This window comes from Raphanus sativus, chromosome 8 (assembly GCF_000801105.2).
Source record: "Raphanus sativus cultivar WK10039 chromosome 8, ASM80110v3, whole genome shotgun sequence".
Taxonomy (NCBI): Eukaryota; Viridiplantae; Streptophyta; class Magnoliopsida; order Brassicales; family Brassicaceae; genus Raphanus; species Raphanus sativus.
This window is the reverse complement of record NC_079518.1, coordinates 9,751,802-9,806,341: the sequence shown is the minus strand read 5'-3', so window position 1 is coordinate 9,806,341 and position 54,540 is coordinate 9,751,802. Positions and strand designations below refer to the sequence as shown.

Below are 54,540 nucleotides of genomic sequence, written 5' to 3'. Positions count from 1 at the left end.
AAAGTTCTAGTTATTTTGTTCCTTTTTACACCTTGTAGGTCCGTCCTAAGTTGACATCTATATTGTACCCCATGACGTTGCTCGTGATATTTGTAATTTATTTACAATCTTTTCTGATATTTGGATATAAACCTGAATCTGATAAAGAATATATAAATTACTGATAATTTTCTTTTTGCTAATGTAATGATATTTTATAACCCTATTTAATATAGAAATTTGGCTTTATATAGTTCCTATTTTATGGCATTACTACGAAAGAGGTTATATAGTCTTCTATCAAACTAAGTGTTATTTGGTTTATGTGCCCTAAGGTCACAGACTCACATCTCATCCCAGCCAAAATCCAATCACGAAAAGATTAGTGTTTTTGCCAGAATGGATTCGGGATCTAATATCAACCAAACGTTCATGGACCATATTGGTTGGTCATTCAATCAACACGAATATGGCAGTGTGGAACCCAAAGTTATATTGATATTAAATATGATCATGTGTCTTATGTAACTACATCTATGTATCCGTTTATGGATTCCTTTGTTATTGCCGTGTCAACATCCTAACTGATATAATTTTACAAAACCAAACTAGAAACTATTATCTTTGATTATTTGTCTGTTGTTTCTATAGGCTTCACATATACGCTTTCCAGATGTTATTCTCATCTTCATGTGTTCACCCAATTTACCCCACCTTAATCCAGCCATAAAATCTGCATAAGATTTTCTTATGTGTAGTGTTTAGTTACTATCGCTATATACGTCAAGAATTGTTTAGTGTAAAGCACATTCTAAAAGTTGTTGTTTGGTGACACTCAATGTCACCGACTAAGTCGAGATAGCGGAAGTGCAAGATGTTTTATCGGTCTATCACCTTGCTGCAGTAAGAAGTTCAGATAGTCAAATATGGGAAATGGATAAAAAGGTTCAGATGATCGAGTTTGAAAAAAAAAATTAAAGACGTTTAGATTTAGAGCTGAGGGTCACCGTTAAAGATTACAGGTCTGTTTCTTTCTGGTGGTAAAGGTGAAAGGTTTGCAGGAACGGTTCACTAGTTGAGACTATGACTTGAAGTCTCAGGTTCATCTTACAGTTGAGGTAAATCGACAAAAAGATGGTATTTCATTTACATATATGACAAATACAAGTGACCAAACGTCCAAAGTAGAGATTTGTTGATTATGCGCATCTGGTCTGCATTTCACCTACAGAACTGAAGTGACCACTTCAGAAACCTGTCTTCAGCAGTTTGAAGTTGTAAGGAAATCCGTAAAATTATCTAAAATGAAATGTCTACTTCAGGAAAACTGTATATTCCATTTTATGCTCTATGGATATATGTTATGTTTGTCTTAATGACTGAAATCTATTAGTGATAGAGTTTGGGGAGACACTATATAAACTTCCTAAACCTAATTTCTTACCTCCTAACAAATAGTATACTCACTCTACAGAGATCTGAAATTAGAGAGAGAAGCAAAAAGCAAGAGCTAAGAAGATGTCGAGAGGCAAAGAAGCGAGCTACAGAGAGTTGAGGAAAAGCAATGAGAGATTTCAGTCAAGAGTTATTGTTTCTTCTTCTTTGGGCTGTAGGTTTCATCTCTTATACACACATCTTTATAAATAAAGTTGGCTTTTTTTTTAACCAAGTGCTCGTAGCTTGGTGGTAAAGGAGGTACAGCTGTACTGCCCGCCATCCGGGTTCGAGCCTTGGCCACAACGGATTTAACATCCCTTCCGTTGGGGCGCTGGACCCCTTCGGAGGGATAGTTGGGAATGTGGCTGCCCAGATACCATAGTTATCAAAAAAAAAAAGTTGGCTTTTTTTTTCTCCTTGGGGGGATAATGACACATGGCACTCCTAATTAAATGATGTGTTTTGGTTTGGGTTTAGCCTTGCGTCTTTGACACTAGATTTGGTATGGACTTTAATCTTTATTCCAGGCCCAGAGTTGTCTTAAATTATCTCCTGCACATGAGAATCTTAGTTTGTTTACGAGACAAGATGCGTAGGATAATGTTTTTTTAATTTATAAACATGATAGTGTTTATGGTCAATCAACATGATACTGTTTGACAACCCCTCCTTAATTTGTCTTTGAGAATCTAGACATACAAATAAGAGTGTCCGCTTCGTTGATATACATCAGTTGCTACCTCTCAAATATTTTAATCCAAAGAGAAATACATCTCTATCGCCACCATGAAAAGCACACAGAACAACCATAAAAAGACATGTTAGTATATTACAGATAGTTAAGTTAAGTTCGTGCATAACAATTTTCTCCGTTCATTAATTTAGTTAATGGAATAGACAGTAGAAATTATCAAAACAGTGAGTTTACAAACTAAACAGAAAAATGATCTAATTAAAAATGTACAGAGCCATAATATCATTATACTTTTATTTTCGCTAAAATGCTAATATCATAAAAATGATGTTTAGATTTACAACAGGTGCAATCTAGAACTACTCTTTCAAGGAAAAAATAAAGGAAAACAAGATATAACAAGATTCCTCCTTGAGAAGATAGGTGCACTTCACATCTCTGTATATCATCTTCGCATATTCCTGCTGGTGTGATGGCACAATTGTTATGGAGCACATTGTTCCTCTGTTTCCAGAGGTGGAAGATGGAGTTTGGACAGCCATTATACGTCCACGCCACATCGTTCACTTATGACAGACTTGGTGTCTTAATAGGAATGAAGCAGACTCAACCATTTCAATAGGAATGAAGCGTTGACATGGTCTTTCTTATAAAATGAATCACTTCATAATCATTAGGAACCAACCAAGTAAATCATAAATGGTGACAAGTTATGTGTCAACTAAAGGAATAACATCAACAGCGTTTTGTATTGGCTCACATTTAAGAAGAAATCAACTATGTTATTTCTGAATAATAGGTCCACAAGATTTCAAATTATTTAACCATCAATAAATTTATTTAAAATTGTATGTATACTGTTGGAAAAGAAAAACTGTATGTGTACCAAAATAAAAATAGAATGCCTAAATATGTATATAATTAGAGTGCAATTGTTAAGCTAAGCTTGGTATAACCCTTTCAATAAAAAAATCAGAATTTTATATTCGATAGCCAAACAGAATATTTATCAAATTAAATCAAAATTAAATATGTTAATATGTAATAATCAAATTAAAATTAATTTAGAAGCAACATTTAGAAAAAAATCCAAAAACTTTATATCAAATAACAAAATAATAAAAACACTATAAACCCAGATAGTAAAGTAAATATTAGAATATCTTCTAAGATTTTAAGCTATATATATATACATATTTATATATATATATATATATATATATATATAGCTAAGTCAAACTTTAACAAATATTGTTATGTGGTGTTTCAAAAAAAAACAAATATTGTTATGTAAGAATGTCAATGAAAATATAGATAACGATTTTAGGATAATGAAAAAAATGAACGATTTGAATGCATTTTTTTCAAAAATAAATACGAATAATTACTTTTTAGAATGGTTTAGTTTTGTACAAGTTAAGCTGGAAAACCCTATAGCCTCAAAATTTAAAGCTCGGAAGACATTTTTTTTTGCTTTAAATAGATAGTGTCAGGTGTGTTTTAGGATTAATTGGGTTTTGGTTTAGGATTTCAGTTCTAATTTTACGTGTGATAACAAACTAAAACTATTACAAATATTTATTTTGTAATATTTGCATATAAGTTTTACCGATTAATACTAAACAAGTACAACTTGGGAAGTGAAAAAATCTAGATTAGCTAAAACAAAGTTGTGATTTATACTATGTGATAGACACATATCTAATATAAACTAAATAACAGAATAAAATAATCCAAATCAACTTATAAATTTAATTAATAAACAAATTTTAAAATTATCTACTTTTTAATTTTTTAAAAAGAAAATATAGTTTAGTATACAAAAACCTAAAACTGAAACTTTATAAATCAAGAACTCTATAAATTAATAAAATATCATAGTTACAATATTATTAATTTATAGAGTTTTTGGTATATTATTTTCCTGCTTTCAAAAAATTATTTAGGACTTGCATTAAAAACATAACAAATATGTGATATACAATTTAAAAATCCAAATAATCTATAAATATAGATAAACTTTAAAGACATAGATAATTTATGCAATTGAAGGTAATCTTTGACAAATAACAATGTTAGACGAATTGAAATACTTGAAATGAAGTCTTTTGTTAGCCCATCCACTCAAGTGTTTATTTACAATATATACATTTAGAATTTATAACATATGCTAAATATTATGTCATAAAATTGATAAACATTCCGCGCAAAGCGCGGACAAACCACTAGTGTTCATTAAACTTAAGTATTTAGATTAGTGAATAGAGGAAACATATAGAGCTGGTTGTGTAAGAAATCTTGTACATACTTATATTAATGAATCGTTGAGAGTGCCATTTGGCACTCCAGATGTACCGGTAAAGAGAACTCGGTAACTAAATTTTGTGTGTGTTTTAACTAATTCAAACAATAACAAAAAGTGTGATAAAGTTAACTAATCAAGTGAAATAAATTGGTTAATTGGTTTAAGAATTCTCGACAAGGGGTATTAGAGTTAGCTAGTGTGATAGCTTACTTGGTTACAAATACCCAACACACATTCTTGCAGCCATCTCCAACGTTTTGCTAATTGGTTTGTGTATCATTACTATTTCCGTACTATTTTGTCCTCGTTTGATATACTACCGAGATTATTTTGCAGACAACATAACTGTAATTTACACACGCGCATTATATATATATATAATTCAGTTCATAGACGCACATATACTGGAAGCTTTACTGGTATTCTTTTTTTCTTTTCTTTTACTGGTATGCTTGTAAGGAAAGATATGCTCGATTGGTGCCAGGTCACTTACAACTTAGAATAATTCTATCAAGAAAATGACATCTCATTCAAATTTTAGATCTCTACATTACTAGTTTTGGTAATTGCACTTTGTTATTTATTATTAGACTATTCATCGAATTTGATTCGAAACTAGTGAGCCGCTATATGTGAAGGATATAATTTTTTTATTGTTTTTAGTAATTCTGCAAATTACTGTTATAATACTTTTCTGTATATATTTACATGTGTACTGTATCAGTTAATTAAAGTTTAGTAATGATGATACGTATCTCAACAAATCATATAAACTAAATAGCATGACGCATCAGGTTGAGATTAAGGTAAAGATGAAACACAAATAAACATTCTTTTCATTTGGAGAGAAAAGAATTCTCGGCTTCACTCTGGTCCGCAAAAGCCAACTCTTGTGATTGTCAAGGAGATACCCTCAAGTCCGGGCAAAGCTGCTGGGTCTCGACAGAGAGAAACCTCCTAACGGTTCAGTTCCCTCTCGTGCTCAGGAGTCTTATCTTTCTACTTGGTTCGACAAATTTCAGTCTTGAGATGGCATCATTCAAACATTTCTGCTTCACTGGGTTTTTGGTTTCAAAAAATATCTGATTCTGCTCCTTTTAGTAAGTGCTAGTGAGCTTCATTGTCTTATTAAATTTCCTTGTTGTAAAAACCTCCCTTCTGGGATTTATTTGGAAATGGTATCGAGATTTGGAAGTAAAAAAAAAAAATTATATATTTCAGAGTGCAAGAGATATCATTAACGCCTCATTTATGGGCTAGGTATTGTATTCATAAGTTTTTTTTGTCAATATTGTATTCATAAGTTAACAAAGAGAATATGAGCTCCAAGTTGCCAATTCGAATAATTGGTACAAAGCCGAAACTTTTTAATATTCGTGTTATTTTTTTTTTGAAACAAAAAAAGACCATATTTTTTTTGCGTGTTATATTTTTATATTCGTGTTATATATGTGTAAAAGACCATATACTTAGAACATAGGTTCGACAAATAAACACGTTTGATTCAATATTAGAGAGAACTAGATTTTGATCCGCGCTTTCAAAGCGCGGGTTTATTTTCCTTTATTTTTTTAAATTGACAAATATTTAGTATATTAAATGTCATATTTTCATATATTTATTTTTTTATAAAAGACTTAAGCTTTTTATCTTTCTTTATCGTGTTTCATTTTAAATGAGTATAGGCCTGAGTACAATATCCGGACCCAACCCGAAACCGACCCGAAAATCAGGGTCCTGAACCCGATCTGACCCGGGGTAAATATCCGAATGAGTTCTAAATTGCTATATCCGAAGAACCGGTCTCGAACCTGACCCGAACCGAGAACCGAATGAGTACCCGAAGATATCCGAAATGTGAATATATATCTAAAATATATGTTATAGTTATATTTATAATTATTTTAATATTTTACATTAATATTATAAGTTAATTATAGTAGTTATTTTTGGTACTTTGAGTATTTTTGGATAAAATATGATAGATTGAATAAAAGTTTACCAAAAAAAACTGTATAGAATGGATATTTTGGTTATTTTTGGTTACTTTTGAGTAATTTGGATACAAAATTTTGAACTGAATCTAATACTTTGGTTACTTTGAGTATAAATAACCAAACCCGTTTTAGATACTTTGGTTATTTGGTTATTTTTCAGGTTCTTATGCATGAGAACCGAATCCACCCGGACCCGTAAAGATCCGATTCGAATCCGACCCGAAATTTTATAATACTCGAATGAGGTTTAATTTCAAAATCCAAAAAATCCAATATCCGAAAGAACCGATCCATACCCGAACGGGTACCCGAACGTCCAGGTCTAATGAGTATTTATATTTAGAAAATTAAACTTTATTTTTAATGAATTAAGTTGGTATAACTCTAATAAATTAATTTTATTATGTGGTTAATTTTTTAAATAAAAAAGTTATATAATTTTAGTAAAGATTTATACTTTTCAATGAAAAAAATTATTTTTTTATGAATGCTTAAATTATATTAAAAAAGAAAAAACATAATAATTAAGTGATTAATTTTTGTTCACTACAAAAAATATTGAGAATGGTTGAAAATAAATTATTTGAATTTGGAAAAAAAATAAAAATTGGATCTGATTTCTTAATCGGCCCAAATGGCCCAAGAGATGTGTTATTGATATTACTTGATTGCCTTTAATGAAATGTGCAATGTTAGTAAAGAAAAGGGTAATTTTAGTAAAAAAACCAATATGATCCTGCTTTAATAGTATAGATACTGAGAAGAGAATATAATACATTTTACGTTTCTGGATAATAATGTACGCAAGTGACTAATACGTGTGGCTCACAGAAAATCGTGTCTGTTATTGTCTCTATCTAACGTTGATCTATTAAATCTATACTATTAAATACACTGTTATGCCATTTTTTTATTTAGATTTTTAAAAATATTTTTTTTATTTTTGTTATTTACATGCCATACCTCTCCTTAGTTTAGTGAACTATTATTAATTAAAATCAGCCAAAAAATAAATCTATTTAAGGAATATTCCAAAAAGTTGTTAAACTTATTAGGACCATTTAAATTACATAATGTATGTTACGTACTATTACATATTTTATGACTCGATTAATAGTATAAATCTATTTAATGAATATTAACTATACGTCCAATTAATTTCTAACAAAAGAACTTACGAAATATATGTCACAAACAATATACTAATTTTTATTATTTAAATGTGCATCAGATTATATGTGATATAAATTATAATATACCAAATAATAATGTACTAATGTTTATAATTTACATTTAAAATTCAACTATAATGTACACATGATCTTTAAATCATTATAATATATCAAAACAACTTTTTAGATTCAAATACAATGTAATTCAAATTTTCTAACAATATACTAACCAACTTTAATTATTTTGTCATATATAAACGAATAGGATTTAATCTTGCGTTATAGAATCACAAACGAATTAAATATCAAATGAATTTTAATATATATACTGGTCAAAATTCTTTTTATTATATATACCAAAAATGAATTAAACTTATTTTAATGGGATTGTTTACTATACAGGAAATTCCGTTGTTGTATATACAGGTTAAAAATATAAATAATATTTTGATATGCAAAATAAAATATACTAGAATAATTTTTATCTGATATACTTTTTAGCTAAGTGTAATTCTTTTCTAAATCGATATTACATAAATATCCTAAATATATACACTTACAAAATTACAATTTTACATAAGTCATAATCAATAAACTCTAATTATTATATAAATATTTGTAAGTGGTTTCAACACTTAAAAACTTTACATAAGTCTTATTCATTCCACGCCATACATCTTTCATTACACAAATCACTGGTTCAACAGGATTAATAAGTACACATTTTATAATTACATAATATTTATCAAGTAGAAACATTCTGAACAAATAAAATTTTATTTCTATTATGAACTAATAAACAGATTAATAACTTTATCAACAAAAATAGTCCCGCGCTTTGAAAGCGCAGATCAAAATCTAGTACATAGGTTAAAGCACATTAGATCATTAAAAAAAGGAAAATTGCTAATAGAGAACAAAAAAATAAAAGTGTTGTCCATTTGGTATAAATTCTTTTTTGTCCAATTTTTCTCTTTTTCTACCCTTTGTATTTCTGAAAACTAATGAAAAAAATACTTTTGTGAATCAAAAAATATATTAAAAATATAAACAATTAATAAACACCTATATACACAAGCTGGTATTTTTTCTTTTTTTAAAAAGTTAATAAATAAAATTTGAAAATACGTTCTACTAAAGGTAGAATGTGCATTCTACGGAAAATGGTATAGTAGAAAGCGATTTCTAAAATAAACATGTTCATCTACTATTTTTAGAACGTACATTCTACTATTTACTAATTTTTTAAAAAAGTGGAATGCGCATTCTACTAATTTTAAAGCTATCTACTTTTCGTCCGGAAGCATCTTCTACTTTTATTAAGTATTCTAAATTTCGCGGAATGTATTTTCTAAAATGTACTCTTCCGTCTACTAAAAGTAGAAAGCGTGTTCTAGATTTTTGTCAATCTTCTAAACTTTTAAGAAGGCGTCTTCTACGGATAAAATTATCAGATTTTTTACGAAAATTAATGAAAATTTCAGTTAAGGAAATATTCTAAAAATCTCCTAAAAATATTCCAACTTCCTAAAACGTGTTATTTTCGATTTTACTTATCAAAAGTTTTTAAAAAATGATTCTCTCTTGTCTTCTTCATTAATATATGGTTTTTTCCATAGTTTTTCTTTTGATTTTTTTCACAAAATTCTTGTTCTCTATGATAAATATCTATACAACATGTGGTGTTTTGAAATTATTTGCAATTTTTTGTAAAGTTTTTTTTTATTTTTATAAAGTTTACAAATTTATTTTTATTAAAAGTTTTATTAAAAACATTTTTAAAAGTTCTATTTTTATTAAAAAGTTAGATAAAATTAAAAAGGTTATAACCGTTTTAAACTTTTTATAAAATAAAAATTTGTAAAATGTTTTTTATAAAGTTAGTTTAAAATTTTTATGAAATTTTTTTGTAAAGTTTAATTTTTATTTTTATAAAGTTTAAATTTTTTATTTAATTAAAGTTTTATTAAAAACGTTTAAAACTTTTTATAAAAATAAAAAAATTTATAAATGTTTTTAATAAGTTTATTTAATGTTTTTATTAAAAAAATCTGTAAATTATTTTTATTTTTACAAAGTCTATTTTTATTAAAAAATTAAACTTTTTATTTTATTTCCCTTTTTAAAACGTTTTAAATTAAATTTCTAAAAAATTATTTTAGTTTAATGTGTTTAATAAAACTTTAAACAAACTTTATAAAATTTGTAAACTTTATAAAAATAAAAATAAAACTTTACAAAAAGTTATTAATAAAAAGTTTAAACAAACTTTATAAAAATACATTTTAAATTTCTTTATTTTTATTAAAATTTTTGATAAAATTAAAAAGTTTACAAATATTTTAAACTTTTTATAAAAATAAAACTTTGTAAACTGTTTTTTATTAGGTTGATTTAACATTTTTTTCTTTAAAAAAAATTTAAATTATTTTTATTTTTATTTTTATTAAGTTTACAAAGTTAATTTTTATTAAAAAATTTAAAAGTTTTTATTTTTATTTTCCCTTTTTAAACATTTTTAATTATTATTTGTTTTAAATTATATTAGCTTAATGTGTTTAATTAGATTAATCAAGTGTTAATTTTGGGATTATTAAAGAAATTATACTAGAAGGACAACTAAATGAAGGTTTTATACCATAGGGACAACTATTGCTGAATTTTTGTTCCGTTTTGGCAATTTTCCCTGAGTCTTGACTCTTGAAAAATAGTTTTATGAAATTTCTTTCTAAAATCAAATTTATCTTCTATAGAAAAATATTAATTATGAGCTTTAGAGCCGATATTCTTCTTATTACCCAAGAACAAAATCTTAAACCACTACACTTGGACTTTCTACCAAAATATGTCACATTGTTTAAACAAAATATCAATATAAAAGTATTATACATTTGCGTTCTAAAATTATTTATTTTAACAACAAGCCAAATAAATATATTTATTAGAGAGAGAATAAAATAAAGCCAAAAAACACATAGTTTATTAGAGAGAATCTATATGTCGAACTTATTATAAAAAAGATTTTAATAAGATAAAAACATTCAATAATTACAAACAAATGATATATTTTATAAAAGTGAAAATAATACCCGCCCTTTCAAGGGTGGGTCAAAATCTAGTTCTTCTTATTACCCAAGAACAAAATCTTAAACCACTACACTTGGACTTTCTACCACAACATAAAACCTCAAGACTGCACTAACCTTAACTAAAACCAGTTAAAACAAAACACACATGTTAAAGCCTAAACTATCATATTCAAAAAAAAAAGCCTAAACTATCTAACGGCCAAGTCTTGTTACACACTAAAAATAGAAGAGTGGACTTAGCTCGCAGTTCAGATTTAGCACCAAAATCGAGAGTAAATCTCTCCTTTAAACCATTCTTTTACAACTTCCTCACTTCTTCTTTCATAAATACCAAACATGTGAGGCCATCTAGGTTTGGCTTTTCACTAGAACACACAAGATGGGTCTCAATGCCTCCCTTTATCTATTCTCCCGCACCTTCTTACTCATATTTTTCTCTACAGCCATTACAGCAGACAACATCACACAAGCGTTTGAGAAATACTCCAACTTCAGCACCATGAATGATCTCTTGATCAAAACCAAGCTCAATATACCCATAAGCAAATACCTGACCATAACCTTACTTGCTGTTAGCAACGAAGCCATCAGCCCTATCGTTAACAGATCCGACGTTGAGGTCAAGAACATCCTTATGAATCATGTCATTCTCGATTACTACGATGAGATCAAGTTTAAAGGGATGAAGGAGAAGAGCATAATGCTCACTACCTTATACCAAACAACCGGTTTAGGTGAAGAGATGAATGGTTTTCTCAACTGTACCAAATCCAAAGGCAGAGTTTACTTTGGTTCAGGGGTGAAGGGTTCACCTCTAGTCGCTGAGTATGTCAAGGCTCTGTACGACAATCCATATAACTTGTCTATAGTCCAGATTAGTATGCCCATTGTGGCTCCTGGACTCAGCCTTGTTATTTTTCCACCTCCACCACCACCTGCTCCTCCGGCTCCGGCTCCATCTCCTCCAGATGCTGCAATGGCTCCAGGTCCTGGACCAGATGATGATGACAATGCCTCAGATACAGCTGTTCCAAAACATAAACCTGCAACAGAAACAACGGAGGTTGATTCTCCAGCTCCTACTCCAAGCGCAGACAATGAGAAGATCGAAGCTGCTGATAAGGCTGGGTCATCCTCTTCTGCTTGTAAGGCAGGTTTAAGCTTTGTTGTTGTTCTCTTGCTACTATTGTTTGCTAGCTTTGCTGGTTTCTAAGTTTTGGAATTAGGTGATATGGTTTGATGACAATAATGGTAGATGAGATTCAAAACATTTCTTCTGTAGCAAATAGAAAGATACCACCGTTTGAAGTGTAACATAAACGCATGCAAAAGTTGAATTTTGTAACACAGATCTAACTGTGTTGTAACATAGTTTAACCAATGCAAAGAATATAGCAAAACAAGGCCTGATCACAACAACAGAAAACGCTTCAGCATTGGTTTGGTTGAAGCAACGAGATAAATCGAACTAGCCTCACAAACGAATTAATCTCGCAAACTAAACAAATCAACCAAGCCAATCATGCATTGCAAAACGAGGAGACTGCACTTGCAGAGCTGATACCGAACCAATAAAAGTGAATCTAACAAATCTGACAATGCTCCAAGGTAGAAACAAATGACATATTCGGCACAAGAAGAGCTCTATTTTCAGCTTGCAGCTATCTCTCATTTAATGGTGTTTATGATGTCCTCAATGACTTCTTCCATATCAAGAGCCTTCACTGGAGCAAATGGACGTTTCATCTCCTACATAACGGGATAAAACATAATTATTAAGTTAAGAAGGAAAAGCAAACATATTCGTAATGTATACTCACAATAACTAACATAAATGGCTTAGAGCACATTGAGATTCAATTAACAAAACTCTGACCATGCTAAACATGCCCCTGATGAATGTAAATGACGAAAAGCCAACTTGTGTTGTTTCAGTAAATATTTAATATCTTGAATACTGATGCAGAGTCGATTTTCATTCACATATGCATACAAAACAAGCTGTGTTATAAGAATTAGTACTACAAACAAGTTATAAGCTACGTGGTAAACTGAGAGAAACTGAGATTTGTCTTTTACTAGAATGGGAAGTTTTTACCAAAAGAGTGATGAACGTTTCGCCACCTTCCTCCCGGATCTCAAAGCAACCCCGTCTTGGCTGTTCCAAAGGAAAAAAATTAAGGAAAGGAGAAGATTTATTAATTGTTACCAAGCACAATGTGAACAATCAATCACAATAGAAGAATTACCTTTTCAGGGTTCAGAGTCATCTTGACACCAGGAACAGCTCCCTCCCGACATTCCTTCACCTGAATGGCCCTTGTCTTGAAAGCATTGCATTGTTTACTTCAGTAACATAACAAAAAAATACTTCTGTGAGAAAACAAGACATAAGAACCAGAAGCAACTCCTATTTCTCTCTCATTTTCACAAGGAACATGTCATCATTGCAAGACAAGAAACAAAACAATTTAAACAATTTTCAAATATATATATTTTTTTTTCATTTTAAACAATTTGTTTTTTATTTTAAAAATTGTGAATTTTTATTTATTTAAAAAGTTTCAAATATCATATGAGCTGGTATTTAGATTACTCTTTCACTATAAAATATCATCAAAACCCTACCAAATCCCATTTGATATATTTTATTGACAAAATTATATTTTCCAATAAACTGAAATTTGGAATTATTTATACAAATGACTAATCCAATAAATTTAGATTTCATATAGAATTTGTAAATGCTAGATACAAAAAGAGAGAAGTTGAAGAAGAAAAAAATTGAAATCCACACAGTAATGAAGCAAGACTCTTTCCTGGTGTTGACACATCAGATTTTTAGAGTCACATGGAAATGACACGTCAATAAATGAAAAAAGTTGAACTACCAATTGAAATATTTTAATATTACACATCAGATTTATTGAAAAAAAAAACAATTGTCGATACTTCCGAGGTAATTTACCGCCATGGCCACCGGCCCGCCGCTTCGATCTTCTATATAGTCAACACAGATGTGACAGATCTCTTTAACTGCTCTTCTCCGATCACCGGGAAGCCATCTTCTTTAAATTTCCACCTCCGTCAGATCCCCAGTTTCATTTTCCAGGAAAACCCTAGCCCCAATCCGATTCTCTTCATCTCCTGCCGACCACAACCCCCCCCCCCCCCCCCCCCCCCGCCGCCATCACTCCTCCCACCGTGGAAGGAATCGCCACACGATGGACCCACCGCAATCCGGGAACGTGGTTATAACATGGTCGTCGGTGGCGTCGATATTGGCTGTTCAGGAATGCGGCCATGGAAGAGGTGAGGAGATTCAAGATGGGTTTGGTCAATGAATCGGACGGTGAGAATTCGTTGGATAAGGGGAAGGATGTCGACGATGAGAAGTACTGGAGCGAATAAGCAAGCAACTCCGTGACAGTTGCTTAAAAATAAAATGTGATTTTGCGTTTTACAATGTTTCGTTGATGTTGTTTGGTCAGTGTTTTTATTAGAATCCTGTCACAAATGTTGACTCAATCATAGACCAACATGATCACGGTCGTTAGCTTATCATACACTGCAATTTCAATGGTCTAGATCCAGAAAGTTATCAAATTCTCTTGGAAAAACGAAAATAACAAGAAATTAACAGCACTGCAAAATTGCTCATGAAACGATTAATACATCGTATGGGAAAGTAGACTTAAATTCAATCCAGTCACTTGCCTATGCAGGACCAGCGCTACAGCAGGTCTGAAGTTAAGCCAGGATGTGTGTAATGGTAAGGAGAAACTTTGTTATTGATAGTAGTGTTAGTAGTTCTGCTTGTCATCTTTATTTTTTTGTAAAATTTCTTATCTTTATTCATGTAATAAGTTTATTTTCTGATGAATATTATAAGTCCGTTCTCTTTTTATCAGTCAAGAATGATAAAATCCAATGATCTTGTCATACAAGGTAGATATTTTAGATAAAATTAGAAATATCAATTCAATGAGTTGATGGGGATCAAATGGCTGTTCATGTGCCTTGTGCCTTTTTAGTTTTAATCAAAAAAAGCGGATAAAGGGGAGTTGTCCGAACTCTCGGCACCGGCAATTTCCGAGGAGTCTTTCAGAATTTAGGATAACAAAATTATTTTGGTTTGTGAGTATCTTGCGGTTGCCTCACAAATTAAATCATAGATTTTCTATTGTAGAGCTAGATGCTCACGAGATTTGGAACAAATTGTATGTCTATCAGATAGAGTGACAGTAATAAATTAAGGGAAAATTCCATAAAAATATCCGAACTAAATTTTGTTAAGGCTTTTAATATCCAAATTTTTTCATTACCCAGTTTAATACCCCAACTAATTATTTTGCTCATTTTAATACCCAAAATTTTAACACTGTTCCCATTTTAATACTCAAACTTTATTTATTTTAATAAAAATACTAATAAGTTTCAAACAAAACTTAAAAAATCTCAAAAATCTATGAAAAAATATTAAAAATTTTAATTTTATTTTAAGATTTAGGAAAGAAGGTAGATAAACCATGGAAATTTATTTTTTAAAAAATAAAAGAATTTGAATGATAAAAATAAATTTCGTTTTTTATTTCAGAAAACAAACTAAATACAATATTTAAAACTTAGAAATTTTATTACAAAATTCTATATTTTACACTATTTAGTTACTTTTATTTCTCAAACACCAAAAATTTTTAGAATTTTCTGAGTTTGTTTTGCAAATTTTAGAGATTTTTAAAAAATTTATTTGAAACTTATTAGTATTTTTATTAAAATAAATAAAGTTCGGGTATTAAAGTGGGTACAGTTTTAAAAGTTTGGATATTAAAATGAGCAAAATAATTAGTTGGGATATTAAACTGAGTAGTAAAAAAGTTTGGGTATTAAAAAGCTTAACAAAATTTAGTTCGGGTATTTTTGTGGAATTTTCCCATAAATTAACTTGTACTAACAAAATTATTATTTGTCTTAAAACGTATGATATCCCATGTAGATTTTTTTTTTTAAAAAGAATTATGTTATGATTTCATCATTTTCAATGGTCTATTCTTTTTAGGACATCGTTTTACTCATGGTTTAAACAAAATTTTAATTTAGAATATAAGTTTCATAAGAAAAAATATGTTTATGAAAAGTTAAAAGAAGTAAGCAAAAATTACTATTTTATGAGCTGGAGCTTAGTAAAACCAAAAATAGGAATGCATTGCTTATTGCTCTTCTAAGCATGCATGTCTGGTAAGTATTTATTCATATACTTTTTGTTGAATATATTTTTGTTATTTAAATAAGTAAAAAAGAATTAGTTAGAAATTTTGAAATGGTATCTTCTAAAAATGCAGAAATATTTGTTTTAAAAATTATTTTATCCAATTGATATATAAAAAATACTTTCTTGATATATATACTATAATTTCTTTAAACTTGTTGCTAATTTTTTTTTAAAGTACAAGTTTAACAAAATAATTTTTATACTAATTTAGTAAAATAAAATAAAATAGAAAATAACCCGCAGCGTAGCGCGGGAATTAACCTAGTCTTCTCAAATCTTTGATCCAATAAGACCTCTTTAGTCTTCCAATTATATAAACTCATTATTAAACGTCCATATCTTAATATTCTGATGAAGTAATATTATTATTTTACGTTTACGAAATATTTAATTATGCTTTTTGCGTAATTGTTGGTGATATATTCATTGCTTCCCCATTAGTTAATCAACCCCACGGCACCACATGCAAACGGTCTTCAGTCTGAAAAACTGAATGCTATAATATTGAATCAGAAATTAAAGATAAGTTTCATATTTAATCAAATCGGCGTCAACTTTTTATTTATGAAATATTAAGCCAACTTTTTGTTGTTGATATCGTAAGACAATACATGAATTCGAATATGAACATATGATTTAGTCGTTGAGACAATCATTATTTGCATTTATATATTTTCAAAAAAAAAATTCTTTGGATTTTTCATTTACTTAGAAGTTTTACTTGAGCCTGTAGAAAAAAGGAATCGAACCTACAAATATATACAAGGTAAATTAAGAAATTGAAATATATGGACTTAACTAAACTGTATTCTTTTAAGAAATGCTACATATATACTTTTGTTTATAAATTTTTATTTTGGGGAAAGTTATATTATAGTTAACTAAAAGGAAAGCCACATGCAAGCGTTATAAAACGATCAGATCTGGATAAATAAATAACTCTGCAAAATGAGAAAAGTAAAAAAATGTTCACATGGGGAGGTGCAGTTAAAACCCGAAGCCGCACAAACAGTGACATAGAAATACTATAAGTCCTCCATGTTCGAATGGTACTTCTTGTAGGATGCGAAAGAAGGCGGATATATACTTACTAAACTTTTTTCTTTTGTCGTTTGTGATATAAAGCTTGTAATTATGACTACAAAGTATATCTAATTATATAGAGAATTTATGGAAAAAGGAAAAGACTGATGAAGAGATCCAATCGTTAGATTCCTGAGAACTGTTGATAAAGTGTGAAGCCGTTTGCTTTGGAAACGGAAGCCTTCCTCCATATTTCATGTTTCTTTTTTATTCTCTCTGTCGCCACAACATGACGACTTCAGTTTCTTAAGTTTGAAGTTATTTCTTCTCTCTGTCACCACCATAATTCTTTTTTAAAACTTCGAATATAAATGAAATAACAAAACTCTATTATTGGCAATACGTATGAGTGATGCGGTGATAATATTATGAAATAAATACTCACTCCAAAACATTACCAGTATTGTTTCACACTACTTTTTGTTCATTCTTGAAAAATCGCCATTTGTTGATAAAAAGGTTCCAATGTGAATGTTGGTCTACAAATCTCTAATTCAAGTTAATGAAATAATTAACTGTTGTAACAAGTATATTAGAAAAATTAACTTCATTATCATTTCTGTGACAAACCTCAAAACAATTTATACTTATTTTGAAAACAATAATTTAAGTTACTAGATTTTCCATACTTAAAAGCCCTTTTCTCAAAAAAAAGAAACACATACTTACTTTTCTGTTTCATATTTAACTTTTAAGTTCTGTTTCATTATAGGTATCGTTTAATATTTTCAAGATAAATAGTAAACAATTTTCCAGTTTTTACCTTATTTATATCTCATTAATTAATAAAACCATATAAAGTAATATATTAAACAAGAACAAACAAACTTTTTTTTTTAATTTGTGTGCAAAAATTTTATACGATACTTTTAATAAAATGGAAAGAGTAATTAATACTAATAATATAAAGCTGTTAAAAATGTTTTACATTTCAAACCTGAGTACGAAATTATTAATGATGTTTCTGTATATCAATGGTCACGTTTACTATTATTTGTTGTGTTGTTGGAGAAAATAGTATATTATGGTTCATTATTTAATTCTATACTAATTTTATGAAGATAAAATGCTAGAACTAGTTAACTTAGATTTAAATCTCTTTTTCATGTTGACAAATTGTTTTTTCTTCCTCATTTTCCAGTGTTATCTATATCAAACTGTTTTCAAATAGCCATCAGAGTTCGAGTACAGGTCGTTGGAGAATTGACATTTTGGCATCGTTTACATGTAGTAACAAGTGACTAATTTTGACCACTTCTGTGAAACCAAAATATCTTTATATAATTTAAGAAAAATGTTTCCAAATTGCGGATTTGATATTCAATCCCAAAAGCATAAACAAACATGGCATTAATAGCGATTTAAGTTAACAGAGGGTCAAACTAGAAGTAGTAATCCAACTCTAGGTTTTCCAAGTTGTGGTATTAAGATAACCAAAAGTACATGATTAAATTTTGTAAACATATAATTTGAAAACTAATCTGTTTAATATTTAAAAAAAAGAATCTCAAATGTACATCAACACCTCTCTATATATATCTCCCAGCTCCACAATCCACAACCTCTCCATCTTTACACAACACAAAGATAATCAAACACAAAGAACATAATCATTTCTTCTTCTGTTTTTGCCATGGAAGCCAAGAAGTCAAACAAAATCAGAGAGATCGTAAAGCTTCAACAGATTCTCAAGAAATGGCGAAAAGTCGCTCAGGCATCAAAACAAGCCAACAACAACAAGATTAACAGCGAGGACGACGTCAACAACATCAACAAAACTGGAAGTGGAAGTGGAAGTAAGAGCATCAAGTTTCTGAAGAGGACACTATCCTTCACAGATGTAACAGCTGTTCCCAAAGGCTATTTAGCTGTCTCGGTGGGGAAGGAGGAGAAGAGATACAAGATACCAACGGAGTACCTTACCCACCAAGCTTTCCACGTGCTGCTGCGTGAAGCCGAGGAAGAGTTTGGGTTTCAACAAGCTGGTGTGCTCAAGATTCCTTGTGAAGTTGCTGTGTTCGAGAGCATTTTGAAGATAATGGAGGACAACAAGACTGATGCGTACCTGACCACACAGGAGTGCAGGTTCAATGCGACGACGACTGAGGAAGTGATAAGTTATCGTCATCCTTCGGATTGCCCTAGGACTCCATGTCATCAACCTCACAGTTCAATGTGCAGATAGTCTTTCTTTTGTGTGTTTTGATTTGCTTGTTGCTTTGAACCATTATTCTTCCTCTTCCCCATGTTCCCACTTTTTTCCTTTGGTTACTCTCCAACTTCAAAGAGAAAAAGAATGCGAGATTTTTGAATAATGCAATGTATACAAACTGACCATTTGAAAAGATTGAAAACATGAACAGCTCTGTGTTATTTTGATAAATCATAAAAGTCAAATACTTAATCTAAGCGGATAACATAGTACAAATGAACACGAGAGAATATGTATCACATGGATAAGAAGTGTTAGAGCTATGGTAAATATGGTCTTAGACGCTAAAGCCTTCATGTTTCTTTCTATGCGCACACCGTTCTATCCGGGAACTACCCATGTGTATTGATGTTGTAGTTATTCCAAGTAATCAGAGGCTTAACATAAACTGGTAAGTGGTAACTAACATTAATATTAACTTAGTGTGAAAAGATAGATGATGAGACTACCTAATGGCATTGTTAAACTATTTAGATTAAGAAACGTATAGTAGTACCCTATGTTTTTTTACAACCGAAACGTGAGTATAACAAGTTGGTCAGAGCATCACATAAATTAAGTAGCCCTCGTTATTGAAATCACATGCAGTTAACAATTCACAGTCAACACAGTACGGCAAAATACAAAAGGAATGATCATGGTATCCTCCGAAAATGAATCAAGATTCAAGAGAGTGGAGAGACAGAGCCAAGTGTTCAAGATTAATGATATGTTCTCTCTCTAACACACACATGATTAAAGGGGTGGTCAAAGTCAAAGGTTAAGCAGCCGAGATCAGATAAAACGGAAAGGTCACATGACATACGTACCCACCCACCCTGAGACTTGCCACCATCTTAAGCAACCACCCAATAATACATGTGCAGTGATCTCGAGGATACTGATATATATGTGTGAGCAAAGCAACTAGAGGAATGGCAAGTCCTATACAAAACAGCAAAATCCAGCAAGCAATCTAGCATGAACAAACCACAAGCCTCGAAAACATAAAATGGTTGCGACTGTAAGTCCATGACTCATAGTTTACTGGTTGATTTTGTCTTCGTGAACCACAGGCAGAGATTAGTCCATCCCAAAACAACACCAAGTGGCTGGCTATATAAGCAGTAGGAAGAATCTAGCCTTTTGTAACCCTTTGAGTACAAAAAGAACCAAGTCTCTTCAATGAAACCACAAATCATAAAGAGGTATCATGAGTCTCTCTAGTAGTTTCCCAAGAATTATATCACAATCATTTTTCTCTGTGGGATCCTGGAGACTGTCGTAGACAGAGATCATGACCAGTATTCCCTGATAAGTTGAAATGTCCACTTTCGGACACATGTAAGTAAGAGACTGTGTGTTGTTCAAAAAAAAAAAAAAAAAAAAAGTAAGTAAGAGACTGTGTCTGATGACAACTATTTTAACAAAACCTTTTCCCTTTCACGATGAACTTCTTGGTTGTAATTAAAAGGGAAAATTCTTTAAAAATACACAGACTGAATTTCTTTTGCTGAAAAAATACACGAACTTTTTTGGCTTCCCAAAAAATACACAAACTAATTTTAATTGTCCATAAAATACACGAACTTTTGAATTTTGAAGGTTTCACACCTCGATTTTAACGGTGTAAACAGTGACTAACAGAATAGTAAGACGCCGTTAGACGCCGTTAACTCTGATTAAAAAGTTCATGTATTTTATGAACAACCAAAATTAGTTTGTGTATTTTTCGGGAAGCCTAAAAAGTTCATGTATTTTTTCAGCAAAGGAAATTTAGTATGTATATTTTTAAGGAATTTTCAAATGGAGTTTGGATATTTCATATACTATTTAGAGGCTAAATATCTGGACCCAATACATATCCATAATACCTGAAAAAAACACATTCTCTATCACATGATACAGGTCCAAAATTTTATATTTGTAAACTTTCGGTTTGATTTTGGACCGAATTAATGTCTAGCCCGATTCAAAAACTTGAATCGGAACTGACCCAAAAATATTCTGTCCAAAACCAAACCAAAAGTTTACAAATATTTGTTGAGTCCAATTTAGTCGAAATCTATCATATATATCTAAAAATTCACAAACAACTCTAAATTTTACATTGAAAGTTTCATATTAATTAAAAAATGTTTCTGTTACAAAAACAAAACTAAAAAATATTGCAAAAATAATAACAAAATTGTTAGCAGAAAGATCTTGTCGGATTGAATCTATTCGTGTCGATTTTATTAGGCCCAGGTCTATTCGGATCAGTTCTTTTTGGTTTCAATTCTTTCAAGTAGAAGAGTTTTCGATCCAACAAATATTTGTAAACTTTCGGTTTGGTTTTGGACCGAATATTTTCGGGTCAGTTCCAATCCAAGTTTTTGAATCCGGCTAAAATATCAAGATTAGGTCTAGATATTTTAGCCGGATTCAAAAACTTGGATCGAAACTGATCCGAAAATATTCGGTCCAAAACCAAACCGAAAGTTTACAAATATAAAATTTTGGATCTGTATTGGGTTCAGATATTTAGCATCTGAATAGGATATGAAATATCCAAACTCCATTTGAAAATTTCTTAAAAATACACATACTAAATTTCCTTTGCTGAAAAAATACACGAACTTTTTAGGCTTCCCAAAAAATACACGAACTAATTTTGGTTGTCCATAAAATACACGAACTTTTTATTCAGAGTTAACGGCGTCTAACGGCGTCTTACTATTCTGTTAGTCACTGTTTATACCGTTAAAATCGAAGTGTGAAACCTTCAAAATTCAAAAGTTCGTGTATTTTATGAACAATCAAAATTAGTTTGTGTATTTTTTGGGAAACCTAAAAAGTTCGTGTATTTTTTCAGCAAATGAAATTTAGTATGTGTATTTTTAAGGAATTTTCCCTAATTAAAAGAAAGAAGGTAACGTTTCCACACACTCGTTTTCAGGACACATAAATTAGAACCACAACAATAAAACAAACATGATATCCATTTAAATGAAGAAAGATCGGGTCACTCGAACAGAGCTTAAAATACGACTTCGGTGAATGTAGAGAAACATCTAAACATTTGTTTAACAGAGTGAGAGAATGATGAATCACATAGCCATTGGTTCAGGACCAGCAGCGTTGAGGATGTCTAACAAGGAGTTCTGGGGCTCCAACTCCTCGTGCCATAGCTGCAACTTATCTCCAGGGTAGAAGTTTCTGGTCACTCCCTCTGAGTTTATCTGTTTACAAAAGACATCAAAAGAAGTTATGTTCTCTGAGTTCCATTAAAGAGGTTGTATTAGTCTTAGCTTAAGCGAGTTTTGGTCAGAGGGATATCTTACTATGACAGTTCGTACAACTCCTCCACTGGCTCCATCACGGGCGATGGCTAGCGAAACCGCCTTCACAACAAGTTGCTGCAAGATACAATAGCAAGGATCAGTTACAACAAATGGAGGATCTGTGCGATTTTTTGCATTAACAGAAAATGATCTGAACGGCCATACCTCAGCTTCTTCTTTGGTCATGTTTTCTTTCCAGGCCTGATCAAAGAACCCGTAAAGATAACTCGAGCCAGAGCCTACACAACACACACGCACAATTAAACTATTTAGTAGGAGGAATGCTAAACACAAAGAGAACTTAGTCGAATACAGCTATCTCAAAAGGTAAAGATCATAAGAGACAGAACAATCTGGTTTGTAGTACCTCCAATAGCAAACGGTTGCTCAACTACAGTTCCACCAAGTGGAATCCCGTAGATCTTCCCGCCTTCATACTTATCCCAGCCACCAACTATGAGGCCAGTTTGCAGCATGTTCTGCCCAACAAAGACACACAATGCTTAAGCCAACAAATCCATAAATCATACAATAACGCACTGGAGATGCATCTCTGCTAAATAAACATAGAAATCTAAGATCTTAGGATGCTTGTTGAGAGCATGAAACAGTAGCATTAAGAACAGGAACTTTCAACATTTCCACTAAAATATTTTATTTTTCAGACTAGAGAACAGCTATTACAACAACACTGAACAAGAGGAGATTCATATACACTAGCAACCTAGCTTCCACATGTAGCATCAATCTCTATTCCAGTAAAATTTCGAGCTTAAGTCGTATATCAACCAAACATAAGCAATTGCCATGTTTCTCAAAGACACACTTCTTAACAAAAAAGCTATCAGTGATTCGGTACAGCATGTTCTCTCTACAAGAAACGAAACCTTGGTAGAAAATGAAACAACATTCACATTCACCACTACTCTGGATCTAACTTTCTGATGAAACAACCAAAAAAAGCTGCAAGCTTTAAAGAAAAACATGTACCTTGTTATTGTAAGCGAGCATCCTAATGAGGTTTGCAGAAACCTTAACAGTCGCAGGCTGTCCCAGCTGAATTCTACAAACGAATAAACAAGACATCATAACTATTAAGTCATGTAGTTTAGTCGAACCAGGGGGGAAGAATGAAACACTCACGTATGCTGGTGAAGGAAGTAGCGGACGTAGTCAGAGACAACCTGAGAATCAGCAGCCTACAAAAAGGACCAAGAAGAAGAGCTTCGTGTTAAATCAGTAAAAATACAGCCACAGAGTTAAACCCTGAAGAGACACCAAGGAGAGATTTACCGATCCAGAACGGCAGACGTAGACATTGTCGGTGAGCTGTGTGATCTTGTCTGAAGCTCGATTCGCTACGTACATGCCTGCGCAGATTAATACACAGTTCCCAATTCCATCAGCTTTTCCCCCAAAATAAAAAACCCTAGTAGGCATCTACATCATTCAACTACACCAACACGAGCTCCAAAGCAAAAGACACGAGCTTTATCGAGAAACACGATTCAATTTAACATAAAAAGAAGCTAAAGTAAACCCTAGAACAAGACTTTTTTCTCAGAAACTACTTAATCGCACGGTAAACACAGATGATCCAAAGTTATACGGAGGAGATAAAGCAGAACAGATCTCTTACATGAGCTTAAGGATAAACCTAACGAAGCAAAAGAAGAGAAAACTGACCGGTGCTGGTACGTGAGTCGGCTCCGAGGACGACGCCTCCGTTGTAAGTGACGCCGATGATGGTTGTTCCCATAGAGTGCGGAGCATCGAGATTGAGATCCATCGCTGTAGGATTCGAAACTTGTGTGGGAGGAAAAGAATCTCTGAGCTGAGAGTTACGCGACTAAGTATCTCAGATCACGGTGATGGATTGGCTACTGATTAGAAGGGTGAAGAAGAAGAAGAACTGACTTAATCCCCAAGTCGGGTTCTCTCCCTTTTTCTTGGTTCGTCAGCATATTGGGCCGAGATAGGAGATGTTGCGTAAAGGCCCAAGACCTAATTGTTCTTGAAGGCGTTACTTAAAAGGTTTCTGATTGATTATTTCCCACTACGGAGCAGTATCGAGTTGTTAACGCAGCGTGAGTCTCTGGGTTAGTTCGAGAAGTTAGTTTGGTTTGGCTAAATCGGCTTTTGTTATTTTGGTTCGGTCGTATAAAATCTTGTTGAACAAAATTTGGTACGACTTGAGTATTGTCAATTTTTTTTTTTTTTTTCGTCAAAGTTTTTATATATTAAAGAGCCAAGCCCATCAAACACGGTCTGCGGCCCATATACAATTCGAGAGTGGCAAAAGCCCAAACGCCTAAAGGCTACAAAAAAAAAACTACAATGGGTCATCGGCCCATTCAAAAGAAACCAAACGATTGATTCCACGCGCGCGTCAAGGAGGCTAAAGGTCTGGACACATGGAAGGATCTCCACCGTCAAAGCACAAACGCGTCCCCTCTGCCTCGACTTGACCGTCACCGCATCGAAACCACCGCCGGAGCACCATCATCGTAATCCTCGTTCGTCGGAGCTCAGATAACCCGCAGAGCCTCCTCCGGAACCCAATCTATGCTTCTCCACTGCGTTTTCCGTCGGAGAGCTTCATCGCCCTGCGAAATCTCATCCGACCAGACAAACCGCAAACCCAACAGAACCTAAGAACCGTACCCGATCCACTATCGGAACCGAACCGTAAACAACAACAACAAAACGAAGCCGGCGAGGCAGAGTTATGATATCTCTTACCCCCCGGAGGCTAGAGCCGACGATGACGAAACTGAAGAAGCTTCTCATCCCGGAGACTTTAACCGACGTCGACAGAACTTTACAAGCTTCCATCTCCCGGAGAGAAAACCTAAACGACGATGCGCCTCACCGCACCAACTTCAAGACGACCGCGTCTTCCCTCCACGCACAGAATCACCATAGATGGAGACTGGCCAGAGCTCAGACAAGGCGGAGGACGAAAGAGGCGGAGATGAGGCGAAGGATGAACGGTGATTTAACGACAGGGGGCTCCGGTGACAGCACGCTCGCACACGCGACGGCCGGTCACCGGACCCGAGGTGAGATCTGCTTTCTCTTCTCTTTCTCTCTCTTCTCTCTCTTCTCTCTTCTCTCTCAACTGAGTATTGTCAAATTTAACCAAATGTTTTGGTTTATGGCTAAATATTTGAGTCATTTTTATTAAGTTTGGTTTAAAATTTTGGTTCGTTCAATAAACCATTCTCAACTCATCTCTGAGGATCAGATTGCAGACACACTCATTAATCCACTACCACAACGTCATTTCACTGAGCTAGCAGTCAAGATTGGACTCTCCACGGTCTACCGATTAGGGTCCGTTAGTTTGTATATATGTCAATTCTATCCAAATGATCCATCTACGTAATCCATCCAAACGATCCATTTTGGATGTAGTTTGACTATGTTTGTTTCTCAATTCATATGGAACATCTAGATAGTTCAAGATGTACTATCTAGATGAGTTTATGTTCATTTATGTACAGTAAAACATATATAAATTAATAATGTTAGGTATACATCAATATTATATTTTTTATTAATTATTAATTGAGAAAATATCTAGGATAGTACTAAATTTTTTTTTGTTATAAATATAACACAAAAAATGATCAAAATGTTTCATTAAAGGAAATGATCAAAATCTATTATATTAAAACATGAGTCATGACTTCTAATTTATGTGTGATTTTTTAAAAAATAGACTACTTAGTAGACTTGTCACACTGTATTTTTATCTATTATTAATTTTCATATTAAATAATATCTTTTAATATCTTCATTTTTATTTAAGACAAAAACAAATATTAATTTAAAAAAGTTCTAACAAAATCTTTGAAGAATCTTTTTAGAATCCTTTTAAAATTAATTTTCGAAAATTGATTAATTTAAATTTTAGTTGTCATAAAATATATCCAAAAATTTAAATTTAATTTAGTTTTGATTTATAAACAAAAATAAATTATAAAATATTGTAATGATAATAATAGCCACTTAAAATGATTACTTCTCAAAATACATTTTACAAGATTTTAAAAAGATTTTGTTGGAAAGCAATATCCATATATGTTTAATTATATAACATGTATAAAAAAATAATTTATCTTAAAATTTTATATATACAATGATTTATTATATAAACTGAATAAACAAAACAAATTACTAAAAGAATCTAGCACTTTAAATTACGGGTCGGGATTATAGAAAATTAAATACAAAATAATTCTGAAGTATGCCATTTCTAACAAATCTAACATTTTAATTAAAATTACTATATTGAACTAAACATGATAAAATTATTTTAAATTGATAAGTTAGTATATTTTATTTTCATAAATATAAAACATTTATTTTTAAAATATAATATGTTGGTAGAATGGTTTAACATTAATAAACTATATAATACATGTATAAGAAGTTAACTTTTCTTAAACTTTTATATATACAATAATTTATTATATAAACTGAATAAACAAAACAAATTTCTCAAAGAAATCTACATTTATTCTAAAAATATAATATGTTGGTAGAATGATTTAGCATTAATAAACTATATAATACATGTATAAAAGTTAACTTTTCTTAAACTTTTATATATACAATAATTTATTATATAAATTGAATAAACAAAACAAATTTCTCAAGGAAATCTAGCATTTTGAATTATGGGTCGGGATCATAATAAATTAAATATAAAATAAATACATAATAAAATGCAATATATTATATTAAAATAGAAGTCACAACTTCATTACATGTGTGATATTTTAAGTTGTACCATTATTTATAGGATTATAAATACACATAACTTAACTATAATATTATTTAGTATCTTCATTTTTATTTAAAATAAAAATAAATATTAGTTTAAGAAAATTCTAACAAAATCTTTAAAGAATTTTTTCACAATCTTTTCAATTTATTTTCGAAAACTGATTAATTTCAATTTTAGTTGTCATAAAATATAATCAGAAATTTCAATTTAATTTAGTTTTGATTTATAAATAAAAAAATAAAATTATATAAATATTGTAATGATAATAATAGCCACTTAAAATGATTACTTTCCAAAAATACATTTTACAAAGATTTTAAAAAGATTTGGTTGGAAAGCAATATCCGTTTCTGTTTAATTATATAACATGTATAAACATTAACTTATCTTAAAATTTTATATATACAATAATCTATTATATAAACTGAATAAACAAAAAAATTACTAAAAGAAATATAGCACTTTGAATTGCGTGTCGGGATTATAGTAAATTAAATACAAAACAATTCTGAAGTATGTCATTTCTAACAAATCTAACATTTTAAACTAAACTACTATATTTAACTAAATATGATAAAATTATTTTAATTCTCAGTTCAAAAAAATATATTTTAAATTGATAAGTTAGTATATTTTATTTCATAAATAAAAAACATTTATTCTAAAAATAAAATATGTTGGTAGAATGGTTTAACATTAATAAACTATATAATACATGTATAAAAAGTTAACTTTTCTTAAACTTTTATATATACAATAATTTATCATATAAACTGAATAACAAAACAAATTTTTCAAGAAAATCTAGCACTTTGAATTATGGACCGGGATCATAATAAATTAAATATAAAATACATACATAATAAGAAGCAACATATATGTATATATAAATTATATGTGATCATTTGAAATAGTTAGTTAATTAACAGCATGAATACTATACAATTATTGTAGTTGAAGTAGTGATTTAAACATTTAAATACATGAATAATCTTAAAATATATACTAATTAAATAAACCAAATATATATATAAACATGAAAATAAATACCCGCACGGTTGTGCGGGTCAAAATCTAGTGTTTCATTAAAGGGATTAATTTACATTTATACTCATAGGATTAACTAATTCAAACTTTAAGTTTAGAGTTAAGGGAGGTTTTGGGATTAAGTTTTAAAAATTTATAAAATAAAAATAAATACTAAAAGTTTAAAAATAAAAATATGAAAATAGTTTCAAAAATTTATTTTCGAATTATAAAAAGAAAATTTGAAAAAAAAATTCAAAAAATCCAAAAATTTCCAAAAATAAAAAAATTTGAAAAAATTCGAATCTAAAAACATATAATATAAAACTATAAAAATATTATTTTTATCTTTTTTAATTTATTTTTATTTTTTCATATACTGTATTTAGAGTATAAAATGTTTTTTGACCTCTTAAATAAAACATTTTGGTCATTTTATTGGTGTGCTATTTTTACGACAAAGCTATAGAACTCAAGAACTCAAGAACACAAGTATAAGAAACAAGGTTTCTTATTCACCACTTTCAATAGCTTAGAAAATCACTCAAAACTAAGCTCTCAAACAATCACACAATCCGTGATTATTCCTTACAACTTACAATGCTTTATATAGGCTAAGACAACTTCCTAAACCTACTAAAGATAACACTTACAATATTTCCTAATCCCATTACATGATAGACTTTCATAACAACATTAGGATTAGGATAGCTTATATCTTAAGCTAATCTTTCAAGCTTATCAACATTCTCCCTCTTAAGCTTGACATATTCTTCACATACCACTTGCACTCCAATCAACTCTCTTAACTCCTTGAACCGAACTCGACTAAGAGACTTAGTGAGAATGTCGGCTCTCTGCTCATTGCCTGAAACATACTCTACTTCTATTTGCTCGTTTTCAATGCACTCTCTAATAAAATGAAACCTTCGGTGGATGTGCTTACTTCGACCATGGAACACCGGATTTTTAGATAAGGCAATTGCGGATTTGTTGTCTACTCGTAACACAACCTTCGTGCATTCATCTCCCATAACCTCACTTAAGAGTTCTTGGAGCCAGATAGCCTGTTTAGCAGCTTCAGTAGCAGCCATAAACTCTGCTTCACAAGAACTCAACGCCACAATCTCTTGCTTCTGAGAACACCACGTTATAGGGCTGTTTCCGAAATAAAAAATGTGCCCTGTTGTGCTCTTGCCATCATCAACATCCACGTTATGAGAACTATCACTAAAACCAATCAGTTTCTGTTCTTCTTGTTTCGCAAAACATAGACCAAGAGAAGTAGACCCTTTCAAGTATCTTAGTACGACTTTAAGTGCGGCTCCATGAGACTCCTTAGGCTCTTTCATGTATCTGCTCAACACTCCCACTGCATATGATAGATCTGGCCTCGTGTGTAGCAGATATCTGAGACAGCCGATGGTTCTTCTATACTCTGTTTCATCAATAGTTTTCTCCTCTGGTGACTTTCCAAGCTTCGTGTTTACTTCCATCGGTATGAGAGTAGAGTTGCAGTTCTGCATTCCAACTTCTTCGAGTATCTTCCTAGCATAGCCATCTTGAGACAGCACGATACCTTTGTTTGTTTGACAAACCTCAATGCCTAGATAGTACGTTAGTCTTCCAAGATCGCTCATCTCGAACTTTAGTGCCATCTCATTCTTAAACACCTTGATCAATCGCATTGACGAACCTGTAACTAGTAAGTCATCGACATAGACACATACAAGTAGAAGATCATTCTTCTCTTGTTTTCGGTAAAGTGATGGCTCCTTGTAGCAACGAGTGAAACCAAGATCGTGAAGGATTCGGTTCAGCTTGACATTCCATGCTCTCGGAGCTTGTTTAAGACCATACAACGCTTTATGCAATTTGTAAACCATATGCTCTTTTCCTTTGACTTCAAAACCTTCAGGCTGTGAAACGTACACTTCTTCTCTCAGTTCTCCATGTAAGAAAGCAGTCTTTACATCGAGATGATGAATCTCCCATTCTCTTGATGCAGCAATAGCAATAATCAAACGAATTGTCTCGATACGAGCTACCGGTGCGAAGACTTCATCATAGTCAATACCGTGTCTTTGAACATATCCTTTAGCTACTAGACGTGCTTTGAACTTGCTTATGCTTCCATCGGCATTCCTCTTAACCTTGAACACCCACTTGAGTCCAATGGCTTTAAATCCTTTCGGCAAATCAACTAGCTCCCATGTTCTGTTCTTCTCGATTGACTTTAGCTCCTCTACGCATGCATCTATCCATACTTTGTGTCTCTTTGCTTCGCTATAGTCCCATGGTTCATTGTTAATAACCATGAGCAGTCTCTCACTCTCCACTTCCGCTATCAAGACATAATCCTCCAAATAAGTGGGCTTTGTGCTTACTCGGGTTGATCTTCTCACGTTACCTTGCTCTGTTTCTGAAACAGAGTCGTCTTCTTCGTCCAGAACAGAGTTGTCTTCTTCGTCATCCAAAGCTTCCACTTCGACTACTTCATTCTCTCTTTCATCTCGTGTTTGATCGTAAATACCCTTTACTGGTATTAAGTCAAACGAACTCTGTTCTGGTCTTGCGTTATCTTTATCGTTCCAGTTCCATCGTTTTTCCTCGTCGAATTGCACATCACGACTCACAACTATTTTCTTGGTTAAAGGATCCAATAACCGGTACGCTTTAGAACCAGGTTCGGTTCCTAAGTGTACAAGGATCCTTGAACGGTCATCAAGCTTCTTTCTTCCAGCCACCTCTGTTCTTGCATAACAGACACAACCAAATACCTTAAGATGAGCAACATTCGGTTTCTTGTTTCTTAAGGTTTCGTATGGAGTCTGTTCGTGCAAAGATCTAGTTGCAATCCGGTTAATCAAATATGTAGCGTGTCTAACAGCTTCTCCCCAAAACTCATTAGGTACTCCCATGTGTTTCAGAAGGCTTCTTGTCATCTCGAGCAAAGTACGATTTCGTCGCTCAACAACTCCGTTTTGTTGTGGAGAGTATGGTGCTGTCGTGTGTCTATTAATCCCATGCTTCTTACAGTAGTTATCAAACTCGTGAGAGCAGAATTCACCTCCTCTGTCTGATCGGAAGACATTTATTTTCATTTGAGTTTCTCGTTCTGCAGTTTCCTTGAAAGCTTTAAACTTCATAAAAGCTTCACTTTTCTCTGTGAGTAATATGGTCCACATGTATCTAGAGAAGTCGTCGATTAGTACGAACACGTATCGTTTCTGTCCTGCAGTCCGAGGAGTAATAGGGCCACATAGATCACCGTGCACTAGTTCAAGGGGTCTTGTTGCTCGAAAAGAAGTAGTCTGAGGAAAAGGTTTCCTTGATTGCTTCCCAAGCAAACACGACACACAAGTCTCATGTTTTACTGTTATATTCGGTAATCCAGTGACCAACTCTTTACTTATCATTCTCTTCATCGTCTCAGAGTTAACATGACCCATTCTAGCGTGCCATCTTGATGATTCATTAGATGTTTCAGCATGTAAGCAGTCAATCGTATCAGTCTGCAACACAACTTTGTAGAGTCGGTTCTTAGCTCTTGCCGTTTTGATGATCAATGCTCCTTTCTTATCCAGTAATGTCAATATATCGTCCTTCATCCTTATCTCGCACCCACTCTCTGTAGCTTGGCCTAAGCTAACAATGTTGCTTCTCAAACCAGGTATGTAATACACATTAGTCAGAGTTTTCTTCTCGCCATTAGTTAAGATAAACCTAACTGATCCTTTTCCTCTTATATCGATCCGAGAGTCATCCCCAAAGCGCACTACTCCTGTGATATTGTCATCCAATACGTGAAACAATCTTCGATTTCCACTCATGTGGTTACTAGCTCCATTGTCAAGGTACCACACGTTTTCCATATCTTCTTCGTTTTCGAACACACTCGGTTTCACCTTCTTCTCATTCAAGTATACTAGCTCATGCATTAATAAATCATCTGCCACTTGTGTATCATCTTCTTTCTTCTCCACAGTTTCTTGTAACTTCAGTTTTGCATCGGGACACTCAGAGGCGTAGTGACCAGTTTTGTCACAAGAGAAACAGGTAATGTGGCTTTTATCTTTTGCTCCGTACTGACCCTGTTTGTAAGCCTCTCTTTGGGCATGATATCCAGTTCGACCTCGGCCTCTTCCTCCTCTTGAAACTCCTCGTGTGCCACGTCCTCTTCCTCTTCCATAGTTTTCTTGATATTGCTCATTACTGGCGTACATAAGTTTTCCTCGATCATCACTCTGTTCTTCTTCATCTTCTTCGTTTATTCTTTCCTCATATGCTTTCAACCTTCCGATTATGTCTTCAAAGCTAGTCTCATTAAGATTTAGCATCTGCTCAATGGAGGCAACTATAAAGATATACCTTTTTCTAGGTAAACCTTTTAAGAAACGTTTCACAAGTTTAGGTTCATCTATAGTCTCGCCAAGTGACGCACACTTTGAAGAGATTTCAGTTAACTTGCCCACGAAGCTATCGATACTGTCTCCTTCCTTCATCTTAAGTTTCTCAAATTCTGTCATCAGAGTGCTCAAGCGTGCTTCCCTTACTCGTTCTGCTCCTACATGCCTTGATTTTATTGCTTCCCAAACAGCTTTAGCTGTGTCTAGATTACCTACTTGCAAGGTTAGAGCTTCTGGAATAGATTGAAATATTAGTGCTATAGCCATGTAATTTTTCTTCACATGTTTGCTTCCATCTTCAATGGTTTCCCAGACATCATTAACTTTGAGAACAATTGTCATCTTCATAGCCCAGACAGTATAGTTAGTAGCGTTAAGCATCGGAAGTTTGATGTTTGAAGATCCGACATCTTTGTTGCTCAGCTCGACTTCGTTCTTCACTTCTTTTATATCTCCCATGATGAATATTAGATCTCGTAATCAAAGGTCAAGTTTCCTTATGGCTCTGATACCAATTATAGAACTCAAGAACTCAAGAACACAAGTATAAGAAACAAGGTTTCTTATTCACCACTTTCAATAGCTTAGAAAATCACTCAAAACTAAGCTCTCAAACAATCACACAATCCGTGATTATTCCTTACAACTTACAATGCTTTATATAGGCTAAGACAACTTCCTAAACCTACTAAAGATAACACTTACAATATTTCCTAATCCCATTACATGATAGACTTTCATAACAACATTAGGATTAGGATAGCTTATATCTTAAGCTAATCTTTCAAGCTTATCAACAAGCCATAGAAAATGTGTATTTAGGACAATTGCCCAACAACAAATATGAAACTAGGGTTTGTGAGCAATCCCTAATAAGGACGAGAAAAATAAGAAAAGAAAAGATACAAGCATGGAATGGAGATTAAACATAAACAAGTTAACGTGCCATAGGAGCCATTTGGGTGGCTGTGCTCACTTCACTATAACTCTTTGAGCGCATATCTTGAGTCCTTCCCCTTTTTAAGTTCTCGTGTATTAGACACTCGTTTAGTTCATGAACAATTTGAGCCATGTTTGGTCTTTTTTCTGAATAAGGTATCGTACAGGACATTGCCAGTTCAACAATTTTCCAGGCAGAGCTAGAGTCATAACTCCCTTTGAGGTTTGGGTCCATTATACTTTCGATATCTCCTATAGAGAGCATACACTTCACCCATTCTCCTATATGAGGCCTCTCGCGGGTTGGATCGATGACGAGTTGGTTTGTGATGATTTCTAATAATACAATACCGAAACTGTAGACATCACTCTTCTCGGACAACCGTTGTGTTTGGAAATATCTGCAATAATATGGTTAGTAAAATTTTGTGATAACTAAAGAAGTAAGATAAGCCTAGGAAGTCAATGACATGAAACAAACAATGCTTACTCTGGATCAAGGAATCCAGGAGTTCCGACAACAACTGTCGACACATGAGTTTCGCTCCCAACAGGGAAAGATCTTGAAAGCCCAAAATCACCAAGTTTTGCCTGAAAGTCTCCATTTAACAATATATTTGTGCTCTTGACATCTCTATGAATCATAGGTGGTTTGCATCCGGTATGCAAGTATTCCAATCCTAAGAGTAATATGATTAGTTATTAACAAAGTTGGTGGAAAGTCAAGACTTCAAGGTAATAAGGACACATCTTGAGTGTGATCTTTTAAGATGGATTTTGACAAAAACACAAACCAAGTGCAGCCTCTGCAGCTATTCGTAGTCTAGATGGCCAGTCCAAGAATGAGTAGCCTTCTTTTCCTGCATCCACCAGGACATTTTATCATTTATCAACACTGAAACAATATATACATACAAGTATATAGGTGATAGACTTTTTTTTACCTGAGAGATGCTCTTTTAAGTCTCTATTTTCCATGAACTCGTATACCAATGCCAAATGATTTCTTTCATCACAGTATCCAGCAAGGTTCACTAAATTATTATGATGAACTCTCATTAAAAGTTCCACCTAGCAACCGATATTGAACAAATGCAAAACATAATTAACAATCCATTGAGAGTGATTTAATAAGATTGATCGCTCGGTAGGCATATTTTTGAGGATGATATATTCAAGATACCTCAGCCTTGAACTGCTTATATCCTTGAGATGATGATTCAGATAATACTTTAACAGCTACTTGCTCAACATCGTTCAGATAACCGTGATAGATGATCCCGAAACCTCCTTCACCAAGAATCTTCTGGAAATTATTTGTCATTCCCAAAACCTCTGAATAAGTAAACCTTCTCTTTGTTGTTTCGATTGCGGGGCGTAGAGCTGCAAGAAATGATTCAACAAGTAATTTTTATGGTACTTTAATCAAGTCCCTAGGTTGATTAATTTGCTGCAACAACCCTACCTTCTCTTTTTGACCACCTTTTTCCCAGGCAAATGTAAAGCACAACAAGCACTACCAGGACAATGGCAACGGAAGCGACTGACGCTACAACTGCTACTGGAAATTCCTTTTTAGATGTAGTATTCACATTAAGTTTTGGGTTTCCCTGAAGCCTACATAACATAATCTTTTCATCATTTACTTATAACACAATACATAATTTGGTTAGATTAAGGAATCAGTAAGAAGTTACAAGAGAACTTTACTTTAAGACCAGTCCTCTTTCCTTTTGACTATTAAGAAGAGCTTGCGAAACTGGACCACTTAAACTATTATAGCTTAAGTCTCTGTTATGGAAGAGGAGAATCCCGTCAAGATTAGCAGGATATCTAGAAGAAAATGGCGTATACATGTTTTTGAGTGATCACTTACATGAATGACAAGGCTACCATGTTGGATAGAAAATCGGGAAGTCCTCCGGTCAACTTGTTACGTGACAAGTCCCTAACAATAGCAGAAATATACTATGATAGAACAGTTTGTTGGAAAGAGACAAAGTCTATTTGAACAGAGAACATACATAAAATAGAGAAGATGACTTTACTGAATAATATTTTTTATTCTCTGATGATCTTTTTAGATGATTAGCACTAAAAGACAAGCATATATGAAAATGAATTCATTAACCCCCTACTCATCTATCTTATTAAAGCTGAAGTACAATTTCGGTGTGTTTGGATACTTGGATAAGAGTTTTTAAAAATTTTGGTATGTTTGGAAACATGGATTGTAGTCTTTTAAAAAAAAAAAAATTTGTTTGGAAACAAAGATAGTAGTATTAAACAGAAAAATTAATGGGCTTAAGTTATTAAGTCCATTATAAAAGAATGTTGTCAATATATATAAGAAAAATACAATACAAAACCCAATTTGAAATACCAACTCAAATTATGGTTTTTATATTTCATATTAAGTTTTTAAAATATAATATATGTAATTATTTATATGATGATACGTATTAAATATTATTAATTATATGATTACTTATATGATGGTACATATAAAATACGATTAATTATATGATGAAATTATACGATATATAATAATGACTAAGGATGGGTTTTCAGACATCCATACGGGTTTGGTTCTGATCGGTTTGCGTTTCGGGTTTTTGGGGTCAAAGATTTCAGTCCTATTAGGATGTTTCTAAATTTTTGTTTGAGTTTGTTTCGGATCTTTGCGGGTTTGGTTTGAGTTTGGATAACCTATTTAAATTATTTTTAAAGTTTTAAATCACTATATATTTTAAATTTCTCAAAATCTATAAATAAAGTAATATATTACCTATAAATTTAAATAACATCTGTCAGAATACCTAAACTTAACATATCAATTGGTTTGATTTAAAATTTTGGATACGAAATCAATAATTATTTTAAGTATTTTTGGTGATTTGAGTATACTTTAACTATTTCAGATATTTGTTTTTGACTATCTATATATATTTTCAAGTATTTTAAACCAATTTAAAAGTATCATTCTTGATGTTTTATATACGTTAAATATAAAAATAATTAATATATAAGTATATAAATCTATTTTTAGATAAATTCAGGTACACGAATACTTCGGTTCAGATCTAATTCGGTTCTCTAACTAACAAAATTTTGAATAATTCGAATATTTAATCAATTTATGTTTAGGTTTGGTACTATATTTACGAATTGATATCAGTTCTGTTCCTCGGATTCATTTTGCCAAACCCTAATAATTACATGAAAAACAAATATCATCATATTTTTAAAATATACATCCGCGGAGGTGCAGAGCTCAAAGTCTATAATCATTTATTTTAACAACAAGTCAAATAAATATGTTGATTAAAGAGCGAATAAAACAAAACTAAAGAAATACATAGTTTATCAGAGACACTCTATGTGTCGAATTTATTATAAAGAAAATTTTATTAAAATAAATAAATTCAATAATTACAAACAAATAATATATTTTATAAAAGTGAAAAATAATATCCGCGCTTTCGAAGCGCGGGTCAAAATCTAGTTATTCTTTATAGTTAGGCGCAGTTTTAACCCCCAAATTGACTAAGCAATAAACCAAGAAATAAAATATAGTACCTTATTCACATTCCCAATTTCCCATTGATTCCATGTTTGAATCACGTTTCAACATGTACATTTTTGTCATAGTAAACACACATAGGAGAGACGATACTTACAGCACTTTAAGATCGGTTAGATTTTGAATGGTAGGTGATATGACACCGGATAGTCCAATTGAGGATAAATTTCTGGTTGCACAATGAGAAACTCGCTTCAAGCTCAAGATATATCTTAATAGGACCGTGTAGATACTCATAAGTTTAATATTTAATGGGTAGTGTGAAAGAGTAGACGTACAAGGAAATGATTCTCAGTGGTACAGACGAATCAGTGTTGTTACTGCATTTGAGATATTGGGATGGTTTAGGGACGCATGGATCTCCACTCCCGTTGCTTAATGCATAAGCAGCTAGGATCGTCTCAAACGCAATAACTGAAATAGAATTCAACAAATGACAGGAACCAGCATATGATGTAAATAAATAAATAAAAGGAGTCTGATATTAAACATAATATAAAAGCTATTTGGCTTACCGTCATCTTCATATGTTGCTGATTCTAAAATCTTAAGTACCGTGAAAATCTCTATGGCGCTAAGTAGAGGTGGAAGAGTTGAATCGTCAGTTTTTCTCAGTTCCAAGCTGCATTCTGAATTATTGCAGTTTAAAGGTACTTTGTTGGATACTGTATCTACTATTGAATCCGAAGGACTGTAAGCTGATGAAGTAATGTCTCCGTTAACCACAATGTCAAACATCCTACTTTCGTTGGCTCGCAAAGCTAGTAGTTCAAGAAAGTGAAGGTAGACGTGGAACTGGTCTGTTGAATTTGTAGTCCAGGTAATGCTCAAAGGTGAACTGGCATTAGTTGGTATGGCAGCCGTCATAATTGCGGCTAGCGGCAGGTCGTAAGGATTAGAACTTTCTGTAATGCCAGTGTTGTTGTTTATTATCTTCAAGTCCTCACTAGAGAATGCAGACCACGGACGATCATGGACATCGTCAGGATACCTGACAATGACTCCTATTAGCCAGAACTCAATAATTTAAGGAATAAAAAAAGGCATCTACAAAATGAAACTTCAACTAGATTTTGACCCGTGCGTCGGCACGGGTTTTTATTTAATGTTTATAATATCCAATATTAAATATTTGTTTAACTTATATTTTAACACACTAATATTATAGCAAACTTGATTGACATTATTTTTGTTTATTGTCTTAACAGTCAAAATATTGTCTAGAATAATCAACGGTGTTTGTAGTTGGATTTTTATTTTAATTGTATGTTGTTTTGTTTTTTTCTGTATATTTTTTTAACACCGAAAACTTCAAACTCAGAATTAGTTGAACTATTGCATTTCATCTAGGAAACACTAAGTTGTCCTTTTGTTTCTTTTTCTATTTATATGATAATAAAAGTAGTTGTTTTAGATATACATAAATGATTAGTAATACAATTTAGTATTTAATTATTTTTGTTTTGTTTGTTTAAATTTTATTTAATATTATTATTGTATTATTAATATTTAAATTTTATATAGTTTAGACTTTAGATATATTGTGATTCACCTAATACACTTTTATGTAAACATATATGCATGAGGCAAAATTAGAGAATAAGCTAATTTTATGTTTTAAATTATTTTTTTCCGAAATCAACTAATAAATAATATCTACCTTGATGAAAAATAAAATTATATCTATCTTATCTATATTATCAAAACATAAGTAATTTTGGGAATTGTTTGGAAACATGAAAAACAGTATGAAAAAGAAATATAATGCTATTTGGAAATAATAATAAAATAATTAAAATTTTATATACATCTTTCATATCAAAATAATAATTTAAAATTAATTTATATCAAAAATTGATTCAAAAATACATATATTCAAAAATTGATTTTACTAAAATATTTTCCATTATAAAAGATGTTTTCAATATATATATGAAAAATACAATACAAAACACAATTTCAAACACCAAATTACATATTTTAGGAATTATTTAGATAAATAATTGATTGTCTACTTTTTAGGAATATTTTGTTAAGATAGTTAATGCTCATTTATATTCAAAGGCTTACCAATAATAGATTTTGGTTTTCGTAATATTAGTATATAGCTATATATTAATTGGTTTAGATTTGGAAGCTAAAATCTAGCTAGTATTAATTCGAACTCAAGCAATAATGACATTGATTATATCAGTTACTTCCAAAATAAATAATATTTATTAGGTTAATTAACTCAATGGCATATAATTGTAATTATTGAGGAATACTTAGGGCTAATTCAAATTTGTACTTCAGTTTTAATAGATTATACTAGACCTTGACCCGCCCGACCGGGCGGGTATTTATTTTCTGTTTTTAGTTTTTTGCTTATATTAAATGATGAATTTTTAATATTTACACATAAATCCAGATTGAAAATTAACTTTTGCAGTTATAATAAAAATTAAAATTAAAAAGTTAATAAAATATTATTATATAAAATATTAAATTTTTAATTAAAATAATATAGAAGTGAATCACATTTTTTTCCAATTCTTAAATCTTAGCATCCCAAATAAAATAAATTTATAAATACATAAAATATATAAACATATTTAGAACTATAATTTTTATCAAAATAAATTTGTTCAAGAAAAATAATTTAACGTTGTTGTTGTTTATTTCTAGAACTTGATCCGTGACCGTATAGATATTTGCTTTCATTTTAAATCTTTTATTTGTACTAATGGTATAATATACATATATATATATATATATATATATATATATGTAAATTAAAATGTATTACATAATTATCAATAGAACATTTTAAAACATAACAATTTTATTTATTACGTTGAATAATTGTATTTTGTGATTTTGATCGTCTATCATATCACACTGTATCATATAAACAAATCCAATATCTATAACTAATTAAACTTGAAACCACTATACAAATAATATATAGATTAATTATTTTATATTTTATTTATATGTTATATAAATTGATTATGATGTGTGATTTTTATTTTATTATTTATACTAATAAATATTAAAAAAATATTTAATATGTTAAAACGAAGTATATTGGCAAAATCTATTATCGTAAAGATTTGATTAAGAAGATCTATTATTTAAATTAAGAAAATATATTAAATTCTTAAATCAATTATTTAAATAGAAAAAAAGACAAACATACTTAAATAGAGGTTCAATAAAGACAACTATAATTAAGGAAAGTGTATTTATAAATCAGAAAAGACAACTATAATTAAGGAAAGTTAATTTATTACTTCAGTGGCATTCAAATGTAAATAACTTCAAAAACTTAGGGGCATTTTCAAAGTGTACTTCTATTTTAATAATATAGACTAGATTTTGACCCGCCCTTAAAAAGGACGGGTATATTTTTTGTTGAAAATTTATTTTACGTAACAAAAATTATGATTTTTGATAAATTATATATTTTTTTAGTTTTTTATGAAATTTATCTTAAATTTACTTATATGACTTATTTTTGTTATTTTCAATAGGACCAAATTTTAGAAAACTTTAAATAATTCTAACCCGTAATATGATTTTATTTATTTAAACGAAGTTAAACTTATTTTACTCAGATTTTTTTAATTTAAATAAAATATTTTATATCTTCAACACTTTGTATTGAAAAATTCATTTGTGCGTTTTAAAATATTTTCTATAATTTTATTAAATTTAGTTTATGTGATTTAGTTTTTTATTTTAAATAAAACTATTTTTAAGGAGTTGAGAAAATCCAGACCAGTATTATGATTTTATTTGTTGATTTAATCATTTGTTATTTCAAATTTATTTTATTTTGAGTTTTCATTGAATAAATGCTTTCAAATAATTAATAATGTGAAAGATTTTTTTGAAAGATATGGTGCAAACATTTAGGAAACAAATTTTTCAAAAGACTAAAAACTTAATTATATTAAATAATCTTTAATGTAATTGCAAAATAATGACTTTTGATTGATTACAAATAATGTTGGAAAAAAGGTGTAGACAATTTTTGTAATTACTTAAAAATTTCAGGGGCAGATTCATAAACATTCATATGCTTTAATAGTATATATATACAGATATATAATTTTTTTTTAACTGGTGGTTGCTAAAGTGTTTTTATTAAATTTGAATTTGTTAATATTTGGACTATATAATGTAAGATGATATAGTATAATATTATGTATGATATATATTCTTTTAAATAAGTTTCAAAATGTGTATTAATTGGTTTAGAGGTCGATGGCATATGAATGATATTGTTTTGGTTTGTGGGTTAGTCAACCAAACAACTTTGTATCGTTAGCAAATTGATTAAAGGGGCTACGAATTGTTTTAAATGGTTTAAATATAGAGAAAATATAATTAAATTAGTGTAACCCATTTTATGGTTAGAGTGAAAACAGGAAACATTAGAACCATGATATATATATATCACGTGTTGTTAGGATATATGGGGGTAAACCAAACAAATAATTAGTTAAATGAAAGGGTCCAAAACAACTTGCATAAGTCGACTTTTCAAGACTGTTTCCCTTTTAATAGTATAGATTAAGGTTCATTTATTTTCAAATAATTACCAATACGTTGATTTTCTATATTGTTAATGTTAGCTATATTGGCAATTTATATCTGAAAAATAAAATTTGACAAAAAAATATCTGAAAAATAAAATTAATTACTAACTGGAACAAAATTCATCACGTGTGATAGCCAAGTAAGACCTCATAATGGGTTACTAGATTTTGACCCGCGCTTTCAAAGCGCGGGTTTATGTTTGGTGAAAATTTTATATAATCACATTTATATAATCCGTCTTGTATATGTATTTATATAATCCGTCTCATATATGTATTTATATCGAGATTTATGTTCGGTAAAACTATATTATACATGTATTTTTAGGTTTTTAATTTTGAATTAGATATTTTAAATATAAATCAATATAACAGTTTTATAGTTTTGATCGGAGACCTGCGGTTGAACGGATTACCGGTTGATCAAAGATAAATTCAGTTCGGGTTTGAAAAAAAAAATTAAAAATCCAATAAAAACTACTAAAATCGAAATCCAGTTACCGGTTGAACCACTGGTTGAACCAATAAACAATTTTTATTTTTTATAAATAATTTTTGTTAGATAGTTGGGATTATATTTAGGAAAAAGCGGTTTAAAACCAAACCATTAAATAGTTTGAGAAAAAACGATGCAGTTTCAAACATGTCCGGTTAGAAAAATATTAAAATGATGCAGTATCAAACACGGAATAATCACATACCAAAATTGAATTAGGAAACCGGTGGTTAATGACAAACCAAAAACAATTAAAAAAGAAACCAATGCAAAATGTCCAAAATGTCATTAATAAATACAAAAGAAAACTTCTTTAATAGGGGTAAACATAGTAAAAATCCAAATGTGCTTGTACTTTAATAGTATAGATAATTAAATTAACCAAACATTTTAATTAAAGAAATAAAAACCCATTTAAACCTAGTGGCAATCTCTTAAAATTTTTGTAGAAAACTAAGGGATAAGTACTTGTACTTCCTTTTTAATAGTTTAGATATTTACCACGTAAGTTTATAAGGAGTAGATTAATAATAATTGAATATTTGCTTGTAACTATTACATATAAATTTTTGAAATGCTAAATAATTTATACTATATGATTTTAGTATGGATTTTTGTGTTTTTATTATTAAAAATAATTTAAATTTACGATATGATTTATGGATTTTTATATTTAGATTAGTAAACATAAGTTACATTAACATATGATTTTGGTTTTAATATATGATTTTAGTATGGATTTTCGTATTTCAGAAGTGCTTTACATTTACATATATAATGTAACCAAAGGAACATTTTTTAATTGCTATTATAAAAAACGAATTCATTAAATAATAAGTTTTCTTTTATCCAAATTATCCTCACTTTACATTTTCAATGATCCTTATCTGCACACAGGTTGAAATATTTTTTTAAGGAAATGAAAGATTGCAATTTTTTAATTTGATGTAATAGCTAAATATTGGGAAACTCATTTGAGTTTTTTAAGGAAAGTTCTATATATTATTTTTTGTAATTTTTTTGTTAATTAAAAATAGAATGGCATTCACTTGTAATTATTGAGCAAAAGTAAGGGTTATTTCTTTTTTGTGCTTCAGTTGTAATAGTTTAGATGTTTACTAGATTTTCGATGTTTCAGAATATAAGATATTTTTAATTTTCTAGATAACCTTTATTCTTATTAAAACTGTTTAATCAATTTTATTTATAGTGTAATTAAAATTATTTGTATTTTCACCTAAACATCAAATATTTTAACACAGAGGAAGTATTTGTTAATCCAAATCTCCTACTCAAGATAACTAATAGGATAAATACGTCTATCTTACATACAAATCTATCATATAGGCAGAAAACTTACCGTATAGCATGACTAGAATTGCTAAAATACACTCGAGCCATTCTCTTCAGGGAACCGCTTCGAGAAGCATAAACATTATTACTCAATGGCCGAAGTTCTAAGGCTGAAATGAATGGCACTGTTTTGTCTGTCTTAACAAGACAAACTTGCAAAGTGTTTGACCATGTGGTGTGAATGACTTCTGTAGATGTAGTATATTCTTTGTCCAATGACTTCTGTGATGACCAATTGTTATTAGGGTCTTCAAAACGATTAGATATTGTCTCCCACCATGTCCTGCCTATATACAGATCGAAGTTTGGATGACTGTCCATACCATCGTAGTTTCCATAGACGAATGAAGCTCTGACCAAATAGCGAATGTCTTGCGTGACATTTAGGCTATAGCAGTGTCGTATCCCATCGGGAAAGTATCTTAGAGTTGTATACGCCTTGTAATAGGTCGACTCCAAATGTTTCTGGATTGTACCACTTTTCCCACCCTCAACAAATTTGGCGTCCGAGGAGAATGTTAATTTATTAGATGGATCGGTATAAGGAGGATCATTAGCGGATAGCCCACAATCCAAGCTGATAAATCCTTGTAAAAGAAAAAGAAGATTTTTTATTGATCATGAAGAAGATTTAATGTATTTTTTGGGTGTAAATTTAATGTATTTTTAATAATAAGTATGCATTTATTTAGTTATTAAGCAAAAATTACTTATTTTTTTATAAAATTTGGCTATAATAAAACAAAAGATATTTAAAACATCAATGTTATCTCTATATATTATTTGAAGATCTTTTAAAAAGTTGTAATCTCAATTTATATTAATTACAAAATAACTTACTGAAATATAATTCCTAAATGTATTCTTAATTGATGCACAATTACAAAGGATTTGAACAAACTTTAGTCTAATATTTTCTTCTAGAGAGATTTAGTAACATTACATTAAAGCAGTCAACAGTCCATGATTAAAACAATCGACATTTATGATAAACCTATGTCTAACATTTATAAGATTGTATACGCAATCATATGAAAAGCAAGTTTTTAAAAAATTGATATAGTGTACTATGTACACAATCATCCACGATGTATACATTTTAATGAAACACTAAAATTAGTTGCGAAGCATATAAATTATTGGTTTGCAAGCGATTATTAACAATTAGATGTATCGTTTGGTTCAATATTGGAACATATCGGCAATTTATGGTTTAGTGTTGATTATGGAATATGTATAATCTTTTTTTTTTCATACGAATGATGAAAATAATCTAATTTTTTTCTTTAAATAGATAATATACAGTTGTTTAATGTGATCAATATATATTTATATATATGACAATTAATTATTTAAATATTAAAATTGATAACAATTTGTTTATCCTCTAACATTAAAAATAATATTAAAAATAAATTAAATAATCATATAATTAAAATTTACATTTTCGTATATGTTATATTTTGATTTTTTAAACAACTATAAATTAATAAAACTGTTAAAAGTCTCACATAAAAATTTTAGTGATCAATGATTTAAATATATTTTTATTACAAGGTATAAATGATCATAAATCATATGTGTATGAAACTTTATTTAATAGGTCTTAGAAAATATATGATATTTTAATTTTGAAATTTACGTTCAATTATTGAAAATGTAAGCGAATGTACCGCTGGTCGCGTTGAACAAGTAAAATGGCCTTTTTAATGTGAATATCATACGCAAATGGTACATCTCCCTATATATTAAATGAGAAGTCACTTTAATGAATTCTGGTGACATATTGCTCATAGGTGAAGTTTCAAGAAATCGTTATAGTTTGATTGGTCGATTGTTTTTAATTTTTATTTATTTAAATTAGATCTAAAAATTTAAGGTAAGTCTAAAATCATTTAACATCATTTGCCATATAATCTAAAGAAAATTACAAATAACAATTCATGGCAACTAATTCTCAAAATTATAGAAAGATTAATAATGTTTTATTTATTACTTTTAATATTTAAATCTTTAAAATAAAATGAACTAATTTTTATATAAGATAATTATAATAGTTTTATACTCTACTTGATGAATTGCATTCAAATATAGTTATATAATAACTATTTTAAATATTACAAAATCCAAACATGTTTATTAATATTATTTTTCAATTATTTATCGTTGTTTACAGAATAAATTTATCAGAATTTTAATATAGTTTATAAAATGTTATAAATTATTTATAAAAATATAAATCATACTATATATTGATTGAAAAGTCATATAAGTGATTTTTTATTACGTGTCGATCATAAATAAACTCTTCAAATTGTTATAATTTGATTGGCCGATGATTTTTAATTTTGTTTATTATAATTATATCTAAAAGGAAATGATAATTCAACTACCACTTTCCAAATAATCTACATAATATTAGAAATAATTATTTATGGTAATTAATTGTTTTCTTTTTGATAAAAACGGACGAAATCAAAATTTACATTGTCATGGTAACTAATTGTTGAAACTATGAAAGAGTAATAATGTTATCAATTTTTTATATATTTATAAATTACATAAAATAATTAACAAAAATGTTTATTTGAATTGATATAATGATTTTATATTCGTATAGAAAGCATTATATTTTTATATAATATCATCATAACTATTAATGTTTAATAAATTTCATGCATGCTTTAAATATTATTTATAAAATTATAAATACATTTATAAAATTATTTATATTGTCTTATCAGATGTTTTACATTATTATAAGAGGTTCTAAGTCATTTATAGAAGTTTATATATTAATTTATAAAATATATTTTGATAATTTATCTCTTATATATTAATTGAGAAGACATTTTAGTGATTTCTGATGACGTGTCACTTATACAAACACTTTGAGAAAAATTCTTATAATTTCATTGGTTAATGATTTTTAATTTTAATAAATTCTTAAAAAGGCAATTCTATAACCAATTAATGTTAGTTTCTAAACTATATATATATATATATATATATATATATATATTCTTATGCATAATCATTTATAGTATCTAACGATAGCATTTATGAAAATTATATAGTACTTCATCATTTGTTTTTGCACTAATAGTCTATTTAAAAATTATATGAATTATGATGTTAAAAAGTGGTTAATAAAATAAATATACTAGCTCAATTTTTTATTATAAACATTTGTAAAAATATTTACTTTCCTATATACGTCTTAATATACATATATAAACATATAATTCTAATAACATATAGCGATTTTATAAATTATTTAAAAACATAAATTGTATGGTAAGTCGTTTAAAATAATATTAATAAATTAAATTATTTCTTGGAATATAAAATCGAGAAAAACAGAACATTATATTAAAAGTTTTACAATGCATGAAACAAAGTTCTAACAATTTTTATACAAATTGAAACTTTTTATTTTGATGTAATAAATACATTGAATCTCACATTGATATATGTCAAAATAATTACATCAAATTATTACAAATTAGATATGATTTTCTGATATATATTAAATTAAAATAGGTTTGTATTAAAGTCCTTCAATATATTAATTGAGAAGTTATTTTAATGACTTCTGATGACGTGTCACTCATACATATAGTTTGAGAAAAAAATATTATAATTTCATTTTTAATATTTTTTTATTTTCATTTATTTTAATCAAATCTAAAAAGACAATCTTAGAACCAATTAATGTTAGTTTCCAAACTATTTATATATTCTTATACATAATCATTTATAGTATTCAATAGTAGAAATTATGGAAATTTTATATAGTACTTCATCATTTATTTTTTGCAATAATAGTCTATTTATAAATTATATGAAGTATGTTGTTAAAAAGTGGTTAATAAAAAAATATACTAGCTTTATTTTCTATTATAAACAGTTGTAAAAATATTTACTTTCAGTCATAATATACATATATAAAACATGTAATTCTAATAAAATAATTATAATAACTATTATCATAATGCGAGTTTATAAATTATTTAAAACATAAATTGTATGGTAAGTCTTTAAAATAATATTAATAAATTAATTTATTTGTTGGAATATAAAAAAAAAAATCAGAACATTATATTAAAAAATTTACAATGTATGAAACAAAATTCTTACAATTTTTATACAAATAGAAACTTTTTATTTTGATGTAATAAATCCATTGAATCTCACATTGATATATGTCAAAATAATTACATCACATTATTAAAAATTAGATATGATTTTCTGATATATATTTAATTAAAATAATTTTCTATTAATAATTTTATAAAAAATTAAAATAATACTTTTTGAAAGATATTTAGAATAAAATTACTTTTAATGAAAATCTTGGTCAAATGAATCGGTGTTTGATAAGATAGTGTGTTCACTGGAGATAATTTAAGAATAAATTTTGGTTGTTAACCAAATGTGAGTTTTATGTTAAAAATTAATATAAAAAGTGTGAGAAAAAGTGATATGTGATTTGACAAAATTAAGGAAAAATTGTAATTTTGCAATAGTTTATTTTTTACATCTATGTAAAACAAAGTGGTTAGACAAAATAAAATAGAATGTTATAAAATATTTTTTTTCATCAGTCTTCAGATTTGTTTTAATGTATGTATACTTTTTATACAATGTTTATATCCACAAATTTACGGGCAACCACCTAATTCTAGTTAAATTGTCTATTGTATACTAATGTATAGGTACTGATCAAAAATTCTTTCATAAACTTTTTAAACGTAGTTTTAAATGTAGTAATATTTACGTAAAATAAACATTAACTGAAATGTTAGTTGCATATAATTATATTCTAAAAGAATATAGATAATCAACTAATGCACGAAATTGCAAACTAGGAACACCCCCATTGACAATATCTACCTCAAAATATCTAAAGATACATTTATGTGTGTTTCAGATATTTTAGGTTAGGTTTTCCATAAATTTCAGAACTCCTCAATTACATACACAACACATAAATGTACTTTTAGAACCTCTAACCTAGATACCCCAATGGGGGTGCTGATCTAATAATACCTTCTTGTTCCTGAGAAAATACGAGTTGTATAATGGTGAAGACCCCTAGCAGGGCCAATAAGAGTTGCCGGCTAGTCATCCACCAAGGGTGTAAGTACCAAATAATGCAAGGAACTCTTTTCGAAAGTGAAAGTAATTATAGATTCCTCAGGTACAGCCTCTCCAAGTGCCACAATCCAATATAAAGAACGAAACATAATATTAAATAACTATCTTTGTTAGAACATGCCAGTCACAACTCATAACAATAAGCTAGCTGGCCTTGATAGTCGACGTGATGAAGAAATGTTCGCAAAGAAAACATCAAAACATCACAGCACCAACACATACAAATACTATATATAGGCCAACATGGTCTATAATAGGATCGAGAAAGAAACATCTATGAGATGTATAGTAGGATCCACATGCATCAACCGCAACCAGAGTTCTATTCTATAACACAACTTGTGAAGTTTTTTTTTCTGTTAACAAGAACTACTATACTGCTTCAAGAATTTAAAAAGAAGGCGTTTTGTTTGTGTGCTGAACATTTCAAAGTCGGCTTTATTTATTTTTTCTGGAAAGAATGTTAAATCTATTCAACCAAAAAAAGCTTTTTTACAATGTGTTGAGTTGATGCTGAGTTTTTATAAGTTCAACAGAAAGAACTTATTTTCTAGCAAACCAAATTGCCAAACCCTCCATCATAGGCTGATGTTCCCGGACGAACAGTTGTCCACCATTTGGATCAGTTGAGATGGTGGCGTGGGTGTTTCTCCATGCTTTCTTTGGTTGCGCTCACGCCAAATAGTGTTTGATAAATTTGGAGGAAACTTACTAGTATAATATTTTATCATATCTAATTAGTTTAGCCAATAGACTTATTTCTCTTTACATTTAGAGAATAGTAAACATTTCTTATACACAATTGCTAACTCTCCTGATAAGGATATGGGAGTATATTATAGAAAATATAGTAATCTCCGAGATCTTCTAATACCTTCTTCCAAGCTCAGACTTATTCTAATTTAAAGCCAATTGGATGGTTAGTGAAGGGGATCCAAATTTATACTACACATGTCTCATTAAAACTTTTGATATGAGATTTTATCTCCAACACCCTTTTTCGAGATAATGGTGCATACAACCATTAATCTCTATAGAATCCATCATACCCTCTTCGAGAAGATACTATTATTCTAGCTGTTTCGAATGAATTGAGCGTTCCTTGGATCATCAATTAGTGGAATGAAAGGGCTACTTTTGAATTGGATCAATGGATCAAGATGTGATTTCGCTCAGAAACCATGTTAAATTTGGAGGAAATTCTTTACATTTAGAGAATAGTAAACCTTTCTTATATACAAATGCTAACTTTCCTGCTAACTATATGAAAGAATATTATAGACGATCTAGTAATCTCCAAAATCTCTTAATATTGTTATCTGGAAGACATATCGCACAAGGTACACGTCATGATCAATCCTGTCCCGATTTGATCAAGAAGAAGTTTGCAGGATTAGACTTCACTGGTTCGTGTAATGAGTGGATAGCAGTTTTTGAGTCAAAACTTTCTACATTTCCTCAGTACTAACAGTTAAAAAAAAGAGGTGATATTTCCAATGGATTGTACTGCAAAGCATTTTCTGTTGCAAGCCTGTCAAGAGTTGCAAGCCAAGCCATAAAAGAGTATATTCTACTAGAATATGACTTGAAAAGTCCCCCATATATTTTCCACATCGAAGCCTAAACTTTTAATAGACTTCGACTTCTTCAATCCTCTTGTCGCTCAACCCCTGAACAATGCATAGAATATTCAACTCAGCCACAAGCATCTTGTCATCGTGTTTTTATCACATAATAACTTTCCACAACAATAAGTTTTCGAACTGAATGATCATTTAGGGGGTTTTTAGTAATTAAACTCAACTAAAGATAAATGATAGTAAAACCTCTCAACTAAAAATTCTACAAAACAAACCCTCAAAATTAATTTTGTTAACCTTTGTTACCTTATGTTAAAACACCGTGAGTGAGTAGCAGATTTTAACGAAACTAAAGTAAATTATTTATTTTGTTAAATTTTTAGTTGAAGATTTATTTTGTAGGAATTTTAGTTGAGGTTTTTTCTTACGATTCATCTTTAGTTGAGGGTTTAATTACTAAAAACTCTTATTAATATAACCCTTGTAAATCCTAAATTAATAATTAAAAACACTAATTAAAACTTAATATAATTTTTTTGTGAATATAAATTATAAATATTAAATTATTGATATTTGGTAATAGTGATATAAGAAAATTTGTGTCTTATACTTCATTGTCTAATATCAAACAATTTAAAAAAATTATAGTTAAATTAAGTATTTATCGAAGATAACTAATTTATGAAGTTAATCTTCCTACTTAGGGTTTGATTGGCAGAGCATTAGCATTAGCATTAGCATTATGCTCTTTATTATCCAATCAACATTGATCACAAAAGTATTTAGAAAAGCATTTACAAGATGCTAATGCTCTCCAAATGCTCTTTACTCAATGCTCTCATATGAAGCTTTGAAAGAGCATTTGCATTTTGAATTTATATATATTCAAAAATAATTATATGTAATTAAATTATGTGTGTTTAATAATATAAAAATATGCTTATAATCAAAAATAAATTTATATTTAAAAAAACTAAAATTTGTGATTAATAATTTTATTTTTTTAAATAACAATATTTCACATTTAAAATACAATAAAATTTATATAATTACACATATCATTCATTATTTTTAATAAAATACATAAAATAATATATATTTATATATTATAAAATAAACACATTTATATTTATAAATAAATAAATTATATGTCATAGATTATTTTTTATGATAATATTATATATGGATCATTTATTTCTCAACCAATAAATAAATAATGATAATTTTATATAAATTAATTTTTTAAATTTATTTATTTTATTTAATATTATCAAAATTATTTTTTCCAAAAATAAATTTTATTTTTAAATAGTTTTTTTATTTTTTAAATAACACTATTTCACATTTAAAAATTAATTTAATTTATAAAATTAAATAAGATTCATTATTTTTAATAACAAATATATTATTAATATATATTATAATTTAATATATATTATTTTAAAATAAATATATTATTATACTAACTTTTATGATAATTTTAAAACTGTATAATGTTACTGCTCTACCAATCACTTTATTAAAAATTTTAGTGAAAGCATACAGCTTCTTCAGCATACTGCTTCTACAGCATTCTGCTACTGCTTCTTCATCTGCTCTACCAATCGAGGCCTTAGAGTAGGACGCTAGTTTTCTTTTCTATTTTCCCAAGTTCTTACATTTGGATCATATGTTCTTTGTATCCCCCAAAATAATGTAGGATTATTATTTTTTCTTAATTTTTGAACCAATATGTTGTACTTTTGTCCTATTAATCAATAAAACAATATTTTTGATCTATTATTCTTGATTTATTTCATTATTTCATGTTAATGTAGTATTATGTCATGTTTTGTAGTATCACGAATAATCTTGTATCATTTTATCATAACAAGTAGCATGAGTTGTAAAATCTTATAAATCATTTTGAAACCTTATTAAATATTTGTTAAAGCATTAAAATGTTTATGAAGTTTTATAAATAAATTATAAGATTGATAAAATACTGCATAAGAATTTATAAATTAATTGTAAGAGCTTATAAATGAATTTGAAACAATGCATAAATGATAACAAATATTTTAGAACATTTAATAATTTTTAGTGATAAAACCTCTCAACTATTTTTGAGTCGGGAGAAAATCTCTCGATTAAGTTTTCAACATTATAAATTTTTAACTTACAAATTGTTGATATATGTTGCTCTCTTTTACGTTATTTTAGACGGAGAATAACATATGTTAACGGAATTAACTCAGTGACTATTTTACAATTCATATTTAGTTGATGGGTTCTAAAAACTCTCATTTAAGTTCCAGATGTTAGTTTTAAGATTTGGTTGATTTGTTAGTTTTAAGATTATTTTTATGTATGTGAAATATTTAAAACATTTTTTTCATATTTAACTTTTTCATATTTAATCAATTATGTTATTAAAAATTTCCAAAACGTTTAATATTTTATAAATTTACAAACGTTTTTTATATTTTTTATGAAATTTTCAATATATAGAAACTATTCTCATATTTTAGAATATTTTTATTATAAAGAAAGTTTTTCGAATTTTTTTCCTTTACAAATTTTAAAAAATAAAATACTATTTAAAAACCTTTTCCATTTTTGAAAAGTTTTTAATAGTTATAATATTTTATATTATAAACTTTATTTATTTTTAAAAATTTAAACTCTTTTAGATTTATATAATGAAGCCCAAGCGTGATAACTGGTAGGGGTGGCTCAAGTTGTTGGTTCCGGCCTAATTTGCATGTTTGATAAACATGACTACGAGAAAGCCAGAAACCTTTCGATAGCCGATCTCAAGATTCAAAAAGCGGCTTTTCCTCGTATATTAATATTATTAACACAGGAACATGATCTGCTGATATAGGTGTTGTCTAATTATTTTAATATAATTATTAAAATCTATTATTTAAAAAAAATATTATACAAATAAAAACACAGATATAACTAAAACACAAATATAAAAATTAATTTTTTACAAAAATGTAAAAGAAAAATAATATCCGTCCTTTTAAAGGCGGGTCAAAATCTAGTATATTATTAAAAATGTAATATCTTTTGGTACTATTTGAAAACATATATAACATAATAAATAAGAATTGTTTGAAAATATAGATACTGGATATAGTATTTTTTATTTACATATTTAGCCATTATATTTACAATAAATTAAATATAGTATTACCTTATTTAAATATTACAGAGAAACCATTAAATATAATATTACCTTATTTAAATTAAATTAGTATTACCTTATTTACAATAATTCTCATTTAAATATTGTATTATCTTATTTACTTTAATCAAATATAAAAATTTCCAGAGTTTAATTTTCAAGAAAAAAAATCATAAAATTAATAATAATTCATAAAACAATTAATGCATCTATATTATTAAAACAAAAATATATTTTTAGTATTGTTTGGAAATATGTATAACAAAATAAATGAGAACTATTTGAAAACATATATAGCAGATTTAGTACTTCCTTCTGTTTACACATTTAGACATTGCATTTGTGATAATTTAATTACTTCATTTATGTATTTCTTTGCTTTACAAATTTTTCCATTGTATTTAAAATAAATTAAAATTAATTAATTGCAATGGTTGTTGTTTTTATATGGTGAAAAATATGCACTGAAATATATACTATATATTATATAAAACATGTTTTTAATATAGTATTACATTATTTAGTTTAGTCAAATATAAAAATTTGAGAGTTCAATTTAAAAAAAAAGCAAAATATTTTGAAAATTAATGCAAATAAATTAAAAAAATTATTATGTTTTTCACTTTAAAATAAATTAACAAAAACCATGTTAATATATGAATAGTACAATTACATTAAATTGTATCAAGTTATAAAATTTTTAATATAATACTCCCTCCGTTTCATATTATTTGTCGTTCTAAATCTTTGCACACAGATTAAGAAAACATTTAATTTTACATATTTCCAAAATAAAAATACTATTACCAATACACATCAACCAATATAAAAATAGAATAGAGAATATTTTCAATAAATTTTGCATTGAAAACCGAAAACGACACTTATTTTGAAAC

The 54,540-nt window shown here is 29.5% G+C and overlaps 6 protein-coding genes across 6 annotated transcripts; 2 read left to right on the top strand and 4 right to left on the bottom strand.

The window, feature by feature from the left end:
* Nucleotides 1–11,035: 11,035 nt before the first annotated feature.
* Nucleotides 11,036–11,943, top strand: LOC108821356 (fasciclin-like arabinogalactan protein 5). Its single transcript, XM_018594397.2, has one exon. It carries the CDS (start codon nucleotides 11,053–11,055, stop codon nucleotides 11,884–11,886), a length of 834 nt encoding a protein of 277 aa, XP_018449899.2. The 5' UTR covers nucleotides 11,036–11,052; the 3' UTR covers nucleotides 11,887–11,943.
* A 16-nt stretch (nucleotides 11,944–11,959) lies between these two features.
* LOC130498964 (uncharacterized) lies at nucleotides 11,960–13,118 on the bottom strand. Its single transcript, XM_056992828.1, has 4 exons — nucleotides 13,105–13,118; nucleotides 12,923–13,019; nucleotides 12,772–12,831; nucleotides 11,960–12,422 (listed from the first exon to the last, which is right to left on the bottom strand). Exons 1-4 carry the CDS (start codon nucleotides 13,116–13,118, stop codon nucleotides 12,342–12,344), a joined length of 252 nt encoding a protein of 83 aa, XP_056848808.1. The 3' UTR covers nucleotides 11,960–12,341.
* Nucleotides 13,119–18,661: 5,543 nt separating this feature from the next.
* On the top strand, nucleotides 18,662–19,309 carry LOC108821712 (protein SMALL AUXIN UP-REGULATED RNA 12-like). Its single transcript, XM_018594703.2, has one exon. It carries the CDS (start codon nucleotides 18,662–18,664, stop codon nucleotides 19,211–19,213), a length of 552 nt encoding a protein of 183 aa, XP_018450205.2. The 3' UTR covers nucleotides 19,214–19,309.
* A 2,873-nt stretch (nucleotides 19,310–22,182) lies between these two features.
* On the bottom strand, nucleotides 22,183–24,456 carry LOC108819016 (proteasome subunit beta type-6). Its single transcript, XM_018592000.2, has 8 exons — nucleotides 24,229–24,456; nucleotides 23,836–23,912; nucleotides 23,686–23,741; nucleotides 23,533–23,605; nucleotides 22,910–23,021; nucleotides 22,708–22,781; nucleotides 22,543–22,617; nucleotides 22,183–22,440 (listed from the first exon to the last, which is right to left on the bottom strand). The coding sequence occupies exons 1-8, from the start codon at nucleotides 24,329–24,331 to the stop codon at nucleotides 22,309–22,311; spliced, it is 702 nt and encodes a 233-aa protein (XP_018447502.1). The 5' UTR covers nucleotides 24,332–24,456; the 3' UTR covers nucleotides 22,183–22,308.
* A 9,253-nt stretch (nucleotides 24,457–33,709) lies between these two features.
* Nucleotides 33,710–35,035, bottom strand: LOC108833732 (receptor-like protein kinase At3g21340). Its single transcript, XM_018607140.1, has 5 exons — nucleotides 34,943–35,035; nucleotides 34,656–34,782; nucleotides 34,506–34,571; nucleotides 34,202–34,391; nucleotides 33,710–34,112 (listed from the first exon to the last, which is right to left on the bottom strand). Exons 1-5 carry the CDS (start codon nucleotides 35,033–35,035, stop codon nucleotides 33,710–33,712), a joined length of 879 nt encoding a protein of 292 aa, XP_018462642.1.
* A 118-nt stretch (nucleotides 35,036–35,153) lies between these two features.
* On the bottom strand, nucleotides 35,154–45,466 carry LOC130498963 (probable LRR receptor-like serine/threonine-protein kinase At1g07560). The gene is made up of 8 exons (XM_056992827.1): nucleotides 45,403–45,466; nucleotides 43,737–44,316; nucleotides 37,810–38,285; nucleotides 37,573–37,708; nucleotides 37,392–37,463; nucleotides 35,588–35,659; nucleotides 35,422–35,544; nucleotides 35,154–35,328 (listed from the first exon to the last, which is right to left on the bottom strand). The coding sequence occupies exons 1-8, from the start codon at nucleotides 45,464–45,466 to the stop codon at nucleotides 35,154–35,156; spliced, it is 1,698 nt and encodes a 565-aa protein (XP_056848807.1).
* Between the last annotated feature and the right edge of the window lie 9,074 nt (nucleotides 45,467–54,540).

What these genes read in the sequence shown, in the direction of transcription:
- LOC108819016 (XM_018592000.2), bottom strand. Translation starts at nt 24,331, where the DNA reads ATGGATCTCAATCTCGATGCTCCGCACTCTATGGGAACAACCATCATC. An exon ending in TGCTCGCTTACAATAACAAG is followed by an intron (nt 23,022 to 23,532) that starts GTACATGTTTTT and finishes TTTGTTGGGCAG; the next exon opens with AACATGCTGCAAACTGGCCT. An exon ending in TGACCAAAGAAGAAGCTGAG is followed by an intron (nt 22,618 to 22,707) that starts GTATGGCCGTTC and finishes TGTATCTTGCAG; the next exon opens with CAACTTGTTGTGAAGGCGGT.
- LOC130498963 (XM_056992827.1), bottom strand. Translation starts at nt 45,466, where the DNA reads ATGTACCATTTGCGTATGATATTCACATTAAAAAGGCCATTTTACTTG. An exon ending in CCACTGAGAATCATTTCCTT is followed by an intron (nt 37,464 to 37,572) that starts GTACGTCTACTC and finishes TTGTGCAACCAG; the next exon opens with AAATTTATCCTCAATTGGAC. An exon ending in GAAAGAGGACTGGTCTTAAA is followed by an intron (nt 35,329 to 35,421) that starts GTAAAGTTCTCT and finishes TATGTTATGTAG; the next exon opens with GCTTCAGGGAAACCCAAAAC.
- LOC108821712 (XM_018594703.2), top strand. Translation starts at nt 18,662, where the DNA reads ATGGAAGCCAAGAAGTCAAACAAAATCAGAGAGATCGTAAAGCTTCAA.
- LOC108833732 (XM_018607140.1), bottom strand. Translation starts at nt 35,035, where the DNA reads ATGACAAATAATTTCCAGAAGATTCTTGGTGAAGGAGGTTTCGGGATC. An exon ending in TTGAGCAAGTAGCTGTTAAA is followed by an intron (nt 34,783 to 34,942) that starts GTATTATCTGAA and finishes ATCGGTTGCTAG; the next exon opens with GTGGAACTTTTAATGAGAGT. An exon ending in AGCTGCAGAGGCTGCACTTG is followed by an intron (nt 34,392 to 34,505) that starts GTTTGTGTTTTT and finishes TATTACTCTTAG; the next exon opens with GATTGGAATACTTGCATACC.
- LOC130498964 (XM_056992828.1), bottom strand. An exon ending in TGACTCTGAACCCTGAAAAG is followed by an intron (nt 12,832 to 12,922) that starts GTAATTCTTCTA and finishes CCTTTGGAACAG; the next exon opens with CCAAGACGGGGTTGCTTTGA. An exon ending in AAACGTTCATCACTCTTTTG is followed by an intron (nt 12,423 to 12,771) that starts GTAAAAACTTCC and finishes CCCGTTATGTAG; the next exon opens with GAGATGAAACGTCCATTTGC.
- LOC108821356 (XM_018594397.2), top strand. Translation starts at nt 11,053, where the DNA reads ATGGGTCTCAATGCCTCCCTTTATCTATTCTCCCGCACCTTCTTACTC.